The sequence below is a fragment of the Panthera pardus genome, unplaced genomic scaffold, assembly GCF_024362965.1.
Source record: "Panthera pardus isolate Hobbes unplaced genomic scaffold, ASM2436296v1 HiC_scaffold_7, whole genome shotgun sequence".
NCBI classification, from domain to species: domain Eukaryota; kingdom Metazoa; phylum Chordata; class Mammalia; order Carnivora; family Felidae; genus Panthera; species Panthera pardus.
The window spans coordinates 48,456,515-48,528,603 of record NW_026527002.1 but is presented as its reverse complement, the minus strand read 5'-3'; the positions used below and the strand labels follow the sequence as shown (position 1 = coordinate 48,528,603).

At 40.6% G+C, this 72,089-nt stretch overlaps 1 protein-coding gene and 1 pseudogene across 2 annotated transcripts; both read right to left on the bottom strand.

The window, feature by feature from the left end:
- Nucleotides 1-20,492: 20,492 nt before the first annotated feature.
- On the bottom strand, nt 20,493-64,320 carry FZD6 (frizzled class receptor 6). 2 transcript variants are annotated; one of them, XM_019467938.2, is made up of 7 exons: nt 64,190-64,320; nt 62,842-63,147; nt 29,307-29,503; nt 25,683-26,700; nt 24,544-24,692; nt 22,963-23,391; nt 20,493-21,965 (listed from the first exon to the last, which is right to left on the bottom strand). In XM_019467938.2, exons 2-7 carry the CDS (start codon nt 63,016-63,018, stop codon nt 21,797-21,799), a joined length of 2,139 nt encoding a protein of 712 aa, XP_019323483.1. In that variant the 5' UTR covers nt 63,019-63,147; nt 64,190-64,320; the 3' UTR covers nt 20,493-21,796. The 2 variants fall into 2 exon arrangements, with proteins under 2 accessions (XP_019323483.1, XP_053752111.1); XM_053896136.1 differs by having other exon boundaries at nt 64,201-64,317.
- Nucleotides 64,321-70,971: 6,651 nt separating this feature from the next.
- On the bottom strand, nt 70,972-71,787 carry LOC109278085 (60S ribosomal protein L17-like; annotated as a pseudogene).
- Between the last annotated feature and the right edge of the window lie 302 nt (nt 71,788-72,089).

Below are 72,089 nucleotides of genomic sequence, written 5' to 3'. Positions count from 1 at the left end.
ACGTCTGTCAACCCATAGAATGTACAACACCAAGAATAAACTATAATATACAGTATAGACTTGCGGTGCTAATGATGTGTCAATGTAGTTCATCAACTGTAACAAGTATACCACTCTGCTGAGTGATGGTGATAATGGAGGAGGTTGTGCATGTGTGGGGTAGGAGGTATGTGGAAAAGCTCTGTACCTTCCATTCAGTTTTGCTGTGAACTTAAAGCTGCTCTAAAAATTGAGTCTGTTAAAAAAAAAAAAAAAGATGAGTATGATTGGATGGACTAGTACAGTGTTGACCAAGACCCCCATAAAGTGATGGTCCTGGGTCATTGTTTGAACAATGGCTTCCCAGAATTGCCGTTTTCCCCATTGTAAAAATCACTTTGGCTGTGGCAATGTGCAAAGCAAATCCAACTGGGAGTGACATTTCTTTAAATACGAAAGAGTATAGGAACTCAGGGCATAACCAAAAACTTTAACCCGTTTGTTCTAGAGGCTCAGTGTCTGTTTCATTGTCTTTACCAGACCTCAGAATGGGAAAATCTTCCGGCTTATCACTTATTATCCTGTGCTGCCATCATTCTCCCATGTTTATAGCAGAATTTTCAAGGATTTTGTACTGAAGGTTGAGGTCCCTATAGACATAAATCACATTTCCCCAGCCAGATGGTTACCGTTGCTTCCCTGCTGACTCTTGACCATCAGCGATTCCCAGATGTACACAACTCCACATGTATCCTACAATATCTTCTTACTTTGCTATTCATTTTACAGTATAAAGAAGCTTGTATTTAGGCTGGTTTGGATGGAATAATGCAACTCTAGTTGAGGTCTTCAAAAAGCCTGAGATACACATTCTTATAATATTTCAACAAACGTTTATTGAGTGTCTTGTATGTGACAGACACTCTGTACTGGGGCTATGTACCACCCCCAAGGAGTTGATTGTTATATCAGTTAAGATGCTTCCCTCAGTAAGTAACAGAAAATTCAACTTAATGTAGCTTAAGTAAGGAGATTTATTTTCTCACTTAACGTGATGTTCAGAGGGAGGGCTTCTCCAGGGTTGGTTAATTCAGGGACCCAACCACATCATCAAGAATTCAAATGTTTTCAATATTTATGTTCTGCAACTCTTAGGCTTTTGGCTTTTATCCCCATGTCATCATTCCCCCCTGGGGAGACAGCTGGTCCATGTGCCCCTGCTGGAGGCAGTAATGTCTAGAGAAGAAGAGGACCAACTTTTGTGGTATCTCCTTGTTAAGAGGAAGAGAATATTTCCCAGGAGCCCCCTGCCCTTTCACATCCCATCGGCCAGAAGGGGGTCACAGACCCAACCCTAAAATATTTCTTAACCAGGAGGAGATGACCATAATAACCAATTAAGAAGAAACACCATGCAGAAGAGAATTGCTACTTGAGTAGACAGGGGTTCTGTAATGAAAAAGGAAGGGAGGAATGAATGCTGAGTTAGTAACCAACAGCTTCTGGTTGAGGATACAGATATGTATAACCAGATGTTCAAGATGACTGTTCCTTCTTCCTTAGAACTCTGAATAAAGCTGAGCAGCTAACACCCACACATGCTATGGCGAGATGCTGGACGTGCCTATACAGCCTTTTGACCCCTCAGCAGGCCTCGCCTTATCATTCAGCCACTTCTAGACTATTTACTTGTTGTGTACTTATCTGTGTCTGGCTTCGTTTGGTGAGCATGTTTTTAGATGGATTCATTACTGCAAGTATCTTTTTATCACTGAGCAAAATTCCAAAGTCTGTTTACCCAGTCATCTGGGAAGATTATACCCCTTCAGCATTTACAGCTGAGAGTGAGCAAGTATATCAGCTCCTTTCTAGACAGCAGGGTTTGGCTGCTGGAGCTCCGGAGCCGGGGGCTCTGAGGTGCTCCTACTGCAGAGAGATGACCCCCGAGCCAAGAATGTGCTGAGAGAAGATGACAGTGTGCCAGTGAGTACCCCCTGCTGCTTCCACTGGTGGAGGGGGCCCAGACTCAAGTAGGATTATCCTGGGGGCTCTAGGGGATTCCCTAATAAGGCAGGTTTCCCTCCCCTTATAACTTGTCCCCAGGGCTCCTGTTGTTCTTGAACTTTGCATCAGAAGCAAGAATTCAAGTTATACCACGGGCAGCTGCTAAGATATTTTTCTCCTCCTACTTGACAGAGTTTTGGAAAACAGAACGCAGAGGGAGACAGGGAGGTTCCCCTTCTGTCTGAGCCCAACAGGGTGCATTATTAGCAAACTCTTGGCCTTGAAGTTAGGAGTCAAGCCCAGTATATCTAAGTCAATTCCAATTTTCTGTTGGAATTATGGTAATCCTAGACCTCAGCTCATCCAGGACTATGAGCTAAACATTTAATTCCTCAGTATATTTAACTCATGTGGTTATGAGTCACTGTTAATACGTTCAACAGATATGCTGGTTTCCAAGCTGCATATCCAAAGTAAGGGTTTTAATTGTTTTCCTTAGTGATTTGCTCATGTCTGCATACCAGCAGTCAGGCTTGACTGACCAAAGCCATCTTGAAATATTTAACTTAGAATTCAGTATAGGACTAAAACTTGTTAAACATTTCTAAGATTTCCACCCAGAGATACAGATCCTTCATCAAAGTTAAGCTCCAAACCAAGTTACAGTAGGAGGTAAAACCAACTATGTATTTTATACATTAATATCATCTATGGAATGAATGATATTTTACATGTCATGTAGACATTTTTATGCATGTAAAACACAAGCATACTGTGTCTTTTACGAAACTGAAAAAAGAGGAAATATTTATCTGGTAAGCAATAATTTTGAAAATTCTAGAGTAATATTGATAACAACAAAATGCACGAAGCCGCTTATCTTCATATGGATGTATATATCTTGAACTGCAATATACCTTCACTTATCTGAAGTGTGAAATAAAACAAGTAATGAAAGTTTGCACAAAAGGCTGTTCTTTCTTACCACTTTGAGCATGCCCCATGGCCCCCAATTTTGGAGGTGGATTGTAGCATATGCTCATTTTGAAGTCAAACAATATTGAAATGTATAAATCTGAAAGTACAAGGTTTCCTTGTTATTAACTTTCACCATGATCTCACTCCCTAAAAGAACTATTGTCTATAGCTTAGTGCATGTCTCTGGTCATCAAATATATACATGAGATAGTGTTTGAATACAAGTTAAATAGGATTATTGTATACATGTGTAATATTGTGACTTATAATAAAAAATCTCTATTTGGTCTTGGTCCCCACTTTGGCACAGAGTTTCTAAAACTTTTGGAATTTCTGCAGTGATAAGAATTAAGAGAGGGGGACAGAGGATCCCAGGCAGGCTCTGTGATGACAGCAGACAGCCAGATGCATGGCTCAACCTCAAGAACTGTGGGATCACGACCTGGGCTGAAGTCAGACTCTCAACTAACTGAGCCACCCAGGTGCCCCATAATAAGAGTTTTAAATGTGTCTTGATATTCATAACAAATCCATTTCAACCACACCCAAGTTTATGTTAATGAGATGACTTTTGTTTTTGTTGTTGTTATTTGTTTTTTTTTCAATATATGAAATTTATTGTCAAATTGGTTTCCATACAACACCCAGTGCTCATCCCAAAAGGTGCCCTCCTCAATACCCATCACCCACCCTCCCCTCCCTCCCACCCCCCATCAACCTTCAGTTTGTTCTCAGTTTTTAAGAGTCTCTTATGCTTTGGCTCTCTCTCCCACTCTAACCTCTTTTTTTTCTTTTTTTTCCTTCCCCTCCCCCATGGGTTTCTGTTAAGTTTCTCAGGATCCACATAAGAGTGAAAACATATGGTATCTGTCGTTCTCTGTATGGCTTATTTCACTTAGCATAACACTCTCCAGTTCCATCCACGTTGCTACAAAAGGCCATATTTCATTTTTTCTCATTGCCACGTAGTATTCCATTGTGTATATAAACCACAATTTCTTTATCCATTCATCAGTTGATGGACATTTAAGCTCTTTCCATAATTTGGCTATTGTTGAGAGTGCTGCTATAAACATTGGGGTACAAGTGCCCCTATGCATCAGTACTCCTGTATCCCTTGGGTAAATTCCTAGCAGTGCTATTGCTGGGTCATAGGGTAGGTCTATTTTTAATTTTTTGAGGAACCTCCACACTGTTTTCCAGAGCGGCTGCACCAGTTTGCATTCCCACCAACAGTGCAAGAGGGTTCCCGTTTCTCCACATCCTCTCCAGCATCTATAGTCTCCTGATTTGTTCATTTTGGCGACTCTGACTGGTGTGAGGTGATATCTGAGTGTGGTTTTGATTTGTATTTCCCTGATGAGGAGCGACGTTGAGCATCTTTTCATGTGCCTGTTGGCCATCCGGATGTCTTCTTTAGAGAAGTGTCTATTCCTGTTTTCTGTCCATTTCTTCACTGGGTTATTTGTTTTTCGGGTGTGGAGTTTGGTGAGCTCTTTATAGATTTTGGATACTAGCCCGTTGTCCAATATGTCATTTGCAAATATCTTTTCCCATTCCGTTGGTTACCTTTTAGTTTTGTTGATTGTTTCCTTTGCTGTGCAGAAGCTTTTTATCTTCATAAGGTCCCAATAGCTCATTTTTGCTTTTAATTCCCTTGCCTTTGGGGATGTGTCAAGTCAGAAATTGCTACGGCTGAGGTCAGAGAGGTCTTTTCCTGCTTTCTCCTCTAGTGTTTTGATGGTTTCCTGTCTCACATTCAAGTCCTTTATCCATTTTGAGTTAATTTCTGTGCAAGGTGTAAGAAAGTGGTCTAGTTTCATTCTTCTGCATGTTGCTGTCCAGTTCTCCTAGCACCATTTGTTAAAGGGACTGTCTTTTTTTTATTGGATATTCTTTCCTGCTTTGTCAAAGATTAGCTGGCCATACTTTTGTGGGTCTAGTTCTGGGGTTTCTATTCTATTCCATTGGTCTCCGTGTCTGTTTTTGTGCCAATACCATGCTGTCTTGATGATGACAGCTTTGTAGTAGAGGCTAAAGTCTGGGATTGTGATGCCTCCTGCTTTGGTCTTCTTCTTCAAAATTACTTTGGCTATTCGGGGCCTTTTGTGGTTCCATATGAATTTTAGGATTGCTTGTTCTAGCTTTGAGAAGAATGCTGGTGCAATTTTGATTGGGATTGCATTGAATGTGTAGATAGCTTTGGGTAGTATTGACATTTTGACAATATTTATTCTTCCAATCCATGAGCACGGAATGTTTTTCCATTTCTTTATATCTTCTTCAATTTCCTTCATAAGCTTTCTATAGTTTTCAGCGTACAGATCTTTTACATCTTTGGTTAGGTTTATTCCTAGGTATTTTATGCTTCTTGTTGCAATTATGAATGTGATCAGTTTCTTTATTTGTCTTTCAGTTGCTTCATTCTTAGTGTATAAGAATGCAACTGATTTCTGTACATTGATTTTGTATCCTGCGACTTTGCTGAATTCATGTATCAGTTCTAGCAGACTTTTGGTGGAGTCTATCAGATTTTCCCTGTATAATATCATGTCATCTGCAAAAAGTGAAAGCTTGACTTCATCTTTGCCCATTTTGATGCCTTTGATTTCCTTTTGTTGTCTGATTGCTGATGCTAGAACTTCCAACACTATGTTAAACAACAGTGGTGAGAGTGGACATCCCTGTCGTGTTCCTGATCTCAGGGAAAAAGCTCTCAGTTTTTCCCCATTGAGGATGATGTTAGCTGTGGGCTTTTCATATATGGCTTTTATGATGTTTAAGTATGTTCCTTCTATCCCGACTTTCTCGAGGGTTTTTATTAAGAAAGTTTGCTGAATTTTGTCAAATGCCTTTTCTGCATTGATTGACAGGATCATATGGTTCTTTTCTTTTATTAATATGATGTATCACGTTGATTGATTTGCGAATATTGAACCAGCCCCGCATCCCAGGAATGAATCCCACTTGATCATGGTGACTAATTCTTTTTATATGCTGTTGAATTCGATTTGCTAGTATCTTATTGATAATTTTTGCATCCATATTCATCAGGGATATTGGCCTGTAGTTCTCTTTTTTTACTGGGTCTCTGTCTGGTTTGGGAATCAAAGTAATACTGGCTTCATAGAATGAGTCTGGAAGTTTTCCTTCCCTTTCTATTTTTTGGAATAGCTTGAGAAGGATAGGTATTATCTCTGCTTTAAACATCTGGTAGAACTCCCCTGGGAAGCCATCTGGTCCTGGACTCTTATTTGTTGGGAGATTTTTGATGACTGATTCAATTTCTTCACTGGTTATGGGTCTGTTCAAGCTTTCTATTTCCTCCTGATTGAGTTTTGGAAGAGTGTGGGTGTTTAGGAATTTGTCCATTTCTTCCATGTTGTCCAGTTTGTTGGCATATAATTTTTCAAAGTATTCCCTGATAATTACTTGTATCTCTGAGGGATTGGTTGTAATAATTCCATTTTCATTCATGATTTTATCTATTTGGGTCATCTCCCTTTTCTTTTTGAGAAGCCTGGCTAGAGGTTTATCAATTTTGTTTATTTTTTCAAAAACCAACTCTTGGTTTTGTTGATCTGCTCTACAGTTCTTTAGACTCTATATTGTTTATTTCTGCTCTGATCTTTATTATTTCTCTTCTGCTGGGTTTATGCTGTCTTTGCTGTTCTGTTTCTATTTCCTTTAGGTGTGCTGTTAGATTTTGTATTGGGGATTTTTCTTGTTTCTTGAGATAGGCCTGGATTGCAATGTATTTTCCTCTCAGGACTGCCTTCGCTGCATCCCAAAGCGTTTGGATTGTTGTATTTTCATTTTCATTTGTTTCCATATATTTTTAAATTTCTTCTCTAATTGCCTGGTTGACCCACTCATTCTTTAGTAGGGTGTTCTTTAACCTCCATGCTTTTGGAGGTTTTCCAGACTTTTTCCTGTGGTTGATTTCAAGCTTCATAGCATTGTGGTCTGAAAGTATGCATGGTATGATTTCAATTCTTGTACACTTATGAAGGGCTGTTTTGTGACCCAGTATGTGATCTATCTTGGAGAATGTTCCATGTGCACTTGAGAAGAAAGTATATCCTGTTTCTTTGGGATGCAGAGTCCTAAATATATCTGTCAAGTCCATCTGATCCAATGTATCCTTCAGGGCCCTTGTGTCTTTATTGACCGTGTGTCTAGATGATCTATCCATTTCTGTAAGTGGAGTGGTAAAGTCCCCTGCAATTACCACATTCTTATCAATAAGGTTGCTTATGTTTGTGAGTAATTGTTTTATATATTTGGGGGCTCCTGTATTTGGCGCATAGACATTTATAATTGTTAGCTCTTCCTGATGGATAGACCCTGTGATTATTATATAATGCCCTTCTTCATCTCTTCTTACAGCCTTTAATTTAAAGTCTAGTTTGTCTGATATAAGCATGGCTACTCCAGCTTTCTTTTGACTTCCAGTGGCATGATAAATAGTTCTCCATCCCCTCACTTTCAATCTGAAGGTGTCCTCAGGTCTAAAATGAGTCTCTTGTAGACAGCAAATAGATGAGTCTTGTTTTTTTTATCCATTCTGATACCCTGTCTTTTAGTTGGCACATTTAGTCCATTTACATTCAGTGTTATTATAGAAAGATATGGGTTTAGAGTCATTGTGATGTCCGTAGGTTTCATGCTTGTAGCGATGTCTCTGGTACTTTGTCTCACAGGATCCCCCTTAGGGTCTCTTGTAGGGCTGGTTTAGTGGTGACGAATTCCTTCAGTTTTTGTTTGTTTGGGAAGACCTTTATCTCTCCTTCTATTCTAAATGACAGACTTGCTGGATAAAGGATTCTCGGCTGCATAATTTTTTCTGTTCATCACATTGAAGATCTCGTGCCATTCCTTTCTGGCCTGCCAAGTTTCAGAAGAGAGATCGGTCACGAGTCTTATAGGTCTCCCTTTATATGTTAGAGCATGTTTATCCCTAGCTGCTTTCAGAATTTTCTCTTTATCCTTGTATTTTGCCAGTTTCACTATGATATGTCGTGCAGAAGATCGATTCAAGTTACGTCTGAAGGGAGTTCTCTGTGCCTCTTGGATTTCAGTGCCTTTTTCCTTCCCCAGATCAAGGAAGTTCTCAGCTATTATTTCTTCAAGTACACCTTCAGCACCTTTCCCTCTCTCTTCCTCCTCTAGAATACCAATTATGCGTACATTATTTCTCTTTAGTACATCACTTAGTTCTCTAATTTTCCCCTCATACTTCTGGATTTTTTTATCTCTCTTTTTCTCAGCTTCTTCTTTTTCCATAATTTTATCCTCTAGTTCATCTATTCTCTCCTCTGCCTCTTCAATCTGAGCCGTGGTTGTCTCCATTTTATTTTGCAGCTCATTAATAGCATTTTTAAGCTCCTCCTGGCTGTTCCTTAGTCCCTTGATCTCTGTAGCAATAGATTCTCTGCTGTCCTTTATACTGTTTTCAAGCCCAGCGATTAATTATATGACTATTATTCTAAATTCACTTTGTTATATTGTTTAAATCGTTTTTGATCAGTTCATTAGCTGTTGTTATTTCCTGGAGATTCTTTTGAGGGGAATTCTTCCATTTCATCATTTTGGATAGAACTGCAGGGCACTTCCCCTGTGCTGTCTTGAATAACTTGTGTTGGTGGGCGGGGCCGCAGTCAGACCTGATGTCTGCCCCAGTCCACAGTCAGACTGGTGTGTGCCTTCTCTTCCCCTCTCCTAGGGGTGGGATTCACTGTGGGGTGGCATGGCCCATCTGGGCTACTTGCACACTGCCAGGCTCGTGGTGCTGGGGATCTGGCGTATTAGCTGGGGTGGATCGGCAAGGTGCACAGGGGCAGGAGGGGCAGGCTCAGCTGGCTTTTCCTTCAGAGATCCGCTTCGGGAGGGGCTCTGTGGCACCTGGAGGGAGTCAGACCCGCCGGAGGGATGGATCCGCAGAAGCACAGTGTTGGGTGTTTGCAAGGTGCAAGCAAGTTCCCTGGCAGGAACTGGTTCCCTTTGGGATTTTGGCTGGGGGATGGGCAAGGGAGATGGCGCTGGCGAGCGCCTTTGTTCCCCGCCAAGCTGCGCTCTGTCGTCCGGAGCTCAACAATTCTCCCTCCCATAGGAGATGACTTTTGGAAAGCTCCTAAAGATGGATACTGGTTGCCAGGGAAGAGACCACGTGATTAGAGGGTTGGACCTTTCAGTCCTACCCCCTGCCCTCCAAGGAGAGAAGAGGGTCTGGAGGTTGAGTTGGTCACCAACGGCCAGTGATTTAATCAAGCATGCCTATGTAATTAAGCCTCAATAAAAACCCCAAAAGATGGGGTCTGGAGAGCTTCCCGGTTGGTGAACTCATGGAGGTGCCGAGTGTCCCTCAGAGAGCGTGGAAGCTTTATGCCCATTTCCCCCAAGCCTTGCCCTATGTACCTCTTCATCTGGCAGTTCATCCGTATCCTTTATACTACTCTTGGTCATGGACTGGTAAACACAGGGAAGTGTTTCTGAGTTCTGTAAGTGGTTCTAGCAAATTAATTGAAACTATGGAGGTAGTTGTGGAAACCTCCAACTGTAGCAGTGGGTCGGAAGCCCAGGTGACAAGCATCTGAGGTGGGGGCAGTCTTCTAGGACTGAACCCTTACAGTGGGATCTCTAGGCAGGTGGTGTCAGAACTGTGTGAAATGCTGGATGGTGTTGAAAAAACACACAAACAGTGGAACACATCATATTACAACCTGCTTTTTTCACTAATGATACTTCCTGGACATCTTTCCCTCTGAACATTTATAGTCCCTCATTATGCTTTATAATATCTTCATAGCATTCTAATGAATGGAATAAATTTTATAACTAGTTGCAGATTTATAGAGACTTAAGTTTCAGTTTGAAATGATGCTTCAATTAATATCATTGAAAAATAGGTTCAATGCTAATTCCTATCTGAATTTATCTTATTTGAATATTGAGTTCCTTGCTCATTGTCTGACCACCCCAGGAATATAAGCTCTGTGAATGCCTTGTCCCTTGTTCCCAATTATATCCTTAGCACCTGGGACAGTACCTGACAGATAATATCAGTTGTTATCAGGCACTAGGTGCAAGCTTAACATGGGAGCATATTGATATTTCTAGATCCTTTCCATGATCCGAGGACAACCCAGAAATAAGGTGGCCACTTCTGGCCATCTCCCTACCTAGTCACCTGGCTTAGCCAGTAACAACTCCTTCCCGCCTACGCAGTGCCCTTGTGGAGATTCTGTTTCTCTAAAACCTTGAAAAATTCACAGTTTGAAAATTAGGAACCCATTCAGATCTCAGAAATTCCACTGCCAAGAGGCTCCTTTCCTCTTGGCAACTTATCTGACTGTATGAGGTCGGTGGGGAGCCAGAACACATTCGATCACTCATATCCCTTGACCCCTTTGCTCTTGGTAGGATCCGATAGCTAATTTACCACCCATCTGTATATCTTCTTTGGTGAGGTGTCTGTTAAGGTTTTTTGCCCATTTTTTAGCTTGGGTTGTCTGTCTTTTTGTTGTTGAGTTTTAAGAGCTCTTTGTAGATTTTGGATAACAATCCTTTATCAGAAGTATTTTTGCAAATATTGTTTTCCAGACTGTGGCTTGTTTTTTAATACTCTTGATAGTGTTTTTCACAGAACAGAAGGTTTTAATTTTAATGAAGTCCAGCTCATCAATTGTTTCTTTCATGGATCGTGCCTTTGGTGTTGTATCTAAAAAGTCATCACCAAACCCACGGTCATCCAGGTTTTCTCCAATGTTAAAACTCCTAGGAGTTTTGTAGTTTTGTGTTTTATATTTAGGTCTAGGATCCATTTTGAGTTACTTTTTGTGAAGGGTCTAAGGTCTTGTGTAGACTCATTTTTTTTTTTTTTTGCATGTAAATGTCCAGTTGTTCCAGCATTTGTTGGAGTGAGTTTTTTCAATCTTTATTCTTTCCCAACCAACTGTGATTAAAACCACAGAACTGAGAAGAAAGTATAATCTATCCTTTTCCATTTGATTTATCAATAGATTTACCAAAAATCTCTATGGCTTCTTTGGGTTGTTCCTCATTGAGTTTCACCTCCCCTAAGTTTTGAGACTGTATGCCAATTTTTGTGTTTGAGGGTCCTGAATAAATGATACCTTGTTTAAAAGCAATTAAGAAGTTGACAAGAGTCAGGCAGGTGAAAACAACAACCCTACTTTTGTTCATGTTAAGCTTGCACCTAGTGCCTTATTATGAGTCAAATGGGCTTGCTTGGGCTCCTGGCCTTCTAACCCTACTGAGTTTAGACCTTAAAACAGACCACCTAAGGGAAAACAGCTTACACCTACTACCCTCCCAAACACGCACATTTGATATTGATTTTAAAACCTAGAATGCTGGGGCACCCAGGTTACTTAGTCGGTTGAGCAACCAACTCTTGGTTTTAGCTCAGGTCATGATCTCATGGTTCGTGGGTTCAGGCCCCACATCAGGCTTTGTGCTGACAGTGGGGAGCCTGCTTGGGATTCTCTCTCTCCTTCACTCTCTGCCCCTCCCCCATTCACTCTCACTCTCAAATAAATTTAAAAAATATTTAAAAATTAAAATAAAACCTAGAATGTTAAGCACACCTTTAGTTTGCCTTAGTAGAAGGTCCTTAGAACCAGAAAATGTCCCTGTTTCCAAATGCAGAGCAATATGGAATAGGCATCTCAGTAAAATGTGAAAATAAGTTTAAGGTTGTATTGTTGTCATGGGCCCTTGTTCTTTATACGAGACACATGATTTTAACTTGTTCTATCTCGAGTTCCACCCCATGAGGACCTTGCCTGCAGCCTGAAGTACAAACAGCTGACTTTATCAGCCTGCATCCCACAGGAAATGATGGCAGGGAGTGGCGGGGGACGGCAACACATACTTCAACTCATAAGAGGAACACAATTCAATATGGACACCAGCTTCTTGTTCTGCAGAAACCATATAACTGCCCAAAATGTAGAAATAAAATAGCTCTCGGGAGTCACCGAGTTCAGGATCTATAGTGTGTATGTAATCTTGTCAAAATACAGCTCACATGTTCTTCTTGGCTGTATTCTAGAAGTGAGTGGTAGATTCGGTAGCGAGAAAGGAATCGCTCGGAAAGTTCCCGTCGTCTCCCAGGATACAGCTGGGCCTTATCTTTGGCTGATGCCCTCTTGATTAAAAATAACAAATCTCTGGCTTAAGTGTCACGTGGGTAGGAACGTTAGTTTTGCTCTGGGCAAACACATTAAGAGGAAAAGTTGACTCGTGCTCTGGAGAGAAAGGACTAGGGCACTTTCTAAACTCAAGACCTAATCTTTTAGTAGTTTAGGCAGCAGGCAGGTACAGACAAGAGACGTATTCCCTTCACAGATCAGCCTAAGTTTGGAACTACCCAGCTAGGAAGGAGCTGCTGATCAAAACTGGGTTGTTCCACCGACTACCTCATCGTGGCTTCAAGAACGGAGCCAATTACAAACAGCCAACATCCCTCTCCCGTCCCTCAGTCCAGAACTCAGGAGGAGCCTGGGCCAACTGCCTTGCTCTCAGGGGCGTGGGTGAACACGCCGGGGCGTCTCTAGAGAAGGACAAGGTCTACTTTCTGCTGAAAGCCGCCAACGCCCCGACTATCCCTGACCGTCAGACCTCAGACTCTTGCAATCACTTTTGAAGTTGGTGAGTACAGAAGCAAACAGTAGTGATGAATTATCCACCGCCGGGGGCACTTGAAATGGTAGCGGTCTATTTGGGCTGGGGGAGGCGGAGGAGTGGTGGGTGGCAAGAATTTGCTGTGGTGGTTATTCTGCTGACTTCGGCCTTCCCTTGTGCCCCCCAATATCACATCTGGGGGGTGGGTAGTCTTCTGGCCTCTTCCATCTCCCAGTGCTGGGATCAAGTAAGCAGGCCGAGGCTTTATTCGTGGGGGTAGAGTAGAGCCTGGGGAAGGGACTCAGGCCAAAAATTAGGCACACAGGTTCTCAAAACACACGGGGGACTGCCCGCTGAGGAGAGAGTGGTTTGGGGGATACAGAGAAGCCCAGCAGGGAGGAAGCAAAGGAAGTTTGAAGTAGACGAACTGGTGGCCTTCGTGGGTCTCACCGGAGCGGGCTGCCCCTCCCTGGACTGTGGGTGTGCAGCTCACATTAGTGAGGCCCTGACTGCCTTCGGGCTCCGACCCCCTCAGGCAGATTGGCTGGACCTACTGCATCACCATTAGCTAGATTTGTGCTCAGTAAATGTTTTTTTAATTAAAAAAAGTTTATTTTTAGAAAGAGAGACTGGGGGCACCTGGGGTGCTCAGTCAGTTGAGCGTCCGACTCTTGATTTCGGCTCGAGTCTTGGTCTCACGGTTTCATGGGTTCGAGCCCTGTGTCGGGTTCTACGCTGACAGTGCAAAGCCTGCTGGGGATTCTCTCTCTCTCTACTCCTCCATTGCTCGCTATCCTCTGTCTCTTTCTCAAAAATTAATAAAAATAAAAACTTAAAAAAAAAAGAGAGAGCTGGGGGAGGGGCAGAGAGAGAGACCATCCCAAGCAGGCTCAGTGCTCGACCTCGCAAACCAGGGGGATCATGACCCCAGCTGAAATCAAGAATCGGGTGCTTAACCAATGGAGCCACCCAGGTGCCCTCAGTAAATTGTCCTGAAAAAAAAAATTAGTTTGTAATTATACGACATGATGTATTAATAGATTCTCTTTATAAAAATGTAAACATTACAGACCGGGCTCAAGTCTGCTCTGATCATCACCTGCAATGCTGATCCCTTTCCTAGAGCTGACTCATTTACAGCATTTTCTGGAGTCTTCTCTGATGTATTTACATATATGTGTATATGTAGCATTTATAGGGTTTTTCTGTGTGGTGGGGTTGTTTACACGCATGGTATCGTTATGCATTTAGATACATGTATTTGTAACAATAGAAAACATAGGACTGTCCTGTGGGGTCTGGGTTGTTTACATATATGGTATTATTCTGTAAGTATAGTTCTGAGACATCCTTTTTGGGCATAACAATGCCTTTAAAGGCTTCCATGTCCAGGCGTTTGGATTTCATTCCTTTTAACTGCTAATTAATGTGTTCTTGCCTCTTACACACGCGTATTCATTCTCTTCCACATAGATTCATTCTCCTCCATCACTTTTTTTTTTTTTTTTTTTTTTTTAACATTTATTTATTTTTGAGACAGAGACAGCATGAATGGGGGAGGTCAGAGAGAGAGGGAGACAGAGAATCTGAAACAGGATCCAGGCTCTGAGCTGTCAGCACAGAGCCCGACGCGGGGCTCGAACTCACAAACTGCGAGATCATGACCTGAGCCGAAGCCAGACTCTTAACCCACTGAGCCACCCAGGTGCCCCTCCTGCATCAGTCTTTTCACTTGCTCAGTAGCGAGAACAGGTTTTGTTTCATTTTGAGAGAGAGAGCACACACACAAGCAGGGGAGGGGCAGAGAGAGGAAGAGTGGGAATCCCGAGGAGACGCCATGCTCAGCACGAAGCCCAGTGCAGGGCTCAACGTCACTACTGTGAGATCACGACCTGAGCTGAAATCAAGAGCTGGATGCTTAACTGACCGAACCACCCAGGTGCCCTTAAGAACAGGTTTTTATGTTTTTCAGCTGTCTTCAAGGCGTCCTTCCAGGGTAGCCAGACTCTGCCCTGCCGCCCAAGGCTCCCTCCTCCCAGTTTTGGATGTGTCCCGCACCCCTTTCCTGGTCTTGGCTTCATCAAGAAGGCAGTTGGACCTCTCAGGGTCTGCACGGCGGGCCTGGAGAGCCTTGCCCAGAGTCTGAGGACCAGTGACAAAGAGGCAGTGATGACTGTCAGTCGAGGAAACACAGTCCTCCTGTTTTGTTTTACTGTCGTTTTTATTTGCCCGCAGCCTGCCAGCAAGGTCAGCTCTAGAAACACAGCGGTCCATTCTCCTCCACTTGGAGCCTGTGCTAAGAGAGGTGCCTGAACGGGGCTGCATGTGCCAGCAAGGGTTTTTGCCAGTGGTCAACTTTGTTTACCGCCTCTGGAGGTTTCTGTTTTATGAAAGTCTTCACGGGGACCACTGAACTGGCCATTTGGAAGGAATGAAACCGCTAGGGGAGCTTGTACTTTACTGCTGAAGTTCTCCAGATAACGTCTAAAATCTATGTATTCAAATTTCCATATTTCCTGGCAGTGAAATGAATTAGATCTTAGAATAGGCCCCCAAGAAAATAAACCCACAAACTAGCCAGTTTTACCTTAGTTAGCACCTTGGAAAATAAGATGAAGAAAATATTAAGATCTATTATTTTCTTTTGGGGTTAGGAACTTTTCTGAATCTGTTGATTTTGTGCCTCTTCTCTCAACATATTCTAAATGTAATTCATATGTAAATTTATACACATAGGTATTAACTGTCCAGTTTAATGGACTCTTTGCACTTAATGTCAAAACCTAGTCTAAGTGAGGGGCGCCTGGGTGGCTCAGTCGGTTAAGCGTCCGATTTCGGCTCAGGTCACCATCTCACAGCTCATGAGTTCGAGCCCCGCGTCGGGCTCTGTGCTGACAGCTCAGAGCCTGGAGTCTGTTTCAGATTCTGTGTCTCCCTCTCTCTCTGACCTCCCCCATTCATGCTGTCTCTGTCTCAAAAATAAATAAACGTTAAAAAAAAAAATTTAAAAAAAAAACCTAGTCTAAGTGAACCAAATAAGTAGGGAATATTTGTAATAATGATAATGTAAGTGAAGATGAACCACGGCACGAGTTTGGAGTAAACGATGTATCTGAAAAACTTCCTTTGAGATGTTTCTGTCAAAAACTTAAGTAGATTCTCTCTCCCTCACCCCTCCTTCTCTGGCGGACAATTAGAAAAACCCGTTCTTAGAAGTGTTTTCTGGAGGTCTCTTTTCTCCTTTTAGGGATGGAAAATAAAAGTCTCAGATTTGGCTGCTAAAATGTATGCATTTTGGCATCATATTTTCATTTCTAACTAGTATTTACCACTCGCAGTCCTTTCTCCTTTTCCTCTCATCCTACTTCCTTTCCTACGGCTCCCTTTTGCTCCCCTGCCCCTTGAGGTGTCCACAAGACTCCTAGGTCACTTTCCCCTACTGCTGAGTCGCGGGTGCCAATGTTTTTGGAGAAGTTTGGATCAACCTTTTAATCTTTTCTCGTCTGCTCTCTTCATTGACTCGAGGCTACTAGGAGTTAATGAAAGGCTGATTCTTCTGCACATACCGATCACAGTGGCCACTGTTAGAAACCCTGAGCATCTGGAACTTTAAGTCTTTGACTCCTGCTGGGGGCAGTGAGGTTTTAAAGATTATGCTTTCCATAAGTAACAGCAAGGCATCTGGGAGTTGTTAAAAATTCTATCTTTCCTTTCTTGAGAGTACCAGTCAGTGCCTGCCTTGGCAACATTAGAACTTTCCAGCAGCACCTGGAAGAGCCCACTAGTGGCATATTTCTGAGAAGTAAGGAAACGCTAAAACTGGGATTTCGATGATAGGTGGCAATTACAAGCTGGTTTTGGTCTAGTTTTTCGAGGAAAGTCTAGGAGAGATTCCTCCACTGCCATAAATAGCCTAGCAGACGGATCCCAACAGATGCGCCGTCTTTCTGAAAGACAGCATTCCATAAAATCCTATTGAGGATTTGTGGCTGATAGTCAAGGTGAAATGCTGCTTTCTCGTGTCTTTTCTGCTGTTGAGGTTAGCTGCATGTTGCCCGTGCCAATATTGTAACTGTAAGTACGAGTAAACTATGGAATTTAGGTCAATTTTCTCGGTCAAAAAACACCATGTAATTCGTGTTCGTATAAAACTAATATCACTGCTTCTGAAGCCACAGGCTCTTTTTGCATCACAGACGGGTCTCATGAAAAAGAGAAACTGCTGTTTTCTTTTGAATTAGATGATGGTCTTGCAGTTGGCTGTTAGAAAAGAATGATTACAACGTTTAAGCTTACCGATTACAAATATGTTCATGGTTGGGAAGTCATTTAGAATGTAGGTAGGTACAGCTGTACATTTTTATCTTCAATCACTAGCGAATCAAATCTAGCAGTATATTAAATGCTACACCATGATCACTTTGGGTTATCCAAAGAATGAAATTATATTAGGAAATTTGTTTTACTACATTAGTTTTGTACCTGGAAACATTGCTGGCCAGGTACTGACTCGAGGTGTTTCTGCCGCCTCCCGGGCACACGCTTTTTAGACTGCTTTTCGCAGCCTCCCTTGCAGGTCGGTGTGCATCCGTGCCTGAGTTCTGGCAAATGGAATGCAGCTGGAAATGATACGTGCCGCTTTCCGCTCTGACCCAGAACAATTTTCTTGTGCAACCAGTTACCCTCTCTTCCTCCACCTACTGGCCGGGTGCAGACGGTCCTGCAAAGCATCTGCAGCCCTAACAGATGGCTGTGTCACAAGATGGAAGTGGTCGGTCCTTGAACAATCCGTTGGAAGGCTACCTCAAGAACATTTGCGCCTGTCACGTGAATAACGGTTTAAAAAACTTCTTTTAACATTTATTTTTGAGAGAGAACGGGAGAGAGACAGAGCACAAGCAGGGGAGGGGCAGAGAGAGAGGGAGACGCAGGATCCGAAGCAGGCTCCAGGCTCTGAGCTGTCAGCACAGAGCCCGACATGGGGTTCGAGCCCACAAACTGTGAGATCATGACCTGAGCCGAAGTCGGACACTTAAGTGACTGAGCCACCCAGGCGCCCCTGAATAACAGTTTCTTAAGCTACTAAGATTTTGAGGATTGTTTGTTACAGCAGTTAGGCTACCTTGGCTAACACCGACAGCAAAAAGCATTCAATAAAATTCAGCACCTACTGCTGATTTGAAAAAGTTGTCAGAATAGGATTCATTATTAACTCATTAAAAAAGATCTAACTTCTCTCAAATGCCAACATTGGTTTTTTAATTTTATTTATTTGGAGAGAGAGACAGCGGGGGGAGGGGCAGAGAGAGAATGCCAAGCAGGCTCCATGCTGTCAACGCAGAGTCCGACACGGGGCGCGGACTCCCAGATAGTGAGATCGTGACCTGAACCGAAACCAAGAGTCGGACGCTTAACCGACTGAGCCGCCCAGGTGCCCCAACCAACACTGTTCTTAATGATGAGATACTGTAGACATTTTCATTAAAATAAGACAAGGATGCCTGCTGCTACCACTATTAACAATAAGAGGATCCCAGTTCAAGCTAATAGATGAGAAATAAAATTACCGTTGAGATGAAAAGATCATCTACATTGAAAACCCAGGAAAAATCACCTACAAAATTATTAGAGTGACTAAGATACTAATGGTCACCCATTACACAATCGATATTAAAAATTCATGTTTTTATATGATCTTTAAAAATTCTATATCTGCAAATATACACAAAAGAATCATAAAACCGGAAGATCCTATTTTAAAATAACAGATAGGAGCATCTGGATGGCTCAGTAGGCTAGGCATCCAACTCTTGATTTCAGCCCAAGTCGTGATCTCACGGTTCTTGAGATCAAGCCCTGCATTCGGTTCTGTGCTGACAGCATGGAGCCTGCTTGGGATTCTCTCTCCCTCTCTCTGCCCCTGCCTCTCTCTCTGCCCCTGCCTCTCTCTCTGCCCCTGCCTCTCTCTCTGCCCCTGCCTCTCTCTCTGCCCCTGCCTCTCTCTCTGCCCCTGCCTCTCTCTCTGCCCCTGTCTCTCTCTCTGCCCCTGTCTCTCTCTCTGCCCCTGTCTCTCTGCCCGTCTCTCTCTCTCTCTCTCTCTCTCTCTCTCTCTCTCTTACACTTTCTCACACTCTCACTCTCACACACGCCCCCCCCCACACACTTAAAGAACATTTCACTGAATTGAATGTGTTAACTAAAGCCTGTGCTTTATTCAGATCCCCTTAGTTTTTATCTCAGATCCTTTTTCTTGGATATCACATTACATTCAGTCACCATGTCTCCTTAGGCATCTCTGGACCGTGACAGTTTCTGACTTTGTTTTTGACGATAGCTTTGAGTGCTGGTCAGGTATTTTGGAAAATGTCCATCTGCTGGGACTTGTTTGCTCTTCTCACGAGACTGAAGTTACGGGTTTAGGGGAGGAAGATCACGGAGGTCAGGAGCCATTTCCATCACGTTGTATGAAGGGTACCTACTCTCAACATGCCCGACTACGGATGTTGACTTCTGTTACGTGGCTGAGGTGTTTTGTCAAGTTTCTCTGTGAAAGTTAGTCTTCCCCAGCCCCATTTCCTGCTGTGTTCTTTGGAAGGAAGTCACTACGTGCTGCCCAGGCTTAAGGAGGGGAGATTTATACTGCACCCCATGGATGGAGTATCTACATAAATCAGTTTGATAAGTACTTGGGAACATGATTCCCGGATCATATGATAAGACCAGTTTGGCTGTGTGGAGAAACTGTTTCCCAACGTGGCTGTACCATTTTGCATTCCCAGTAGCAATGAATGAGAGTTCCTTGTCGCTCTGTATCCTTACCAAAATTGATATTGTCAATTTTTTTCCAGCCATTCTAGTAGGTGTGTAATGGGGTCTTGTTTTTCCTTGCTGATACAATTTAGAGAGAAAGGGGGGAGGGGCAGAGAGAGAGAGAATCACAAGCAGGCCCTGTGCTGTCAGTGCGAACCACGAGACCATGACCTGAGCTGAAATCAAGAGTCAGACGCTCAGTTGACTGAGCCACCCAGGCTCCCCTCCTTACTGATATTTTTAAATTCTAAGAGATTAACAAATCCATGCCTGGTAATTCTGGGGTACCTCTGGGTCTTCTTCTCTTGTCTGATGCCCGTGCCAATTCTTATTCATGTGTTGTTGTTGTACGCCTACTTATGTTTGATGACACGACGAATATTGTATTTGAAAAAGTATTTATAGAGCACATAGAATGACATTTCTTCCTCCAGGCAAGATTCTATTTGCTTCTGCCTGGTGCCTGAGGGGACTGCTAATCCGGAACTACTTCTTCTAAATCCAGGGCAATCTAGTCCACCCACGTAACTTGGAGCAGGGCTGCTTTCCTTCACACTTACTTCTAGGAAATATCCCGCTGAAGTCACAATTCTAAATGCAGTGTGGTGTGCAGACACCCTTTCCCTTGGACCCCAGTGCGCTGGGGCTGGTAATAACCATCCAATCACTGAATGTTCCCTGGGTGAAAGAGGCTCCAATGGTTGGGGTTGGCAGTGTGAATCTCCTTCTTCTGCCACATCTTAGCCTGGCGACTCCTCACTTATTTTTTAAAATGTTTTAAGCACGATACTGTTTTATTCCCCACTGCCAGGAGTGAAAGCAGGGTCCTGGGTTCCCTTTGCTTCACCCCATCCTTCAGATCTCACACTGGCTTTAAAAGGTTATGGTAAATATGGCTGTATAATGTATATTCTGGAAAGAAATTGTAACAGATGAAAAATAGTCCTGTCTTCTCTTCCAGTTTAAAAAAAAAAAAAAAGCTTCCAAGTTATTAATCATGGGGCCACTGATCTGAAAAATTCTACCACTTTCAGGGTCAGGATCACTAAAACTAATCACACAATCCTCCATAATCTCTCAAAGAAAATTTTATTGCTGGAAAGACATACAATGTTTTTGTATACAAAGTTCAAAAATGTGGAAAAGTTAATATTTACATTTTCCATACAGTACATGATAATCTTTTTATGCTTTAATAGAATGCTAAATAGAAAAAACCCAGAAGCATCAGAAAACCTTAAGGTATAACACTTAATTTGAAAACAAAAATTAGGAAAAATATTTAATATTTTAAAGTATGTAATATACATTTTGTTTATCAGGACTACATTTTCTCCCCCATTTGATTGGCACTAATATTGCTAAACACACTTTTAAATGTTCGGCAAAATCCTATGTAAGTGCAGAAATGACATCTACGTAATGTCTGAGAAAGATACTATATAAACTTTAGTATTCTAAAAGTTAAAAAAAAAAAGTTAAAAAAAGTATAAGCAACTGTAAATAGTCATAAATATACAATCTTGAGTGGGCATAAAACTTTTTTTTTTTTAAAGAAAATCAATTGCACTTGGCTTAAATTCTAAAAGAGTAACATTTCATCTAATCCTTTAGAACATGTTATTTAAAACTGTAGAAGGATCAGTGAGCAGCATAACATAATCAACGGTGGATGTCAAGCACCTTATCTTAGAGGCACAGCAGATGTATGAAGTTCCTAGAGCAAGACTCTCTAAAATTCACACAGGGAAGATAAGGTGGAATAAGCGGACTTTTAAAGGTGAATTCCCACGACGACACCTTCTGGTGTGTCAAATATTTTTTATACTGTAAAAGAATACTATTTTTCAATTTTCTTAGAAACTCAGTGTAAAGGCTACCAAAGCAGTGTTAAAATACCGAGTAACATAAAAATATTTGAACAGCTGTTCCAGGATTTCTAAGAAAAGTTCAAATACATATAAACTTATTTTCAAATATATAAAAAAGATACAAAGATAAGTTTTAAATACTTCAGCAAAGAAATATCTTGATTTCATACCATAAAGGTAAAACAGCATATAGTACACATCTTAAAATACTTTTAGCAAGAGGAGAATCTTCGTAAATAGAAAAAGAAGATTCCTCTAACTCCCTCCTCGCACACAACTTAAAAAAAATATTATTAACCTGCACATTTCCGCTTTCTGGGTACATTGCCATCGCTAACCTCTGTGCGAAACAAATCCCCTAATTCTCGGAATCCATCGTTTCCAGTGTAACAGTAGGCAAGGTAGCTGTCAGTGCAAGAGAAAAGAAGAGTGGTGTTGATAAGACAGCGTGCTGTCCGCTCCAGTGTCACATGAATCCACTTCTCGGCGATGGGATCGCCTGTTTTTCAAGTATCGGAGTGACCGCCAGCGGCCTGCTCTTTTCCACCTCCCGAAGCTGAGTGAACGAGCAGGGACGTGGAGCCTTTCAGGCTGCCTGGCTCCGAAGAACCTGGGACCTGCAAGCCACTGCTCTGCACCGGGCCGGTCTCGGGGACCTCACTTTTTGGAGTCACCCTAGGTAAAAAGACGAAAGCTGACACACACACAGACCAGAGCACAACTGTGATGCCCGATGTCCTTACAGCTGCTACCCACTTTCCACGACTTTTATTCCCAACCAGTATCCTCCTTGATCAGAGGACAGTTAACTACAACTGTGTGTGTGTACTCTAACACCTCAAAACACGTTTACTTCATGTTCAAATACAATTTTCGCCAACTTCAGAAACTGCATTAAGGACCACCCGGGCACGAACCGGACGTGGCGTATCGTGGGGAATACAACTCATAAGACAGGATCCTGCTCTCCGTTTAGCAATATTTTCCTCATTTCCCACCATGGGTGAGATGTTGTGCAATTCCAACACAAAGATGAACTGGACCTCAGCTCTGCCTTTGAGGAATTTACAAATCGAGTGGAGTTTTAAAGGCACATGTCTAACTATATCCAGCATGCAAAAGCTGTCACAGGAACACAAGGCACATCTGGTCTAGTTTGGGAGGGTGAGGTGAGAAACCTGGAGACCTAAAAGTACTTAGCTGTCAGCATTCTGGCTAATTCGATATTTACCTGTGTTTGGATCACCAGTGACCGTTTGGAAAAATTCATTAAAGATAATGTCAACGTCCTTTCATGTCCAGAAAATAAAAAACCTTTTATAATCATCTTCACATAAAATGACAAATGCCTTTTAGGACTGTCCTACAGTACTGATTAAAACTTAATAGCCTGTATTTCAGAAGGATGGTAAACATTTACCTACACATACATGCGATCCTTAACAATTTACCACAGAAATGAACATTCCTACTTGAACAACATTCACGAAGGCTCTCTTCAAAGCTGAGAATTAAAGTATCAAACAGCACGTTTATAGGCGGAACCCAAACTTCCTTGGATGAAGCGTACGGACGCACCATCTCCTTTCCAGATGCGCTACGCTCTAATAAAAACATATATAATGCAGTATTCAAAATAGTCCTGATTGAAGATCGCAAAATCAAAGCTCACCTTCCTTCGCTCCGCGTACTTTCGGATACACTGATCTTATCATTCCCGTTGCCTGCCCGGCCTTTCCCGTCAGCCTGTTCTCCACAGAGTTTGGAGCTGGATGCTGCTGGGGAGGCAGGATCCCCACAGTCCCGTTCTCTTGATCTGGGGGTGCTCGCTCCATCTGCTCTCACCTCCCTCACTGATGTTTCCGGGGAGGTTTGTATTTCTGTCAAAGTTTCTTGTCCTAAGTAATCGTGGTCCGTGATCGCTACTGCGGAAGTGCCGTGATTGGCCGTGGCACCTGTGCTCGTCCCCATGGATTTGGAAATGACCTTCAGCTTGTGTGAACTTGGTTTGTAGTGCTTCTTTTTGTGTTTAACTTTAGAATTGTGCTTTAAGAAGAACTCACACGACTCCTGTAGTACTCTTCGACTTTCACTGATTGGACTGAGAGAAACCAAGGAGAGGGTTGAGTTGGTAAGTGTTAAGCGTTACATAGTAGAAACCAAAAAGTGTATCCTATCTTGTGCCAAAAAACCCTAATCGGTCAAGTTAAGAATTCTAAATGATTTATACTTGTAAAATCTGGGATTATAAATACTAGGAGATAGAAATAGATTGTCATGAAGTGAACTCTTTTGTGCATACGTTGTTAGTTGCCTTTGTCAGCATAAATAGATTGGCAAGGAATTAGGCAAAATCAAAGGATGAGGGCCAGGAAACTTACAGCAGCATAAAGTAGGAGACTATCTGTGTATCACATATAAATACGTCAAATATAAAAGTAAACCAGAGGAGAAAGGACGTAGAATATAATTAATGGTCGTTGTTAAATTCAATGATTTGCTTTCTAACAATAAAGCTAGCAAGTTATAATGAAGTGAGTGTGAGTATATGAATACAGGATAGATGTGTCATAACAGTGCAAAAAAATTAAGTCCAGTTAAATGCAATTTTCAGACTTCAAAACTTAGAAAAGATCTATAGTTCTGAAAATTTTACCACAAAAAAAGTTTATTAAACCAATGGGGAACAGTTTAAAAAACTCTCTAGTACATTGTTGACAGGAGAGAGTGTACATTGTATATAACTAAAACGAACTCATAAATATAAGTCTACTATCCTGTTATACTATGTAAGTTTAAAATTTTACCATCTTGAGGCAAATAAGTGACATTTTAAGGTGATACTGTGTATAATAAAATTTAAAAGTAGTAAATAATGATCATATAATATATTTGAATCATACTTTATAGATTTCCTTACATATATTTGATCCCACTTAGCCTTTTATCACTGATTTTGAAAAATTACTTAAAATGCTGCACCCAAAATAATCCAGTGATAACAGTTATAATATTAAATATAAGCCAGGGAAAGAAAATGCACAGTTTACACATCTTTCATACTTCAACAGAATACTACAGGCCAAAGACTATTAATAACGGGTGCCAAAATAAAGTAGAGCTCTCCACGAAAAAGATTTCCAAACTTGAAACAACAGTTGATATAATGAAACGCCAGTACGATGAGGACTTGAATAGTCCCTTGGTATTTGTTCTACTTAAAACAACATCAGATAATTCAATAGGTTCTTACTCTCTCTTGCGATTTCGTCTAAAAAACCCTGCCCACTCCGTGCATGTCTTTTTGCTTCCAACCCAGAAGACCGCAGAGATGCCAACAATTAATGTCATCAGATATTTTATCATAAATAAAGCCAATTCTGGTCGAGTTTCTGTTCTGGCCTACAAAAAAGTGAATAATAAAAATGTCAGTGATACATTCAGACTGGAGAGCAGTCTATATAGTCAATGTAAAACTTGAACAAAATATAAATCTTCGGTCTGTTTTAGTATAGAACATTTGACATAGCATAATATAATGAACAGTGCTACTTTAAGTATAATACATTCTTCACTGAAGTTCTGAATATAGAACTTTCATCTGGGTATCAAAATATATAGCCAGAAAGGAAAAAAACACCTAAATATATTTAGGAAGAATATCCGAAATCTTGGTTTGATTTCCCAGCATTTTCCACCTCTAACTATAGCAGCCTCTTATAATTGCCAAAATATTTGGCTCTAAGTATTTATCTACTTTCTTTTATTATAGTCTACCAAAAAATTATACTGAAACCATTGGAACAACATACTATTATAGAGTATGCATTGTTGATGTTTGTTATAAAAATTTGGTTGGTTGGAGTGAAATAAGTATCTGTATAATACAGTAAAATAAGTTCTGTTTTTGTAAGCGTATACTAAACAAAAAATGATACGATAATATGATCAAATTAAATATACCCAAATATAACATGATCATATACCCAAATATAATATGATCAAATTAAAAATCCCCAAATAAGGTTCCCACCGCTGAAGAATGAAAAGCAGCTCCCAAATCAGAAGTTACTTCTCTTTTTTTCCCTGTGACAGACTCGTTCTTCTGTTTCCGTTCCTCATTATTATTAATCTGCCTTTGCAACCAAATTTACTTTTTAGAAGAGTAGCTAGAGGAGGCACTTTACTACTGTAAACAAAGCCTACACTTGAGGAAAGAACTCTTGAGACACTGACCCCAGTTTCAACTGATGCACAGGGAATCATCCCCTCTGTCTACTGGATTTTCTTATCTGAAATCTAATGTCATGTTCATGATTAGTTCGAGTGTATTTCCAGGGAACATTCTCTATGTTAAAATTAAACAGTGAACTAATACAAATGCTCTCTTACCTGATAAGGACACGGGATGTGGTACTGACGACAGTGGTCAGAGACCCAAGTTATCTCCCAGGTCATCCTGTTCACTTGCTCATAGACATAACATCCGAGAAGTGTCACTAATGGTACAAGATACAGGCCACTAAAGACTCCAATTCGAATCATAAATTTTTTTAGTTTCTCTTGGTTCCGGCCATCATGTTGTATAACTTGTCGAACATGATTTAAGGAAATAATGCCAGCTAAAAGAAGAGACAGCCCAACAAACACACAAAAGCACAATGGCAAGAGCACAAAGTAGCGAGAAGCATCCAGGTCATATAGGCCGACAAAGCAAACGCCACTAATGTTGTCTCCTTCAACTTTGTTCATAGCAAGAAGCATAACAGTCAGAAAACCTGGTATTCCCCACGCAACAGCATGAAACCACACCGCTTTTTGTTCAATGGCTTCACAACTCCATTTTCTTCCTGCAGCTAAGAACCAAGTAATGGTAAGTATCACCCACCATACGGTGCCAGCCATTGTGAAAAAATACAAAAACATAAAGAGAACAGTGCAAGCCTTATTCTGAGATCCTAGAACTACTGTGTCACCGAGTTCTAGCTTCTCATCTGCCTTATTGCAGGCTGTGCGATTGCCTAGCAAGAATCCTATAAAGTACATCAGAGAGACAATGCTGTAACAGACAGAGTAATATATAATTGGTCTCTCTGGGTATCTGAATCTTTTAACATCAATTAAGAAAGTAAGGAATGTGAACAGGGTTGCACAAAGACAAAATATTGAAACTATTCCGATAAAACTTTTTGCGAACTCTAGCTCATCACTTTTAAAATACATGTTAGGGCACGGAGGTGCACACTGGTCAATTCCCAGAAACTTATAGCCTTGTCCCCCAGAAGTCTTAAGATGCCTGGGACACCAAAATCCAATGTCTCTTTGGACTTGCTCTGTTTTCTTCTGAGGACCAAGAAACTGTGTGTGTGGATCAAAAGTTACAGGAACAGTCTCATCACAGTATTGCAATCTGTAAAAATTATAAAAATTAATATATAATTAAATAAATTAAATATATAGAGTCAACATTTTGACCGATTCACTATTTTAATGTATGCTTTCCAACTATAAAATATTCCCTTACTCAAAAAACAATTTTTATTTTTTAAACTTTATTTTAAAGGAAGCTCTACACCCAAGGTTGGGCATGAACTCACAACCTGAGATCAAGAGCTGCATACTCCACCAACTGAGCCAGGCAGGTGCCTCTAACTAGTAATTTTTAAGTAATTTCTCCTTCTAAGACTAAATATTTAAGAAAGCATTTATCCTAAAAACAAGGAATTTATCTTAGTTAGCAGCCTCAAGACAGAAAAGTGCTGGGGCACCTGGGTAGCTCAGTCGATTAAGTGTCCAACTCTGGATGTTGGCTCAGGACACGATCTGACGATTTGTGAGTTTGAGCCCATGTTAGGTTCTGCACCGACAGCATGGAGCCTGCTTGGGGTTCTCTCTCCCCCTCTCTTTCTGCCCCTTTCCTGCTTGTGCGTACTCTCTTTCTCAAATAACCTTAAAAAAAAAAAGTGCTGGCTTGTCTGTGTACAGCATTTGGAGTATAAGTCTTGGGGAAAGTCACTTTTTTTTAGTGCCTACAGGTAAAGTAGATCAGCCATAGAACTAAGGGGATAGCAGCTAAAACTGGCTGAAACTAGCCCCTTCTGTTTTCAGGACTGACAGGGTAGAGTTCTCTCACATCACCGTTTTGTTTCAGTTTGGCTGTTTTTGTTTCTGTTTTTTTAATGTTTATTTTTGAGAGAGAGAGTGCAAGTGGGGTACGGGCAGAGAGAGAGGGAGACACAGAATCTGAAGCAGGCTCTAGGCTCTGAGCTGTCAGCACATAGCCTGATGCGGGGCTTGCTTAACCAGCTGAGCCACGCAGGCACCCGGCTGTTTTTTTTAATTGAAGTATAGCTGACATACAATATTATGAGTTGCAGATGTATAACCCAGTGATTCGACATTTGTATACATTGAGAAATGGTCACCACAATAAGTCTAGTTACCATCTGTCACCTTATAAAGTTAACACAATGTTACTATATTCCCCATGCTGTACATTCTATCCCCATGACATGTTTATTTTCTAACTGGACGTTTGTACTCCTTGCCTCCCTCGTTTATGGGCAGACCAGAGTGATACACAGGTATATTTCTATTTTGTGTAACACTTTATCACTCAGTAGAGTATCTACACACCAGTATTAATTGGGAGGATCTATATGGTTTAAAAATGAGTGGGAGTTTTTAACAAGGAAATAATTTATGTATTTTATTTTACTTTACTTTTTAAAAGATTTTATTTTTAAGTAATCTCTATACCCAACGTGGGGCTTGAATTCACAACCCCAAGATCAAGAGTTGCGCACTCCATGGGCTGAGCCATGTTAAACAAGAAAACATTTAAAATACTCTTTAGATAAAAGTAGAAAATAATATGTATGCCCATAAAAAGAACACATATATCTACCAGCATTTCAAAACTTATTATGTCAATTTTGCTTTATATCTTTTAAAATAAAACAATAGAACATTAGAGATCGGGTGGGACCCCTTTCTGGTCCTATTCTTTCTTCCCAGAAATACTCATCACCACAAGTTCAGTTTTCATTCTCTTTGTGAATTTAAAAAAGTTTTTTACTATGTTATTTTCTAACCATAATGTTACATAGTATTATTTGGCAGGTTTGAATTTTATATAAATGATATCATGCTGTATATATCCTATCTTAGCATCCTTTTTTTTACTGAACACTGTAATTTTTGGATTTATCTGTGTTTACAGATATGGATCAACCATTAATTTTGTCAACTGTATAGTAGTAGTTTAATGTGTACGTATGCCACAGTTTACATTTATTACATTCTTCTACAATGGACTTTCATTTTTTCCATTTTTTAAAAAATTAGGAATAATGTAGTAATCAATATTCTTGTGTATGGTTCCTTGTTTCTGTAAACGTTTCTATAGAAGGGGACCACCTACAGTGTAAGGTATGAACATCCTCAACTTTGTATGATCAAGTGTTCTTAAAAACAATTATGCATCTACTGGAAGTATATGACTTCCACAAAGGTTCTATACTTTATTCTACAGATAAAGAAACAAAAATGTAGACACAGCTTCCTCCCCAGCTTTATAATGCCAAGTCTCATTGTATCCATAGAATATTTCAAATTAATGATCCCCCAATGTCTACAGAATAAGAGACCAAAGTAATTAATGAAGGTCAATGAGTAAAAAGGTCACTGAATTGATAATAAGTTCATTCCCTCCCAGTTTGGGTCAAAGGCACCATTACATGTTCTCATACAACTGTGTACTTCTCTGTTGTATCTAGCATGGTTATAATTTTATACTTATTACTGTAATTATTTGATTACTATCTGTTCCTTCCACCCCAAAGTTCCCACTGTAAGTCTGTTTTTGCTCACCATTGTGTCCAAAACACTTATCACCCATTAAGTGTGCAATATACATTTTTGAAATAAATAATGAAAGCCTGTCACAAACATTCTGGAAAACTAACACCAACATTAAAATATCATTGGAAGCTTTCAGTTGAAAACATGACTTACCTATCACATTCAAGTTCTTCAGGCCATCGGATACCAAAAGTGTCAATTAACTTTTTGCAATCAGAATATACTTTCTCACAAGATTTACGACAAGGTGGAACCACACGAATTTGTTCTGTACAGGTTGGTACAAAAGCTTTGCAAAGGAAAGTTTCAACATTTGGTGAACATTCCAAATTTGCAAGAGGAAGAAAAAGCTATTAAGGAAAACAACAAGATAAGGTTAGAAAACATTTTAAGAGCCAGTGAATGGAATTCATTTACTATTTAAAGTATATACCTTTTCACTTATACTCCAAAAGAATCTTTGCCTCACTCTCAATACAGTATAACTTTTTTCACTTTTATTTATTTATTTAAAGTAATCTTTGTGCCCAATATGGGGTTCAAATTCACGACCCGAGATAAAGAGTGAACCAACTGAACTAGCCAGGTACCCCTCAATATAATCAAACTTTAAGGAGATAATTTCAAGTTAGTCTGTTAGACTTATGAATCCTTCATATACAATGGAATATTACTTTATTTAATTATACATTTTTCAGGAAGACATGCTAAGTCAAAGCAAATCAAAAGCATGAGTTGATTGCTACGTGAAATAAACTACAATATTCAATTTATAAGCATATGCTGAATCCCTTAACACTGTACTGAGCACTCTAGAAAATGAAGGAATGTTTGGGGCGGAGCATGAAAAAGGCATGAGGATCACTAGAGTGTGTACATGCAGGGCAAGAAGCTCAGTGTGGCTAGAACACAAGGTCAAACAGTGGCATTAAGTGTAGAGAGTGAGGTTGGAGAGGTACACTGGGCCTGATCCTGGAAAGCACAAATAGCCTGCTAAATTGCCTGGCCCGGATTTTCAAATCCAGGAATGAAATCCTATCGGAGAATTTTAAGCAGGGAGTATCTCTAGAGTCTGTCAACTTATGTAACTTTTCTGTGTTTTAGTTTCTTCACCTGTAAAATGGCAGTAATAATAGTACCTGTCACGTAAGATTGTTATGAGTACTGAGTTAATAAATATAAAGCACTTCGAACAGTGTCTGGCATATAGTGAGCACTCAATAAACATTAGTTACTGTGAAGATTACACTTTATAAGAATGCAGATGGGTTCTGGATAAACCTGCACATTAACCACATTATGTTTGCCTCCTTTCTCTCCTCATGGTTCCTCACTAAAATTATAATGAAGAATAAAAGGTTCTAACCCATTAGTACATGAACAGGAGAGACTACACTAGCAGATCTGACTTTTCCCAAGAATAAAAGCAAAACAAAAAAGAAAGCCCCAACCTTCCAAGACAGAAAGCTATTACAGGAGTGAAAAGTGATTTAATGGGATTCGGGGTGGACTACAAAATAGGAGTGGAGGGATTCAGATGACAATGAGTGGATGTGCCCTAAAGATTCTGAGAGTCTCAGTTCTTGGAAGTAGCAAGTAGCACAAAAGGCCAATATTGTAGGACTGTTTACTAATCAATTTCTCTCCATGCCATCCCAACTCCAACCCCTACCCCAGAAGCCAGATGACTACTGCATTCTACCAGAAGAAATGGAGCTAGAGATGTTCTAACTTGGGGTTTCAGTCACAGAGCCGGGCAGGGATATGGCACAAGGTGAAAAGAGGGGGACTGAATAACTATCTACAGAAACATGGAGCCCTCATCTTGTTCCTGTTCTGTTCAGGCACATACCCATCATCCCCATTCTTTGAAAAAACTCAATGATTTTGAAGAGCTCTACATAATGACAAAAAGCCAGTCAACTTTGAGCTCACCCTACTATGAAGCTCACCATTCGTGCACACGGACCTTTTTAGTGTCCCACACACGTACAACTGGGCAGCCAAGGATCATCAGGCATTTGAAGAAAGCCTCCCATATCAAAAACAGACCAAAACAAGCAAGCAGATCATTGAATATTTGAAGGAAAGAGAGATTATGCAGGGAAGAAAGGAAAATAAATCACAAAACAAAAACTTAAGTATCTTAAGTGAGAAGTTATTGCATCCATTTAAAAAGAATAGCATGGGGGCGCCTGGGTGGCGCAGTCGGTTAAGCATCCGACTTCAGCCAGGTCACGACCTCGCGGTCCGTGAGTTCGAGCCCCGCGTCAGGCTCTGGGCTGATGGCTCGGAGCCTGGAGCCTGTTTCCGATTCTGTGTCTCCCTCTCTCTCTGCCCCTCCCCCGTTCATGCTCTGTCTCTCTCTGTCCCAAAAATAAATAAAAAAAAAAAGTTGAAAAAATAAATAAAAAGAATAGCATGCTATGGAAAATTAAGACAGCTCAAATAAAAAAACTCTACAGAAGGACTAGAAGTTAAGCTGAGGGAAGAGATGGACAATCGGAGAGAAAATCCTCCCAATCAGAGGATCGGTCCAAGTGTCCAACACATTACCACAGGAGTTCTAGAAAGAACAACAGGGAAAAGGGGAGTGTAGATGATAATCAAATGAAGAATATAAGACCATTTCTCAGAACAGAAGGGTACTAGCTCCCAAACTGAAAAAGCTGGCATCACACTGCAATCTCACTACTAAAACATTTCTGGACCAAAACTTCAGTCAATTAACTTTCTTTTACAGAGATCTCTCTCACATTCTCCTCTCTTTCAACATCCCAATTCCAAACCTATGCTTCAGTGATTATCCCATCACACAAACTTGTTCTATTATCTCCCACTATAAACACAACACAACAAAACAGTATCTTTCCTTGACTCCACATCCCAATCCCCATCCACTCATTATTTTTCTGTTCTCCTTTATAGAAAAACTCCTCAAAATAGTTCTCTTGACTTTCTCCAATTCTGCTCTTCCCATTCCCTCTTGAGCCCTCTCTCCAACCATCCTCATGCTTCAGTGAAACTGCTTGTCATGGCCACCAATAAACTCCATGTTGTCAAATCCAATAGTCAATTCTGAGTCCTCATCCTACTCAGCTCTCAAGAGAGTTTTACATAATGGATCCTGCCCTCCTCCTGAGATACTTTTCTCAACTGGCTTCTAGAATACGAATTCTCCTGGATTCCTACCTATTTATTGCTGTTCTTTTTCTGATCTTCCATTTCCCAATTCTAAATATTGAAGTGCTCCAGAGCTCAATCCTCAGACCTCTATCTCATCTATACTCACTCCTCAGGGGAAACTCATCCTGAACCATGGTGTTCATTACCAACTATGCATGAAGGACTGCCACCATTATCTCCAGAGTCATCTCTCCTGTGAACCCTTGAGTTGATGGCCATCTGCCTCCTGGAGAATTTCACTCAGCTCTCAATCCGCATCTCAAACCCACCATGTCCAAAACATAACCCTAAACAATCCCTCACCTCAGTCTTCCCTGCCTCAGTAAGGTGGTGCCACCATTCACCAAGTTGCTCTGGCCAAGGATCTAAAGATTCATCCTTTACTCCTCTCTTTCTCTCACCCCATATGCAATCCAGCAGCAAATCCTATTGGTTCTCCCTACAAGATCTATTTCAAATCTGACCATTTCTCACTATGACTAAGTTACTATGTCTAAACCACTATATCTTGCACCTAAGCTACTGAAATATTTTCCTAATAGTCTCACTAGTTAACATTCTTACAAATCTCACAGTTAATTTCCATTCAGATCCACACTCCAACCAATGTGATTTTTTAAAATGTAAGTTTGTCCTTGTTCAAAAGACTCTATCAGAATAAATTCGAGAGTCTTTATCAAGTCCTGTGAGGCCTTAAATTTCATGGGACACTGTGGAGGAAGAGTCTTCTAGGTGAAGAGAAGAGCAAATATAAATTTGTAGCCTGACTCCTGGCTACAAATCCACCTTCCTACCATTCTTTTCCTCATTTCCTACCACTCTTTCTCTTATTCACTCCATTGTCACCAAATTGGCCTTTTGCTTCTCATCATTCCATGTATACTTATGCTTAAGAATCTTTATATTTGCTGGGGCGCCTGGGTGGCTCAGTCGGTTAAGCGTCCGACTTCGGCTCAGGTCATGATCTTGCGGTTCGTGAGTTCAAGCCCCGCGTCAGGCTCTGTGCTGACAGCTCAGAGCCTGGAGCCTGTTTCAGATTCTGTGTCTCCCTCTCTCTCTCTGACCCTCCCCCATTCATGCTCTGTCTCTCTCTGTCTCAAAAATAAACGTTAAAAAAAAAAAATTAATCTTTATATTTGCTGTTCCCCTCACATAGAGCACTCTTCCTCCACAAAGTCCCATGACTCGTGTCCTCATTTGATTTTCTGCATAACTGTCACCTCAGAGCACCATTCTCTGCCCACCCTGTGTAAAAAATGATCCTGCCATTCTCTGCTCCATTATTGTTTTGTATTTCTTTATAGTCCTTATCACTATCTGACATTTCATTAAATATTAGTTTATTTCTTAATTTCTGCCTTCACCACTAGAATGTAAATTTCATGAAGGGAAGGGATTTTGTCTATTTTTTTTCACGGCTATATCCCTCATGCTTAGAACAGTGTGTGTGTGTGTGTGTGTGTGTGTGTGTGTGTGTGTGTGTAATTATTTCTCTATCAATATTTGTTAAATAAACAAACCAATCAGAGCAATGAATGAACAAGGCATGTCAATAAAAAATTTCAGAGCATCAAGATAAAGCAATCATAAAAGCTTCCAGATAGAAAAGAACAGGCTACATAAAAAGAATTTAATTCTGAGTATCTAATAATTCAGATACTAGGAGACAGTTGAAAAATAATTTTAATATTCTGAAACAATATTATTTAACCTAGAATTATATACCCAACGGAACATTTAGGTGAGAGTAAAATAATGACCTTTTTGGCCCTCTAAGAAATAAAAAAATGTTAACTTTCAAGTATCCCCTTTTAGGAAACAACGAGAGGATGTACTATTCCTAAAACCAACGGATGGAATATAAACCAGAAAGGAAAATGACATAGGACTCAAGAATTAGTTGATCCAACATTGGAGAATGGCAAGAGGAAGCCTTAGCATGATAGCTATGATTCTAGTTCAGAAAGCAGCCGGGGCATATTGATGGACAGCCAGCTGAAGGAGGAATGTCTCCAAGGGAATAGGAATGGGGTACTGGAAATGACGGGTTATATGACATACTGAGCATCTGAAAAAAGTTGCTGTTAGATGTCTAAAAGTCTGTTGGGACATCTGAAAAAAATTAGCTACAGGTACACAGAAAACAAAGCAAATGGGGAAAACTGCATTTGCTGCATTAACCAAGAGGGAAGATATTAAAGTCAGATGCAATCAAAGCATCTGACTCTGTAATGTACAATATTTAATGTTCCTAGTAATGCTAGAACTGATTGATTTAACCAAAAATTGTATTATAGAAGGTAGGGAGGATAAGTAAAAATGGTAGAGTAAGAGAAATATATTACCAACTACCATATAGGAAAGAATAAACAGATACTGCCTGAAGTTCTAAATGGATGAATCAATAAGTAACAGACGAAGAGGGGCACATGCGCAGCTTAGTCAGTTGAACATCCGACTCTTGATTTCAGCTCAGGTCATGATCTCCCTATTTGTGAGATCAAGCCCCACATCTGTCAGCACAGAGCCTGTATGGGATTCTCCCTCTCTCTCTGCCCCTCCCCCACACATTCTCGCACATTCTCTCTCAAAATAAATAAATAAACTTTAAAAAATAACAGACTAAGCATATTAGAACATGGCTTGTGTATAAGAAAAGTTCCTGAAAGACCTCAAATTAGCTGTGGAGGAGGAGGATTGTGATGAGGATAGAAAAGAGTGGGCAGGAACCGCAGTTTTTCTGTTACAAAGCCTTTAACACTGAGGGTTTTCTTCTAGCTTTATTTAGGTATATTGATATATGATAAATTGAACATGTATAAAGTGTGTGCTTTAACAGGTTTTTAAAGCATTATCACAATCAAGGAAACATCCATCACCACAAAAAGTTTCCTCTTGCCTCTTTGTAACCCCTCTCCCCTCTCCCCCCCTACCCCCACACTAAGCCAATAACATCCCCTAGCAACCACTGATAATGCTTTCTGTCATTATAAAGCAGCATTTTCTAGAATTTTATACAAATAGAATCATACAGCATATGTTTTTTTTTTGTCTGGCTTCTTTCACTTGGCATCATTATTTTGAGATTCATCCATGTTGTTCCGTGTACCAATAGTTCATTCTTTTTAATTGCTAAGTAGTATTCCATTGTGTAGGTACATCATAATTTGTTTATCCATTCATTTGCATGGACAGTTTGAAGTGCCCATGGGACATGTGAGTGTGGATATCTACTAGTAGGCAGTTAAATAAATAGAGCTTGCAGGTAAGAGACTTTAGGTAAAGGATGTAGATTTGGAAGCCATCATTATAAAAATGGTAATTGAAATATGTGAATGAAATTACCCAAAGAGAACATGTAGAGTAAGAGAAGATGAAAATTTGGATTTAAGAGAAATGCACTAAACTTATATAATAACATTCTCTTCTCCAACTGCCATTTAAATGGGAAAAAAGGGTTAAGGACAAAACAGAAAATCTATAACTTAACTGTACAAAAAAAGCAGGGAAAGGTCTATCAATGAATTATAGACATTTGGATACATTTCTGAAAGATAAAAAGGAATGGAGGTGGAGTACCTGGGAAGATGGTGGAGCAGGAGCACCCTAAGCTCATCTCGGCCCACAGATAACGCTCATATCAGTGTAAATGACCCAGAAAACAACCCAAAGACTGGCACAACAGAACTCCACAATGAAAGGAAGAGAAGAGGCCACACTGAGGAGGGTAGGACAGGCAGAGACATGGTCAGAGCTAACCAAACCCCGGTGGTCCCTGGGAAGGAGGGAGCCATGGGCATGGAGACGGGAGAGAGACTATCACACAGGGGAACCTGCATGGGGAATATGAATCCCCATAACATTTGGCTTTGAAAACTAGAGGTGCTGAATTTCAGGAGTTCTCACAACCAGTGGGACTTAAAGTCTGGAATTTAAAAAATCAGCAGGCTGGGTTCTGGAAGAGCCAGCTGAGTCCCCACCCTTAAAAAGAGCACTACAAATAGTCTGTGGAGATACAACATAGATGCAGCAGCCTGCGGCACACAGGAGGGTTATTTACTGATTTCAAAGTGTGTCCCCAAGGGGTAGAGATCACTGGGAGACTCCCCCAAGAACAAAGGAGCTGGAAAACACCATTTCCCTTTCCTGCCCCCCAGCATAAACACATGGCCACCTTCAGGAACCAGCCCGATGCTTGATACACACTACCTAACTTGCTTGCACCGCCACCTGCCTGCTTAGGGGATCTGCCTCTTCCAGCCGCACCTGCCTCAGTCCCAGCACTGGAGGTCCCCTCCCCCAGAAGACTGGTGGCACTTTGCCAACACCTATCTCCCAACCCCACGCTTTGTAAAGCTTTGATCCGCCGGTGGTGGTGGGCCCCACCAAAGAACAGAACAAAACCGTGGGCCCTAACCCAGTGGTCACACCAGCTGCACCCTGCATTGGCAGCAGGTACCCTCTGCCGGCATAAACCCTGTAAACAACGTGGGCCCTGCCCCCTCCAATAGCTCTTTTTTGCAGCCTATTCAAACTGGAGCCACAAGCCTGGCGGTGTGTAAGCACCACTCCAAAGTGACTCCTGCCCTTGGGTGAGGGCAAGATAACCAAACACACCAGGCAGAAAGTCCCAAGAGTGGGCTGGAGGCAGACAGTTGGTCTGACTGCAGTCCTCACCAACCAATAAAAGCTTCTCTGGGGACAACACAGGGAAAGCATCCTTCAGTCTGGTGCTACTGCATCTTGGACAAACACCTGGTCTGACTAAACTCAAGCTCACGGTGGCCCCAGACTGGCCCACTAACAACAACAGGGACCAAACACTGCCCACAACAGGCAAAGAGAGCCACTGCAGAAGACTGGACTAAAGGCAAAAGTGCCCAACATACAACAGTAGGGTGCACACAACACACCTAGAAGATACCCCTGAAGCACCAGATTCCGGTGAACGGGGGACACTGCACTGCAGGGCACCATAGGACCTCTTCTTCATAAGGCCGTTACTTTCAAGACCAGAAGAGGTAGCTGACTTTCCTAACACACAGAAACAGACACAGAAAGTTAGACAGAATGAAGAGAGAGGAATATGTACCAAATAAAAGAGAACAAAACCACAGCAAGAGACCTAGATGTGACAGAGATGAGTAATATGTCTGCTAGAGAATTTAAAGTAATGATCATAAAGACACTCACTGGATTTGAGTAAAGAGTGGAGGACATCAGTGAGACTCTTAACAAAGAGATAAGAAAAAAAGAACCAAAGATGAAGAACACAGTAAATAAAATTAAAAATACACTAGATGGAATAAATAGCAGGCTAGAGGAAGCAGAAAAATGAATTAGCAACGTGTTGGACAGAATAATGAAAGGTAACCAAGCTGAGCAGGTGAGAGGAAAAAAAATCATACAAGATGATAACACATTTAGGGAACTCAGCAACTTCATCAAGCATATTAACATTCTCATTATAGGGATCCCAGAAAAGAAGAGAAAAAAAGGGGGCAGAAAATTTATTTGAAGAAATAACAGCTGAAAACTTCCCTAATCTGGGCGAAAAAACCAGATATCCAGATCCAGGAAGCACAGAGATTTCACAATGAAGCTACTCTAGGAGCTCCACACCAAAACACATAGTAATTAAAATGGCAAAAAGTAGTGGTAAAGAGAAAATTTTAAAAGCATCAAGAGAAAAGAACACAGTTACATACAAGGGGAAACCCCATAAGGCTATCAGCAGACTTTTCAGTGGAAACTTTGCAGGGCAGAAGACAGTGACATGATATATTCAAAGTACTGAAAGAAAAAAAAAAAAATCTGTAACCAAGAATATCTATCCAGCAAGTCTATCATTCAGAATAGGAGAGATAGTTTCCCAGACAACAAAAGTGAAGGGAGTTCATGACCACTACATAATAAGAAATAGTAAAGGGGACTCTTTGAGTGGAAAAGAAAGGCCATATGTAAGAGTAAGAAAAGTAAGGGGCGCCTGGGTGGCTCAGTCGGGTGAGTGTCCAACTTTGGCTCAGGTCATGATCTCACAGTCTGTGAGTTCAAGCCCTGCGTTGGGCTCTGTGCTGACAGCTCAGAGCCTGGAGCCTGCTTCATAGTCTCTGTCTCCACCGCGCCCCACCCCCCCCCCCCCCGCCCTTCCCCTGCTCGCTCACTCGCTCTCTCAAAAATAAATAAAAACATTAAAAAAAAATTTCTTAAGAAAAGTAGGAAGGACGAAAGCAGTAAAATTATGTATATCTGTAAAAATCAGTCAAATCACAAACTGAAAGCATGTAAAGTATGACACCATATACCTAAAACACAGTTGGGAAGAGTTGTAAAGAATGGGTTCAAACTTAAGTGACCAGCAATTTAATATAAACTGGTATCTCCAGGTGTTATATACATACCTAATGGTAATCATAAGTCAAAAACCAGTTACAGATATACAAAAAATAAAGAAAAGGAATCCAAGTATATTTCTAAAGAAAGCCAGCAAACATGACAGAAGAGAGCAAGAAAGGAAAGGAACTGAGAAGAACTATAAAAACAACCACAAGTAACAAAATTGCAATAAAAACATATCTATCAATAATTACTTTGAATATAAATGGACTGAACACTCCAATTAAAAGACACAGAGTAGGGGCACCTGGGCGGCTCAGTCGGTTAAGCATCTGACTTCGGCTCAGGTCATGATCTCACAGTCCATGAGTTTGAGCCCTGCATCGGGCTCCATGCTGACAGCTCAAAGCCTGGAGCCTGCTTCAGATTCTGTGTCTCCTTCTCTCTCTGCCCCTCCCCTGCTCATGCTGTGTCTGTCTGTGTCTCTGTCTCTCTGTCTCTCTCTCTCTCTCAAAAATAAATAGACATTAAAAAAAAAAACAGAGTAATGGTATGGATAAAAAAACCAAGACCCATCTATATGCTGCCTATAAGAGACTCGTTTCTTACCTAAAGACACAGGCAGATTGAAAGTGAAGGAATGGAAAAGCATTGACCATGCAAATGGATGTGAAAAGAAAGCTGGGGTATAACAACACTTATATTGGACAAAATAGACTTTAAAACAAAGACTGTTACAAGAGACAAAGAAGGACACTTTATCATCATAAGGGGGACAATCCAACAAGAAGATGTAATAACTGTTAAGTATTTATGCACCCAACATGGAAGCATTCAAATACATAAAACAGTTAATAACAAACACAAAGGAACTAATTGATAGCAATACAATAATGGTAGGGAACTTTAACATCCCACTTGTATCAATGGACAGATCACCCAAACAGAAAAATCAATAAGGACAGTGGTTTTGAATGACACACGGTTTCAGATGGACTTACCAGATATATTCAGAACATTCCTTCCTAAAATAGCAGAATACACATTCTTTTCAAGTGCACATGGAACATTCTCCAGAATAGATCATATATTAGGCATCAAAACAAGTTTCAACAAATTCAAAAAGATCAAAGTCATAAGATGTGTCTTTTCTGACCACAATGCTATGAACTAGAAATCAACCACAAGAAAAACTCTGGAGAGAACACACACACATTGATGTTAAATAATATGCTACTAAACAATGAATGGGTCAACCGAGAAATCAAAGAAGAAATAAAAAATTACATGGACAGAAGTGAAAATGAAAACACAATGGTCCAAAATCTTTGAGATGCCGCAAAAGAGGTTCTGGTGGTGGTGGCAGTGGGGGGGTGGGAGTTAGTTTATAGTAATACAGGCCTACATCAAAAGCAAGAAAAATCTCAAATAAACAACTTAACCTTACATCTAAAGGAGCTAGAAAAAGAAGAACAAAACCCAAAAGCAGAAGGAAGAAAATAATAAAGATTAAAGCAGAAATAGATAAATTAAAAAAAACAACAGAATAGATTGATGGAATCAGGAGCTAGTTCTTTGAAAAGATCAACAAAACTCTAGCCAGACTCATAAAAAGACAAAGAGAGAGGGAGGACTCAAATAACCAAATCAGAAATGGGAGGAGAAATGACAACCAACACCACAGAAATACAAAGGACTGTAAGAAAATATTATGAAAAATTATATGCTAACAACCTGGACAACCTAGAAGAAATGGACCAATTCCTAGAAACATATAACCTCCCAAAATTGAATCGGGAAGAAATAGAAAATTTAAAATAAAAGAAAAAAAGAAAATTTGAACAGACTAAGTACCAGCAATAAAACTGAATCAGTAATCAAAAAACTCCTAACAAACCAAAGTCCAGGACCAGACAGCTTCACAGGTAAATTCTACCAAACATTTAAAGAAGAGTTAATACCTATTTTTTCCCAAACTTTTCTAAAAAACAGAAAAGGAAGGAAAACCTTCAAATTCATTCTATGAGGCCAGAATTACCCTGATGCCAAAACCAGATAAAGACACCACAAAAAAAAAAAAAAAAAAAAAAAAAAGAGTTCATTTCTGATGAACATAAATGCAAAAGTCCTCAACAAAATATTAGAAAACCAAATTCAACAATGCATTAAAAAGATCATTTATCATGATGCTGGGATTTATTCCTGGGATGCAAAGGTGGTTCAACATTTGGAGATCAATCAACATGATATATCACGTCAATAAGATAAAGGATAAAAACTACATGATCATTTTAATAGATGCAGAAAAAGCACTTGACAAAGTGCAACATCCATTCATGATAAAAACCCTCAACAAAGTAGGGTTAGAGGGAACATACCTCAACACAATAAAGGCCTTATATCAAAAACTCAAAGCTAACATCATATTCAAGGAGGAAAAACTGAGCACTTTTCCTCTAAGGTCAGGAATAAGACAAGGATGTCCACTCTCACCACTTCCATTCAACATAGAACTGCAAGTCCTAGCCACAGTAATCAGACAACACAAGGAAATAAAAGGCATTCAAATTGGTAAGGAAGAAGTAAAATTTTCACTATTTGCAGATGACATGATATTATATATAGAAAATCCTAAAGATTCCACTAAGAAACTACTAGAACTGAGAAATGAATTCAGTAAAGTTGTAGGATACAAAATCAATGTACAGAAACCTGTTGTATTTCTATACACTATTAATGAAACAGCAGAAAGAGAAATCAAGAAAACAATTCCATTTACAATTTCAAAAAATAATAAATACATAGGAATAAACTTCACCAAAGAGGTCAAAGACCTGTACTCTGAAAACTAAAACACTGATGAAAGACACTGAAGATGACACAACAAAAAGACATTCCATGTTCATGGATTGGAAGAATAAATATTGTTAAAGTATCTATACTACCTAAAGCAATCTACACATTTAATGCAATCTCTATCAAAATACCAACAGCATGTTTCACAGAACTAAAATAAACAATCCTAAAATTTGTATGGAACCACAGAAGACCCTGGAGAGCTAAAGCAATCTTGAATAAAAACAAACAAACAAAAACTAGAGGTATCACAATTCCAGACTTCAAGTTATATTACAAAAGTATAGTAATCAAAATAGTATGGTACTGTCACAAAAACCGACACATAAGTCAATGGAACAGAACAGAAAGCCCAGAAAAAAACCCATAATTATATAGTCAATTGATCTTTGACAAAGGAGGCAAGAATATAAAATGGGGAAAAAGTCTCTTCAACAAATGGGTGTTGGGAAAAATGGACGGCTACATGCAAAAGAATAAAACTTGACCATTTTCTTACACCAAACATAAAAATAAACTCAAGTGGAGAGACACAGAAGCAGAAGCAGTGGGAAGATGGCAGCATAGGAGGACGCTGAGCTCACCGCGTCCTGAGGATCACTCAGATTCCACCCACACCTGCCTAAATAACCCAGAAAATCGCCAGAAGACTAGCAGAATGGATTCTCCAGAGCCAAGCGTAGACAAGAGGTCCACGGAAGAGGGTAGGAAGGGCAGAGAGGAGGTGCGCGCTACACGGACTGGCAGGAGGGAGCCAGGGCGCAGAGGAGGCCCGCCGGCAAAGCAGAGCCCCCGAGTCTGGCTTGCAAAAGCAGAGGGGCCGAGGGGCGCCTGGGTGGCGCAGTCGGTTAAGCGTCCGGCTTCAGCCAGGTCACGATCTCGCGGTCCGTGAGTTCGAGCCCCGCGTCAGGCTCTGGGCTGATGGCTCGGAGCCTGGAGCCTGTTTCCGATTCTGTGTCTCCCTCTCTCTCTGCCCCTCCCCCGTTCATGCTCTGTCTCTCTCTGTCCCAAAAATAAATAAAAAACGTTGAAAAAAAAAAATTAAAAAAAAAAAAAAAAAAAAAAGCAGAGGGGCCGGAAGGAGTGTGTTCGGACAGCAAGCGGGACTTAAAATCTGGAAGGTTATAAGTTAACAGCTCTACTCAGAGAGCTAGGAGGGAGAGTTGTTGAGCCCCGGACAACAGAGCGCAGCTTGGCGGGGAACAAGGCGCTTACCAACACCATCTCCCTGGCCCATCCCCCAGCCAAAATCCCAAAGGGAACCAGTTCCTGCCAGGGAACTTGCTTGCACCTCGAAAACACCCAAAAACCAACGCTGTGCTTCTGCAGATCCATCCCTTCGGCAGGTCTGACTCCCTCCTGGTGCCACAGGGCCCCTCCCGAAGCGGACCTCCGAAGGAAAAGCCAGCTGAGCCTGCCCCTCCCGCCCCTGTGCACCATGCCGATCCACCCCAGCTAATACACCAGATCTCCAGCACCACAAGCCTGGCAGTGTACAAGTAGCCCATACGGGCCACACCACCCCACAGTGAATCCCGCCCCTAGGAGAGGGAAAGAGAAGGCACATACCAGTCTGACTATGGCCCCAGCGGTGGGCTGGGGGCAGACATCAGGTCTGACTGCGGCCCCGCCCACCAACACAAGTTATTCAAGACAGCACAGGGGAAGTGCCCTGCAGTTCTGCACCAATCCAGGGACTATCCAAAATGACGAAACGGAAGAATTCCCCTCAAAAAAACCTCCAAGAAATAACCACAGCTAACGAACTGATCAAAAACGATTTAAACAACATAACAGAAAGTGAATTTACAATAATAGTCATAAAATTAATCACTGGGCTTGAAAACAGTATAAAGGACAGCAGAGAATCTATTGCTACAAAGATCAAGGGACTAAGGAACAGCCAGGAGGAGCTAAAAAATGCTATTAATGAGCTGCAAAATAAAATGGAGACAACCACGGCTCAGATTGAAGAGGCAGAGGAGAGAATAGGTGAACTAGAAGATAAAATTACGGAAAAAGAAGAAGCTGAGAAAAAGACAAAAAACTCCAGGAGTATGAGGGGAAAATTAGAGAACTAAGTGATGCACTAAAGAGAAATAATGTACGCATAATTGGTATTCCAGAGGAGGAAGAGGGAGGGAAAGGTGCTGAAGGTGTACTTGAAGAAATAATAGCTGAGAACTTCCTTGATCTGGGGAAGGAAAAAGGCATTGAAATCCAAGAGGCACAGAGAACTCCCTTCAGACGTAACTTGAATCGATCTTCTGCACGACATATCATAGTGAAACTGGCAAAATACAAGGATAAAGAGAAAATTCTGAAAGCAGCTAGGGATAAACATGCTCTAACATATAAAGGGAGACCTATAAGACTCATGACCGATCTCTCTACTGAAACTTGGCAGGCCAGAAAGGAATGCCACGAGATCTTCAATGTGATGAACAGAAAAAAAAAATGCAGCCGAGAATCCTTTATCCAGCAAGTCTGTCATTTAGAATAGAAGGAGAGATAAAGGTCTTCCCAAACAAACAAAAACTGAAGGAATTCGTTACCACTAAACCAGCCCTACAAGAGATCCTAAGGGGGATCCTGTGAGACAAAGTACCAGAGACATCGCTACAAGCATGAAACCTACGGACATCACAATGACTCTAAACCCATATCTTTCTATAATAACACTGAATGTAAGTGGACTAAATGCACCAACCAAAAGACATAGGGTATCAGAATGGATTAAAAAACAAGACCCATCTATTTGCTGTCTACAAGAGACTCATTTTAGACCTGAGGACACCTTCAGATTGAAAGTGAGGGAATAGAGAACTATTTATCATGCTACTGGAAGTCAAAAGAAAGCTGGAGTAGCCATGCTTATATCAGACAAACTAGACTTTAAATTAAAGGCTGTAAGAAGAGATGAAGAAGGGCATTATATAATAATCACAGGGTCTATCCATCAGGAAGAGCTAACAATTATAAATGTCTATGCGCCGAATACAGGAGCCCCCAAATATATAAAACAATTACTCACAAACATAAGCAACCTTATTGACAAGAATGTGGTAATTGCAGGGGACTTTAACACCCCACTTACAGAAATGGATAGATCATCTAGACACACGGTCAATAAAGACACAAGGGCCCTGAAGGATACATTGGATAGATGGACTTGACAGATATATTTAGGACTCTGCATCCCAAAGCAACAGGATATACTTTCTTCTCAAGTGCACATGGAACATTCTCCAAGATAGATCACATACTGGGTCACAAAACAGCCCTTCATAAGTATACAAGAATTGAAATCATACCATGCATACTTTCAGACCACAATGCTATGAAGCTTGAAATCAACCACAGGAAAAAGTCTGGAAAACTTCCAAAAGCATGGAGGTTAAAGAACACCCTACTAAAGAATGAGTGGGTCAACCAGGCAATTAGAGAAGAAATTAAAAAATATATGGAAACAAACGAAAATGAAAATACAACAATCCAAACGCTTTGGGATGCAGCGAAGGCAGTCCTGAGAGGAAAATACATTGCAATCCAGGCCTATCTCAAGAAACAAGAAAAATCCCCAATACAAAATCTAACAGCACACCTAAAGGAAATAGAAGCAGAACAGCAAAGACAGCATAAACCCAGCAGAAGAAGAGAAATAATAAAGATCAGAGCAGAAATAAACAATATAGAATCTAAAAAACTGTAGAGCAGATCAATGAAACCAAGAGTTGGTTTTTTGAAAAAGTAAACAAAATTGATAAACCTCTAGCCAGGCTTCTCAAAAAGAAAAGGGAGATGACCCAAATAGATAAAATCATGAATGAAAATGGAATTATTACAACCAATCCCTCAGAGATACAAGCAATTATCAGGGAATACTATGAAAAATTATATGCCAACAAACTGGACAACATGGAAGAAATGGACAAATTCCTAAACACCCACACACTTCCAAAACTCAATCAGGAGGAAATAGAAAGCTTGAACAGACCCATAACCAGTGAAGAAATTGAATCAGTTATCAAAAATCTCCCAACAAATAAGAGTCCAGGACCAGATGGCTTCCCAGGGGAGTTCTACCAGATGTTTAAAGCAGAGATAAAACCTATCCTTCTCAAGCTATTCCAAAAAATAGAAAGGGAAGGAAAACTTCCAGACTCATTCTATGAAGCCAGTATTACTTTGATTCCCAAACCAGACAGAGACCCAGTAAAAAAAAGAGAACTACAGGTCAATATCCCTGATGAATATGGATGCAAAAATTATCAGTAAGATACTAGCAAATCGAATTCAACAGCTTATAAAAAGAATTATTCACCATGATCAAGTGGGATTCATTCCTGGGATGCAGGGATGGTTCGACAATTCACAAATCAATCAACGTGATCCATCACATTAATAAAAGAAAAGAACCATATGATCCTGTCAATCGATGCAGAAAAGGCATTTGACAAAATTCAGCATCCTTTCTTAATAAAAACCCTCGAGAAAGTCGGGATAGAAGGAACATACGTAAACATCATAAAAGCCATTTATGAAAAGCCCACAGCTAACATCATCCTCAATGGGGAAAAACTGAGAGCTTTCCCCCTGAGATCAGGAACACGACAGGGATGTCCACTCTCACCACTGTTGTTTAACATAGTGTTGGAAGTTCTAGCATCAGCAATCAGACAACAAAAGGAAATCAAAGGCATCAAAATGGGCAAAGATGAAGTCAAGTTTTCACTTTTTGCAGGTGACATGATATTATACAGGGAAAATCCGATAGACTCCACCAAAAGTCTGCTAGAACTGTTACATGAATTAAGCAAAGTCGCAGGATACAAAATCAATGTACAGAAATCAGTTGCATTCTTATACACTAATAATGAAGCAACTGAAAGACAAATAAAGAAACTGATCTCATTCACAATTGCAACAAGAAGCATAAAATACCTAGGAATAAATCTAACCAAAGATGTAAAAGATCTGTACGCTGAAAATTATAGAAAGCTTATGAAGGAAATTGAAGAAGATATAAAGAAATGGAAAACATTCCGTGCTCATGGATTGGAAGAATAAATATTGTCAAAATGTCAATACTACCCAAAGCTATCTACACATTCAATGCAATCCCAATCAAAATTGCACCAGCATTCTTCTCGAAGCTAGAACAAGCAATCCTACAATTTGTATGGAACCACAAAAGGCCCCGAATAGCCAAAGTAATTTTGAAGAAGAAGACCAAAGCAGGAGGCATCACAATCCCAGACTTTAGCCTCTACTACAAAGCTGTCATCATCAAGACAGCATGGTATTGGCACAAAAACAGACACGGAGACCAATGGAATAGAATAGAAACCCCAGAACTAGACCCACAAAAGTATGGCCAGCTAATCTTTGACAAAGCAGGAAAGAATATCCAATAAAAAAAAGACAGTCCCTTTAACAAATGGTGCTAGGAGAACTGGACAGCAACATGCAGAAGAATGAAACTAGACCACTTTCTTACACCTTGCACAGAAATTAACTCAAAATGGATAAAGGACTTGAATGTGAGACAGGAAACCATCAAAACACTAGAGGAGAAAGCAAGAAAAGACCTCTCTGACCTCAGCCGTAGCAATTTCTGACTTGACACATCCCCAAAGGCAAGGGAATTAAAAGCAAAAATGAACTATTGGGACCTTATGAAGATAAAAAGCTTCTGCACAGCAAAGGAAACAATCAACAAAACTAAAAGGCAACCAACGGAATGGGAAAAGATATTTGCAAATGACATATTGGACAACGGGCTAGTATCCAAAATCTATAAAGAGCTCACCAAACTCCACACCCGAAAAACAAATAACCCAGTGAAGAAATGGACAGAAAACATGAATAGACACTTCTCTAAAGAAGAGATCCGGATGGCCAACAGGCACATGAAAAGATGCTCAACGTCGCTCCTCATCAGGGAAATACAAATCAAAACCACACTCAGATATCACCTCACACCAGTCAGAGTTGCCAAAATGAACAAATCAGGAGACTAGAGATGCTGGAGAGGATGTGGAGAAACGGGAACCCTCTTGCACTGCTGGTGGGAATGCAAACTGGCGCAGCCACTCTGGAAAACAGTGTGGAGGTTCCTCAAAAAATTAAAAATAGACCTACCCTATGACCCAGCAATAGCACTGCTAGGAATTTACCCAAGGGATACAGGAGTACTGATGCACAGGGACACTTGCACCCCAATGTTTATAGCAGCACTTTCAACAATAGCCAAATTATGGAAAGAGCTTAAACGTCCATCAACTGATGAATGGATAAAGAAATTGTGGTTTATATACACAACGGAGTACTACGTGGCAATGAGACAGAACGAAATATGGCCCTTTGTAGCAACGTGGATGGAACTGCAGAGTGTGATGCTAAGTGAAATAAGCCATACAGAGAAAGACAGATACCATATGTTTTCACTCTTATGTGGATCCTGAGAAACTTAACAGAAACCCATGGGGGAGGGGAAGGAAAAAAAAGAAAAAAAAGAGGTTAGAGTGGGAGAGAGAGCCAAAGCATAAGAGACTCTTAAAAACTGAGAACAAACTGAGGGTTGATGGGGGAGGGGGGAGGGAGGGGAGGGTAGGTGATGGGCATTGAAGAGGGCATCTTTTGGGATGAGCACTGGGTGTTGTATGGAAACTAATTTGACAATAAATTTCATATAATAAATAAATAAATAAATAAACAAACAAACAAACAAACAAACAAACTCAAGTGGATTAAAGACCTAAATGTGAGACCTGAAACCATAAAAATCCTAAAAGAGAGCACAAGCAGTAATTTCTCTGACATCAGCCATAACAACATCTTTCTAGCTATATCTCCTAAGGTGAAAGAAATAAAAACAAAAATAAACTATTGGGAGTACGTCAAAATAAAAAATGAGGCACCTGGGTCGCTCAGTCAGTTAAGCATCTGACTTCGGCTCAGGTCATTATCTCACTGTTCATGAGTTTGAGCCCCGCATTGGGCTCTCTGCCGTCAGCAGGAGCCTGCTTCAAATCCTCTGTCACCCCCTCTCTCTCTGCACCTCCCCCACTTGTGCTCTCTTTCTCTATCAAAAATAAACATTAAAAAAATATATGTTCCTAGAAAGAAAGAAAGAAAGAAAGCAAGCAAGCAAGCAAGCAAGCAAGCTTCTACACAGCAAAGGAAACTATCAAAACTAAAAGACAACTTACTGAATTGGAGTATATATTTGCAAATGGTATATCCAATAAAGGATTAGTATCAAAAATATATAAAAGAACCAATATAACTCAACACCAAAAAAAACCAAACAATCCAAGTGAAAAATGGACAGAAGACATGAACAGACATTCCTCCAAAGAAGACATACAGATGGCCAACAGACACATGAAAAGTTGCTCAACATCATTCATCGTCAGGGAAATACAAATCAAAACCATAATGATATCTGTTAGAATGGCTAAAATAAAAAAAACTCCAGGAAAAACAACTGTTGGTGAAGATGTGGGGAAAGGGGAACCCTTTTGCACTGTTGGTGGGAATGCAAGCTGGTACAGCCACTATGGAAGACAGTATGGAAAAAAAATAAATAACAGAACTACCCTATGATCCAGAAATTGCACCAGTAGGTATTTACCCAAGGAATACAAAAACACTAATTTGAAGGGATATATGTACCCCTTTGTTTACTACAGCAATATTTACAATAGCCAAATTATGGAAGGAGCCTGAGTGTCCATCAGTAGATGGACGGATAACGAAGATGTGGTATGTATGTATGTATGTATGTATGTATGTATGTATGTATGTGTGTGTGGTGGAATATTATTCAGCCATAAAAATAAATGAAATCTTGCTATTTACAACACTGTGGATGGCTCTAGAGAGTATAATGCTAAATGAAATAAGCCAGTCATAAACCACAAATATGGTTTCACTCATATATGGTATTTAAGAAACAAAACAAAGGAACAAAGGAAAAAAGAAGAGACAAACCAAAAAAACACACTCTTAACTACAGAGAACAGCAGATAGTTACTAGAGGGAGGTCAGTTGGGGGGATGGGTGAAACAAGTGATGGGGATTCAGGAGTATACTTATATTGATAAGCACAGAGTAATATACGGAACTGCTTAATCGCTATATTGTACACAGGAATATGGCACTGTATGATAACTACACTGGAATTAAAATTAACCAAATAATATGAAAATGTGACATGATACTGAGCAACTGAGGGAATGTAAGAAATGAAAAAAAAAAAAAAAAAGGACAATGAGGACTTCTACTTTCTGGCAGTGTGACCAACTAAATATCTCCTGCCACAAAACATTCAGATTCTGGATAAAATGCAACAAATACACTTTACAATATATTGTTGAGCACCGTATACACTAATAAAATAGCACAAAATATGTAAAGTGAAAAGCAACAAAACTACAAGGATAAATGGAGAATTCCATGATCTTAATGAGAAATTTCAATACATATTTCTTAGTAAGTGAAAGAACATACAAAAAATTAATAAATAAATATGAGATGTGATTACAACACTACAATTAACACGTCTGATTTAAAGGGCACATATAGAACCCACACCCAACAATTAGGGAACAAGAGCTTTAAAGGACGTTGGACCAGTGGAGAGTCCACCCTGTCCTGATGGGGCAAAGTGACTGAGCAAAGACAGGGCCACCACAGGTGGTGTTCCACATCTCCCTTGTATGAATGATGCTGAGATTGACCCTTTGCTGCCTAAGAGGAAGTTGTTAGAGAACAGCAGAGGACTTTTCTCAAGTTTCTGTATCCCAAGAGGGAGAATGTCCAGACTGTGTTGAGTATCCATTCTGGGACAGAGTTGGAAGAAGCATGGGCAACTGGTAACACTTACTTCCTTATTTACTCCCAAATTGCCTGGTTCCTAAAATTTTTGAGTGTCTGTTAATCAGACCATATACTGGAAAGAATTAAAATATACTATGTTTAATTCTCCTAACTCAGGAGTCATACTGCAACAGCCAGGATAAATTGATGGTCAGCACTTAAGAACTATTTATTATCCAGTTTAAGGGCAGGCAGAATAAAAGTGACACATGTACTTTTGCTGTATTAAAATAATTTCCTCACAGGGCAAGTCATTTCCTTACAAGTCGCATCCTTTGTTTAATTCTTCTAGAATGTCAACACTGATTAATCCAATAATACTAGTTTGTGTGTATGCAATGTGCAGAGAATAAATCAGACACTGAAAACTCAAATACCTGCAGGGGCTAGGCAGGTAAATTCGGAGGGGCAGAAGATAGCAGGAGTAGTTGGTAGCAGCTGCCATTCAACTCTAACAGACTGTTATTTGAAAATGGGGACACAGAATTATCAGATATATCAATTTTTCATAAGAGAGCTAGAATCTAGATTTTTATGTTAAAATCTCCAAATTTTAAATTTTGTCACTTTAATATAAATATTTAAAATACCATACAGGACAAAATAAGACACTTTGGGTCGGATCCAGCTTGGACCACTTTCAAGTTGTTGCAAACTAATAGACATAAAGAATTTAAACTTGGAAGGGACTTTAGTGGACTTTTAAGTCTATTATTTTCAAAAAGTGTGTGTGTGTGTGCGTGTGTATTTTGCCAAGTAAGATTTTCTTTAAATAAGAGATTACAAAGAAGCCCAATATATTAAATAAATAAAAGCACAGCTGCTCTGGCTGAAAAGGAAGCCCTCCCTCTGAGATACCTCTCACTGCTCCCCTTCCCTGCCAGTGACCTCAAAGCACTTCCAGAGATCACAGTCTGAAAACCAATAACCTGATCCAGACCCTCAGATTATAAGTGAGTAAACAGAATCCAACTGCTTATTGAAGTTGTTGTTGAAATCCCCAAATCTAGCCTGAATTAGAATTTAAGTGCCCATATTCTTATCTAATGCTACTTTTTACCAATTCTATAGGTACTGATAGTAAATTAGAATTTTGATTTATTCAGCACTTGCCATTAACTGGACACTGTGCTTTTCCTACCCCAATTCTTTTTACAACAATCCTATGAGAGAGATGTTCTTATCTCTACCTTGCAGATGATGAAACAGCCTCTAAGAACATCAATGTCCTAAGTAGCAACCAGGATGTGAGCCTGGGCCAGTAAGACTCCAGAGTGCATCCTCTTTGAACTCTGACACTACACTACTACCCAGCTCTAACTGAAAACTACCCCTCACAAGATGGGCAAGAAGACCAATGAAGACGAAGGGTAAACAAAAGATACCAAAAGAGGACAGGTAATCTTCTATCTGAAACGAAAGTCTTCAGTTTGAAAAAAATAAATGTTCCCAGGACAAATAATCAAAGAGTACAAAACCTCAAACTACATTTATCACATTATAGATGGTGCAAGTACCTCCTGATGCAGGTAATTTTTTTAAACAAATCATTATGGAACAAATAAGAGCACTTCAAATAATGGGTAGTCGGCCTATTATTGCACTCATCCCAATCAACTGAAAACAGAATAAGTGGAACGAGTGTATTTCCCTGATCCTTTGAACTAAAAAAAAACTCAATAGGAATCATTTATGGTTTTCCACAAAATGTCCTAGGCTTCTCAGAAACCAAACCCCCAGAGATGGAAAAACTACACTTGACTATGACATTTTTTTTTTTTTAATTTTCTAATGTTTATTTATTTTTGAGAGACAGAGCATGAGCATAAGCAGCAAGAGAGCAGAGAGAGAGAGAGAGAGACACAAAATCCAAAACAGGCTCCAGGCTCTGAACTCTCAGCACAGAGCCTGACGTGGGGCTCAAAATCACAGACCATGAGATCATGACCTGAGCCAAAGCTGGACGCTTAACCAAGTCACCCAGGTGCCCCTTGACTATGACATTTCTTACGTCCATAATCTTATAATCAGAATTCCATCATATTATTAAACTGGTATTTATATACAGCAGGACAAGTGCTATTTAAATATGTGAACTGAGCAAAGATTTAAATTCCCTAGTCTGATCAGTCTGCTCTTCCTTCCCCCCTTAGTGACACACCTCCTTCAAATCTCTCAGTAGGTAACTCAGGGCCTTCATGGTCTCACTCATGAATTTCTCTTTTTCATATTTCATTTTCAAAGGCTCAGAAACTCATTGAGTGACTAACCACAACATAAAATATCAATTCAATAATAACTATTGAATAGTAACCCAAATAGTCCAGTTGATTATAGTTTTAACATTCAGAGAAATAAAAGGTAGGTTCCTTTAAGGAAATGGTCCCTGGCAGAAATCCTGTGGTAGATACTATTAGTACTAACAGAGATGAGGAAGAAGAGGGCAATTAAGAAGGCAACTGATGCCTCCATTCTGAAATATAACCAGAGTCTAACTATGATAAATAGACAATAAGAATCAAAATACGCAAAGTAGTTTATATAATCCTTTGCCTGGTATAATGCCAGCATCCTAATTCTGGTTCCAGCTTTGCCATTAACTACTAGTGCCACCTTCAGCAGATCATTTTCTGTGTTCAGTCTCAGACCATCATCAGTAAGATGAGAGTGATGAACTGATGGATGATCTCTAAGGACATTTCATGACTCAAAAAGTTTATGAAGAAGGTAACAAAGTCTTGCGTAGCAGAGCTGGACATAAATTTCAAAACAACTGTAGGTACTACAATGACCTTTTCTCCTTGATCAGTAATACTGTCTTGCACTGAGCTCTCGGGTGAATGCTTATCATTTCCATCTGCGCAGCAGCCCTATTTTGGGGAGTCCCAAAGTAGGTGAGATGCTACAGAAACTGAAGAAGGGATGCAGGGGTGCAATCTTCTAATAAACACATAGGCACATAATCTAAACGTGGCCATTTGGATATTCCAGGTATTGTGATTCGTGGGGAGAGTGCTGTACAAAAGAACTGATAGGTTATCTGAGGCAACTGCAGTGGGTTTAATAATGCCCACAGTGCCGAAATAAGTATCCAGGGGCAATGGTTCAGGAAGTGTCCAATGGCATTGGCACTGGTGACAGACTGATCCTATGGCATGATCTTAGCTGTGTCCTGGTTCCCTTTGCTCCTCTCTATATTCTGAACCTGGTTCTCCAGTCTCCCCTGTGACTGAAGAAGCTATCTAATATCCATCCAGTTTCTGCTTAAGTTAGTCAAAGCTGGTTTCTATTGTTTGCAGCCAAAAAGACTGACTGGTACAGCAATTACGTAAGGAATGGGATGTAAGTGACCTCAGTGAAATGGGAGGAATTCTAGAACTGGTCTTCTGACCTAATTGGGGCCAAAAGCAGTGAACCATTCTACCAGCATTTGGAAATGGAAGTCTGGCAACCCAGGGTATACGGCAGAAAACCAGCTAGTTGCATTATCCTTGTAATAACTTAGATTCCCAGAATGTCTTAGAATGATATGCCCAGTAAAAGTAAGGCTGAGTGGCTACTGCCAGAGAGGCAGAAAATAGTATGAAAAGCATGAAATATTCAAGGATGGTGGGCTGAGGTGAGTGCCTCTAGTGCCCCTAGTGCCTCTAATGGCAGTGTTTAGCCTAGGAAAAGAAAAGAGTGACAAACTGACATTCCTAAATTCTTGGCTGGAGGTGTGGAGTGAAATACAAGGATTAAAAAGACTTAAGGTTTAAGATGTTGAAAACCAAATGCACAGTTTGATCCTGCATGTTGCCAAATTACATTAGTTAAATTTGCTACCCTTTCACACAAGAAATCAAGAGTTATTGTGATCTGAAAGCCGTGGGAGCCCCCGATCTGAAGTGGGGATACAAGACAAGGTTCAGAGATTCACACGATGCTCTAAACCTGAAGACCTCAAAGCAGACCCTCATCCCTGGTCTGTCAAGGCAGATACTCCTCACCTGAAAGATTTACTTTGTAAGAGGAAAATAAATAGCTTCATACCACATCCCTACTGTTCTTCAATGTCTCAACCCATAAGCAGAGTTCTACCCTAGCATGCCCTGGGAGGGTCAAGTCAAAAGCAAATCTGGAAAACAGGAGCATACATTACTTGTAAGACATTGTTCACTTACATTGGTTTCTGAGTGTGCTGGATTAAGGAGGAAAGAACATAATTTCAGACAGTGCTAAGACACACTGATATGGCTGTATTCATTCTAGATTCAATGTGCTAGTTTCATAAACTAGGCTTCTGAAGGTCAGATGATAAATGGGCTTATGACAGAAGCTTAGTGGGAGCCCAAACTCAACCCATTGTAATTTCCCAAGTCCACGCATGTATACTTCAAATTGCTGTATTTAGCAATAGCACAATCACAAAACTGGCTTCTTGGATAAACATTATTATGGTAGAAGAGGTCAAATGAGAGGTCTCCCTCTACCATGAGAGAAAATCGAAAGCAGTAATTCAAGCCAGAGAGGGTTTCCAGAGACTAGTAACATCATCAAAAACATATTTAGGGATGTAATTCTTAGCACCTGTCCATTGTAACTTTCCAGTACAACTGAATATATTATTAATAGATTGTCTTAAACCTTAATCAAAGGGCTCAGATGCTTTTCCAGATGTGGTCTCTTTACTGCAGCAAATCAGTACCACCTTGGCACTTCATATGCAGGCCAATGCTAACCTGGCCAATGCTTTTTTCCTCCAAAAGCCATTTACTTTTATCTAGGAAGGATGACAACACATCTTTACCAACTTGCCTTAGAGCAGTGGTTCTCGAAGAGTGGTCCCTGAAAAAACAGCAGCAGCATCCCAAAGGCATTTGTTAGAAATGCAAATTCTCGGGGCACCTGGGTGGCTCAGTGGGTTAAGCGGCCGACTATGGCTCAGGTCATGATCTCACAGTTCATGGGTTCGAGCCGTGTGTCAGGCTCTGCACTGACAGCTCAGAGCCTGGAGCTTGCTTTGGATTTTGTGTCTCCCTTTCTCTGCCCTTCCCCTGCTCATGCTCTGTCTCTGTCTCTCAAGGTTAAATAAATGTCAAAAAAATTGTAAAAAAAAAAAAAAAGAAAGAAAAAAATGCACATTCTCCATCCCACCAAGGACCTACAGTTTCAGGAAGGGGGTGGGAGCAGCAATCTGCGTTTTACCAAGCCCTTCAGATGATTCTCATGCACACCAAAGTTTCAGAAACACCACCTTAGAATAACATCAGCTCTTCAGCTCTGTGCCTCAATTTCATTGTCAGAGACTCTAACCATATTGCTATTTCCTAGGACATCACACTGGCCCATCATATTTAGGACATAAAAGCTGATAAGGCCATAGATATACATCCAATGAGGATTCCAATATTAGCCCTAAATAAATAAAAGGACCTTCCACCTTGGTTTTGCTAATAGTTCCTGATAGAAACTGGACATGACTATGGGACATCTAGAGATAACATGCCTAGTTACCTCTTATACATTGGGTACTATCTAACTCACCTACTCATAACATCAGGTATACCCAACAGCATTCCATCTTCAAGTGGCCTGGGCCGAGCAGATATTAAAGACATGGGAAAGCAGCATGAACATACTGCTTACACTCTCAAAATGCCTGCTTCTGCCACGCTACCATCTTTTCCTGGAAACACACTAGCTAGCTCCCCATGCTATGACATGGCAATGGAAGGAATCATAAGCCTGGAGTTGGTGGCATTCTAACCCAAAGAGAAAGTTTGGGTTAGCATTCTACTAGAGAGGGATCAAAAGAAGAAAAACATTTTTATTTTTAAAAAATATATAAGCTGGGGCGCCTGGGTGGCTCAGTCAGTTAAGTGACCAACTTTGGCTCAGGTCATGATCTCATGGTTTGTGAGTTCGAGCCCCACAACGGGCTCTGTGCTGACAGCTCAGAGCCGGGAGCCGCTTCTGATTCTGTGTCTCCCTCTCTCTCTCTGCCCCTCCCCCACTCATGCTCTGTCTCTCTCCGTCTCAGAAAGCAACATTAAAAAAATTAAAAAAAAAAAAAATCTATATATATAAGCAGACTGCTCCTGTGGCAGTATCTTAGCTATGCCTTGACTCCCTTAGTACTAAAGACAGAGATACATAAACATTTGTCTCTTTGCTGAAACATGAATCCCACATGGAAGCAAGCAAGCAAGCCACTTTACTACTAAATGAGACCAGGCACCGCAAGGCATCTGATTCTCAGCTCAGGATCCGTGCTTTCTACCCACAGTGACTTACACAAGTAATTCTCAAGGAGTGATAAATTTCTTATTTATTCCCTATTTATTTATTTTTATTTTATGAGTATATTTACTCATTTTAAAATAGTATTTATTCCTTTATTCCTTACTTGAAAAGGCATCAAAACAAAGCCAACTTCTAGTAATGGTAATGAAAATTGAGGGAAAGTGAAGAAATCTAAAAAACAACTAAGGAAAGTGATAGGCCTTGGCTAGACAACAGAGTCACTAAAGATCTACAGAGCTCCTTAAATTAAGTTTACATTTCAGAGAGTACTGTTAAAGTGGTTACAGAGATCTCAAGTAAATTCTTTGAGAATGTCAACGGACTACTATATAATAAAGTGATGCAAACTTTTTCAATTATTTTCATGAATGTGACCAATGCCAGGAAAGTGAGCTTCTTTAAAAAATACAAAGCGGAGCCTAGAATACAAGAATTAAAAGCAGGAATTTGCATTATTTCCATAATGGGAATACTTGTTATTTTCACGGCAGTTCTTAGCAGGCAGCAGTATAAATTTTAAATTATTTCTCCAAAAGAGTGTTTGTTTTGGAAATTAAACAAATATACATAGTAACTGATTGGCACTACAAAAGAATCTGTCCAATAAAGAGTCAATTTTTTAATTTAAAACTTATAACTTGGAAAAACTCTAATTCCAGGGAAACTACGCATTCAGGTACACATTCAACAAATATTAATGAATGAATACATGACAAATACACAAACTAGAGTAATAAAGCTTCATTATCTACATGCCACATTCTCAAGGAAAGGAAATAACCACAACATAACAGTCTTCCCAGAGTCTGAAAGAACCATGTTCCTGTATGGATAGGCTCTCCCGAAGGCATAACCAGTAATATCCTAGACTGTGGGATAGCAAGGAACGGCCCTGCAGGCACCTGGTGCCTATCAGCAGAGCCTCCCGGGAGAACTACTGTTCTCTGGTTACCTACAGGTCTAATCCTGATTCCGCAGACTTGGAAACAGTCATAACGCTTTCTATTACTGCAACAGAACATCACAAAGGAAGTTAAGCTTGCGACTTCTACATTTAAAACACAATAGTAGCCACTATACACACACCTGACTTGCAACACTTTTCAATATCTATTTCATTTTGAATGACTCAAGTACTCACTTTCAGAATCGTCACAGCTATTTTCAGAAAGTCTTCCCTGAAAACAAAAGTTAGTCACACTAAACATTTTCTTTCCTTGTGTATGGGGATAGAAGAGTAGAGAATAAAGAGGAAATGAAGGGGTCCACTAGACTCTAAAAGCAGGAAAGTGAAAATGTTTAAAAACCACTGCCCAACAGAAATAGTTTTTTTTTCCTTAGAAGTCTGTTTATACAGTTTTCTTCATCCCTTTATTTTTAATTGAATAGAGACATTTTAGGAGTGCATATTAACAGGTGGAAAGGAAAGAGGTTTTTTTGGCTCACTTCCCTTTAGACCTTTCAAAAGTGGAACGACCACATGCTGTTCCAAACACAATACATGACTTTGCTTTTGCTTAGAGCTCAATGAAGGCAATTCAAAAAGAAAAATACAATATTCCTGTTTCCATTTTCCCTAGATCAGTCTCAGCTCTTTCTGGATGAAATCAGTCTCTCAAGGGACATCAACCTCACAATTTGGGAAACAATGCTCTAGATATGAAACAAAAAGGAACACAATGGAAAATCAGCAGCCATTTGTTTTTCTGCTTGGGAGAGTTAGGCTGTACAACATCCTTTTCATTACCAAGCCAAGTTACTATTCAGAATTGTAAATTAACTCTTTGCAATACAAATGACTTCAGCTTCAGATAACAAAATAAGGAAAAAAAACTTAAGTCCCTTATTTCAAGCAATCTCTGAAACAAAACCAAAGAACCAGAATATCCCAGTCAGTGGTCTGTGATAAATTTGGCCTAAGAAAAATTTATGCGGAAAGTAAATTACATATAGCTCAGGTAGCGTATCAACAAGAATGCATAATAATGTTTACTTAGTACATGCTCTGTGTTTATAATCCTTAAGAACACTTTCAAATACCTTAAACCAGGTTCAGCAAACTACAGGCTGTGGGCCAAAACCAGTCCACTGCCTGTTTTTGTAAATAGTTTCACTGAAGCACATCCACATTCATTTGTTTACATATTATTTATGGCTGCTTTTTTTTTTCCTGCGATTGCAGAGTTGAATAGCTGTGACAGAGTCTGTATGGTTTGCAAAGCCAAAAATATTTATTATTTTACGAGTTTGCACTCCTTGCTCTAAACCAATGGGTCTCAAATTTTAACATGCATAAGAGACACAGTTTCCTGGGCTCCATCTTCACAGATCATGGTTCACTGGGTGAGATGGGGTCCATGAACTGCATTTCTAACAAGCTCACAAGCTGCTGGTCTATGAAGTGAACTTTGAGAACCACTGCTCTAAACCCATCTCATATAATCACAGATGAGCACTGATAGCAGATACTACGAATTCTATAAAACAGGACAGCCCTCATACAAAATGAAAACTAAGAGAAGATAGATCATTTGACATAAGGAATCCCTGGTGGCTAAGAAGATACAACTGGTTGCCATAATCAGCTGATAATTCTTCAGCCCCTCATCCTAACATTAATTCATATGGAACACAGGAAATTCAACAGGGACCAGCAATAATCGAAGACAGTTGTGTTGGAGGTATAAAACCCAATCTGTTCTTTAAAGAAGCTGTAAAATGCCTTTTTTTTAGTAAAAGCTGAGCTATATGCAGTTATAATTTAGTATTTGACTGAATTGTAATAGTGTTTTTGTTTTGTTTACAGTACAATGTTTGAAAAAAATCTGTTACATATGATTTATAATACAGTGGGCCAATCAAAACATGAATTCTGGCTCTCCATACAAGTAAATATAAATGGTTAAAAATAAAATTCTTTAAATGAATCCTAAGAAACATGTGTCATGCTAAAATGGGAAATATTAGAGGAAACAGAGGATGTCAACTGATACATTTTATCAGAACTAGGCTCAGGTAGAACCAAAGTGGGTGATATGAAACCACCTAAAAATATCAGAATTTCTTTCACCTGGACACTGCAGACGACAGAGGTGGAAGGTAAAAATTTGTAGGTAAAATTCTCTTTGTTGATTTTTTAGAGCAGGAAACACCACCTTTTTACTTACTCAGCTTTTACTGTGTATCTATCATGCTCTGAGGCACTGTACTAGCCATTAGGGGAAAAAAATGAATATCCCTACTCTCAACACTTGCAATCTAGTGCGAACCACACCTATAACTACAATACAGCGTAGTTAAGTATTTAAGAACCATCGTATATTAAGTACTATCAGAGTGTAGAAAGTAAGGAGATTACATATGCTTGGGAGAAAGATGAAAGAAGGCTTCACTGAGCACAGAGTTACTGCTTTAACTGAGACCTGCAGAAATTGAGCCGGTGAAGGATAGGTAGAGAGCCTGGGAAGCAACCAATACAATGTGTGCAAAGGTAGAGAAGTGAGAGGGAGTAATGTGGATGTGAGTTCTACAAACAGGTCAGTTTGGCTGATGGAGATCATGTAATATGAGAAGGGACAAGACAGGAAGCTGGACAGGAGAGCAGGGTCACATACGAAGAGCCTTGCATACTACGCTAGAGTCAGGTCTTTATTCTTCCAGCTTTAAGGAAATGGTGAAGAATTTTAACCCCAAAGTGGACTATGGATATACGTTTTATTTTATTTTTAAGTTTATTTATTTATTTTGAGAGACAGAGAGTGAGCAGGACAGAAGCAGAGAGAGAAGGAGACAGAGAGAAACCCAAACAGGCTCCACACTGTCAGCGCAGAGCCCCAGGCAGGGCTTAAACTCACAAACTGTGAGATCACGACCAGAGCCAAAGTCCAACGTTCAACTTGACTGAGCCACCTGGATATGTGTTTTATAATAAAATCACTTTGACGACACCAGGGGGGAGAGACTGGTGAAAACTGAGACTTTGTATTCATGGCACAGATAGGGAGGAGAAAGGGAGGTAGGTCTGGTCTGAATAGCAGTTTAAGAAAAACACCAAAATTCCCAGTTTAATTTTTATAGAAATTAAGTTTGCGAAGCAGCAGCAAAGACTAATATTAATACATCACATTCTGAATGTTAGGGTATATTGTCTTTTTTTATCCAATAAGGTCAAAGGCTTAAAAAACATCTAAAGATGACATTACAGCTCAGAGCCTGGAGACTGCTTCCAATTCTGGGTCTCCCTCTCTCTCTGCCCCTCCCCCACTCATGCGCGCGCACTCTCTCTCTCTCTCTTTCTGTCAAAAATAAATAAACATTAAAATGACATTAGGGGAGCGGCTGGTGGCTCAGTCTGTTGAGCATCCAACTTCAGCTCAGGTTATGATCTCAGAGTTGGTGGGTTCGAGCCCCACGTTGGGCTCTGTGCTAACAGCTCCGAGCCTGGAGCCTGCTTCAGATTCTGTGTCTCCCTCTCTCTCTGCCCTTCCCCTGCTCACACTCTGTCAATCTCTCAAAATAAAATAAACATTAAAAAAAAAAAAGATGACATTATGGTCCATGTTGACAGAGAAGACTGTCAGATTATAGGCTTAGACTTTGGACAAATCCTAACTTCTCTGGGCTTCAGTTTCTTCAACCTATATGATGCAGGGTTCAGGGGTTCTTAACCATAATTGGTTTCTTTTGTAATGTTACTCATTTTATTTATATATATTTCTTAATTTTTTGTGGGGGCACCTGGGTGGCTTAGTCAGTTGAGCGGCCAACGACTTTGGCTCAGGTCATGATCTTGTGGTTCCTGAGCTGGAGCCCAGCATTGGGCTCTGAGCTAACAGCTCAGAGCCTGGAGCCTGATTGGGATTCTATGTCTGTCTGTCTGTCTGTCTGTCTCTCTCTCTCTCTCTCTGCCCCTCCCCCGCTTATGCTCTCTCTCAAAAATAAATAAATAAATAAATATTTTAAAAATATTTAAGAACTTGGTAAGACATGAGCTATAAAACATATCAGAGAAAACATGAATGAATTATATAATTATTCTTTGAAGGTACTCCTACTACATACTTTATTTTAATCAGATTAAACTATCAAAATGGTTCTGATTAATCAATGAACCGATCACTGCATCATTTGTTCAGTGTTAAAAAGGATATTCTGCGTTGGTCTGAAAAACCACTGAAAGATTACCATACAGTAATTTGTAAATCCTTTTAAAGTACATCTACTTAGCTTTAAAAGCTCTGTTATTTTAGATCTGAATCTACAACGAGGTAGTCGAAACCCTATTCAACGAAACAACAATGGAAGACTTGAATGTGCAAAAACAAAACTAATCGATTTTATAGTGTCTATATTAAAACTGTAAGGGTTTCATTTCTTAGCAACACTCTAAAGGGATGTTCTTTCAGGAGACTTATCAACCTAACAGATCTGTATGGCAGGGCAGGTTCCTGTCTCTACAGGTAACTCTCTTCCCACACTTCCCTAGCAATCTGCATATCTCTAAACCAGGGGCAGGTAACTAAGGCACCTAAGGCAATCTTAAGTGTCACTTGCCTCTCCCCAGACTTGTGATTTCTTTTAACTGGTATCTTACAAAGAATACTTAAGTGTTCTGCTGGAAAAAAAAAAAAAAAAAAGGTCACTTTTCAGCAAAACACTATCTACAGCCCCCAAATCTTCCAGCAACTGATTTACCACAGAAAAACTGTGCCAAGTGAACATTAACAACTACTTACGACAAGGTATGTATGTAGTTCAGGCACTTTTAGTCCAGGCAATATAGATTATATGTTCATTTAATTAGGAAAAACTCAGAATTCACATTTCTAGAGGAACTACCATAATTGACTCAGGAAAGCAAAATATTTGCCAGGTGTAAGGTACTTCAAAATCATAACTACCTTTCATGTAAAAGAAACCCTATCTTAAGCAAATCCACTATCAAAGGCCACAAATCTACACAAAATTTAAGTTAGTAGGAGGAATTAATTTTCAAAAGGATGTATTCAAAATATGACTTGTGCACAATTTGAAGAAATCCCTTACGGTGTTTAAAAAAAAAAAAAAAAGTCAACATTTATAGTTTATTCCAGAGCAGAGCATAAACTATTTCTGTATAAATATATGAAGAAATACTCACCTCCATTTTCACAGCAGCTGTACTCTGGTCATAATGACCCATTAAATTAGGGAAAAATGTCATGTTGTAGGCCATTTTCATACATCTGGGAACAGTAATTGGTTCACAGGTGAAAAGACTGTGTCCTCGTATGAAGGGTAGAAAAATACACGTCCACAAAAATGGAAACATTTCCATTTTCTTCAAATTCCTGGTTTTACCACATGGCTTGGATTAATCTTTCTTTTCATTCTCTGATTTCCATCCGAAAATAAAATGTTCAAATTCCTCTTTCGTTATTTTACCATTTTGAAGGAAGTTCTTTTCCTGAAAATGAGTTCTGGGTCAATTACTGTAAAAACAACCGAGGGAGTGTATCTGCAACATTTGTCATAAACTCAAATAGGGACATTAAAGTGCAGAGTTAAGATTTTGACCCTTGGATAACTAACACTGGAAAAATGACGGAAAATTCGGTCCTTTGGAGACACCTTCCACCTGCTTTGGCACAGAATATGTAATCTGTTGAGCAAGTCTCATCTCTAGGGAACTGATGATAGAACATTTACGCTGTCTAGAACACCCGGTAAAGGGGGGGAGGGGGTGGGGGCAGAGGATGAGTGAGATGGAGGGGAAAAAAAGTCATGCTGGGGTTGGGAATAAGTTCAACGTATTAATAAAATCGTGAAATCTAAGGCCCCTGTTGGATATCTTACCACGCACAGGAAAATTCTGTCCCAGGGTAATTTCTTAAGATCTGATGACTTCTTAAACTTCTTTAAGGACTCCAAAGAGCCAGTTTTTGTGGCGGTCTCTGGGGGAATATACTTTTCTGTTTTTCAAAAGGCCAACTAGGGGGAGACGTCTAGGATTCCTCCCGGAGGAGCGAAATTCGTTTTCCCGGGCAGGGGCGAGCGAAAGGGAAAAGGAGCCAAGCTGGACCGGGAGGGCCACGGAGTGTCTGGGCCCTGAATCGCGAATAACCGCACGCCCAGCCCAACACCCCCGCCCGCCCCCTCCCCGGGTGCCCAGGCTTCCAGCGCGGGGCAGACTAACTCGCCCCACACCCCTGCACCTGCCCCAGGCCTAGAGCCGGGCAGCAGCGTCCCGGCCCCGCTCGGTAGCGCGGGGACCCGGCGGCGCCCTTCAGGAACTGGCCCCAACTCGTGCGGAAGCTCTGGCCCGAGCGGCCTGTCCCGCCGCCGCCTGCCCCGCACCTGTGGCTCCGAGCCCGCCGCGCGCGCCCCCGAGGCCCGCCTCGCTCTCCCCGGGACCCACTCGGCCCCGGCCCCCCGTCCGGCCGGCCCGAGGAGCCTCAGCTCGGCCGGCGGTCGGAGGCAGCCCTCCCTCCAGTCCTCGTCCAGCCTACCGTCCGCGCACCGCGACCTGAGACGGCTCCGGGAAGCGTCCGGAACTCCAGCTGCCTCCGGAGCGGCACCGGGAGCGAGAGCTGAGCGATCCCGCGAGACTGCGCGGTCAGGTCGGGCGGGCAGGTCTGGGCTCGCGGCGGTGGTGGCGGCGGCTGCGGCGGACCTGGCCCTCCGCCCGACCCCGCCTGCCCTGCGGGCCCGGCAGGCGCCCCAGTGACCGGTGTCGGGCTGCGGGTCCCGCTGTGCGGCCGGCAAGTCCCCTCCACCTTGCCCCCTGTTCCGGTACCCGCAGCACACGACTATTCCTCGGGTCCAGAGGGGTTCAGCCTAGAAGGGTTTTTTGAAGCTGTTGGTGATCCCCTAAATAAAGCTTCCTTTAGGAGAACCCACTGCATTAAGGATTTCAGGACACAAGATTTCTCAAAGGGGGCTGATGTGCTCTGTAAAAGGCGAAAGATGTATACGATCTGAAGAGAAACCAGAGTATACTGATGTGCTCTGTAAGGTCAATTGTCCAAGGGACCTTAGCTGGAAAGTGGGTAACTTCCTGGATAACTGTCCTTAAAAAAAAAAAAAAAAAAAAAAAATCTTTTATTCTTTCTGAGGTACAGGTGGCAATGGGATTTCAGCCTTGGCAGGTGCCACAGTTTTATTGACGCAAAACCGTAATAGAAAGTTGAACCACTTTAAAAGTCAGCCTAGTTTTTAGTACCAACTATGCCACACTGTCATGTGCTTCACCTCTTCATCTCTCCTTTCTTCCGAAGACCTAACAAGCTGGGTTTTTGGTTGTTTTTTGGTGTTTTGTTTTGTTTTGTTTTGTTTACCATCTCCATAGTTGTGTCTTTTCTAGAGTGGCATGTAGTTGGAATTGTACAATATGTAGCCTTTTCAAATTGGCCTCTTTCACTTAGTAAGATTCTTCAACTCCTCTCACGGCTTGATAGCTCATTTCTTACTAGTGCTGAGTAAATTTGCCATGGTCTGGACGTACCGCGATTCACCTACTGGAAGGAGGTCTTGGTGGATTCCAAGTTTTGGCAATTGTGAATAAAGATGCTATAAACCCCAGTTGTATTCGGGTTTTTGTGTCAATGTTTTTAACTCTTGTGGGAAAATACCAAGGAGCCCAACTGCTGAATCATAAGGTAAGAGTATGCTGAGTTTTATAAGAAACTGCCAAACTGTCTTCCAGAGTGTCTATTCCATCTTGCATCACCCCTAGCGAAGTTTGACAGTTCCTGTTGCTCCATATCCTCCACAGCATTTGGTGTTGTCAGTGTTCCAGATCTTGACCATTCTAATAGGATCAGAGTGGTAGCTCACTGTTGTCCTGACTTGCACTTCCCTGATGACATACGATGTGAACATCTTTTCATGCACTTGTTTGTCGTCTGTGTATCTTCTTTGATGAGGTTTCTGTTCAGGTCTTTGTCCTGTTTTTTTTTTTTAATTGAGTCGTCTGTTTTCTTATGGTTGGCTTTTAAGAGTCCTTTGTATATTTTGGATAACAATCCTTCATCAGATACATCTTCTGCAAATATTTTCTCCCAGTCTGTGGCTTATCTTCTAATTCTGTAGACACCGCCCTTTGCAGAGCAGGAGGTTTTGATTTTAATGAAGTCCAGCTTATCAATTATTTCTTTCATGGATCATGCCTTTGGTGTACAGAAAAAGTCATCACCAAACCCAAGGGCTTCCAGATTTTCTCCCATGTTATCTTCTAGGAGCTTTATAGCTTTGTGTTTTACGTTTAGGTCTATATCCATTTGGCGTTAATTTTTGTGAAGATTTTGTGTAAGATCTGTGACCAGATTCATTGTTTCCCAGGTGGATGTCCAGTTGCCCCCGCACTGTTCATTGAAAAGGTGATCTTCGGCTCTTAAAAACTGAGAACAAACTGAGGGTTGATGGGGGGTGGGAGGGAGGGGAGGGTGGGTGATGGGTAGTGAGGAGGGCACCTTTTGGGATGAGCACTGGGTGTTGTATGGAAACCAATCTGACCATAAACTTCATATACTGAAAAAAAAAAAAAAAAAGAAAAGAAAGAAAAGGTGATCTTTGCGGGCACCTGGGTGGCTCAGCTGGTGAAGCATCCAACTTTTGGTTTTGGTTCAGGTCATGATCTCACAGTTCATAAGATTGAGCCCTGCATCAGGCTTCACGCTGACAGCTTGGAGCCTGCTTGTGATTGTCTCTCCCCATCTCTCTCTGCCCCTCCCCTGCTCATGCTCTCTTTCTCTCTCTCTCAAAATAAATAAATAAAACATAAAAAAAATAAAAGATGATCTTTGCTCCAGGTGTTGTCTTTGCTCCTTTGTCAAAAATGCGTTGCTATTTCTGGACTCTCTACTTCTGTTCATAACGAACAAAGCTGGACCAGGAGGGTAACAGAATGTCTAGAGGAGAAAGGCTGTGGGCCCTGAATCACAAATAACTGTACCCTCCAACACACACACACACATACACACACACACTCTCTATCCAGGCTTCCCGCACTGGGCAGGGTAACTCACCCCACACCCCAGCACCTGTCCTTGTGTTGAGCATGTCTATTGGTACCATTCTTCCAACAGCATTTGCTCACTTCATGTCTCTGTGTCATATTCCGGTAATTCTTGAACTCTTTCAAAGTTTTTCATTATTACTATAATATTTGTTACAGTGAAATGCGATCAGTGATTATGATTCACTGAAAGTTCAGACCATGGTTAGCATTTTTTAGCGGTATTTTCTAATCAGGGTATGTACATTGTTTCCTCAGACCATGCTATTGCACACTTACTAGACTACAGCATAGTATAAACGTGACTTTTATATGCACGAGGAAGCCAAAAAAATTGATGTGACTTGCATTAATTCAACGTATACCTAATTGCAGTGGTCTGAAACCAAACCCATAATATCTCTGAGGTATGCTGGTATCTGCTTACATTACCAATCTGGTTTTGCATGCTATCTACTTATTCCTTTAGAGCCCTTAGCATATTAATCATACCTATTTTAAATCCCTAGTCTGACAATTCCATCATTTCTGTATATCTGAGTCTGGTTCTGGGGCTTGCTGTTTCTTCAGACTAAGTTTTTTTTTTGCATTATAGTATGCCCTGTAACTTTTCGTGGAAAGCCAGACATGATGTACTAGAAAAAAGGAACTGCAGTAAATAAGGCTTTAGTGATGTGCTATAAGGTAGAGGTGAAGTGGGGAAGCATTGTATAGACCTATGATCAAGTCTCAGTCTTTTAGGGGACCTGTGAACTTTACAATTGCTTATCAGATTATATATACTCCCCTCAGGTGGGACAACATTGCCAGAGTGGGTTGAGTGTGGTTGGGTGTTTTTCTTCCCCCAGGTCAGTTAGGCTCTGATAAAATCCCAATAAGTTAGGTGTTGGCAAAATAATTTCTCAAGAGGTTAGATCCTATTAAGATGAACAGGATGTTAAGGCAAATTTCAATATGGTTTCTTTCCTCCTTCCCCTGCCAGACACGAGGGGATTTTTCTCCAATAGTCATTGTCAGAACCTGGCAGAGCTTCAGGAAGTGAAACTGACAAGTGTGGGGTCCCCCAAAGACTGGGCCCCAGTGGCGCGTTTAACTCTCAGACTTGTCCACACTCAGTCTCCAGCAATTCATCAATTATAGTTTGGGTTTTCCTATCCCTTACCTGTTACCCTGGAAAGGTACAAAAACCCTGGAAGGTTTTTGCTCACGGGTTTCTGCTCTGGCTAGTTATTATTCTCTGTATCTGCCTGTCTTCTAATTTGGGGAGCAGCTGTTTGCTTCATGTCCTCAATTCTCGGACAGATCTCAGAAGAGTTGTTGATTTTCAGTTTATTCAGCTTTTTACTTGTTAGGATGGAGTGATGGTTTCTAAGTTATTTACATGCCAGACCAGAAACTCCCAATTCTTCATTTTCTGAAATAAGTATTGCTTTAAGAATTTGATCACTATTTCAGTTGCTACTGCTTTAGCAGAACAAAATTTCTCTGAAGTAAAATTAAGCTCAAAAGTTCCAAGAGCTATGTGCTGGGTGGCTCAGTCGGTTAAGCATCCGACTTCAACTCAGGTCATGATCTTGTGGTTCATGGGTTCGAGTCCCATGTCAGGCTCTCAGAGCCTGGAGCCTGCTTCGGATTCTGTGTTTCCCTCTTTCTCTCTGCCCCTCTCCTGCTTGTGCCCTGTCTCTCTCTCTCTGTCTCTCAAAAATAAATAAATGTTAAAAAGTTCCAAGAGCTACAGTAACTCAAGAAAGTTATGTAATTCAGCATTATTGTTAACAAAACACTGATTGTAAATACAATACAATACAATACAATAAAATCTTGATTATAATAGCAAAATTAAGTGATTCCGCTAAGATGAAAAGAAGAAAATAAATTTTATGGAGTAAATATATCATTTGTAAACTGTGTTAAGTTTTTATTTTATTGCTTATCTAAACATCTTCGGTCCATCACCAGGCTAAGCATAGGCACACAGTTAAATTTCTTCATTCTGGTAATTTGCCTATACTCATTAAAATATAGCTGTATGCATTAAAAAAAATTATGTTATGATAAAGATAGGGGGCAGAATATATTTTATTTAACAGTTTATTAGCTTGATTTATGGCTTTTAAGTATGTAGACATATAATAGGGTGTTCTCCTTGGTACTTTTTTGCCTGGAGCAGGCCAGGTAATGTGGGTAGACCTGCTCGTGACCTTTGACCTGATGTCCTGGCCTTAGGAGCTGAGGGAGCAAACAGCAGGAGGAGGACCCCAGCTGGAGGGGTCTGGGTGAGCAGAGGCAGACAGAGAAGGCAACACAGGGAAAGAGGAACTTGGGCTCCAAAGGCTCCTTCCCTCCAGAAGTTGCCTCCTAAACTCTTGTTTGCCCAACCCGGGAAAGCTCTGCCCACGGCTGCAATCCCTCCAAGTGACATGTGTGAATCTGACGGCTTACGGACTTCATTTAGGGGGGTCTACGAACACCAAGTAGAGGAGAGCCTTTATTTAAAAACTTTCGCTTGGAGCGCACGGCGCTCCCTGCTCCAACAGCTAAGGGCCGCAGTGTTTGCAGCATTGCCATTAACCTTCTGCGGCGGTTGTATCCATTATGGTTGGCCAGAAATAATACACCTTCTAATTACCACCCCCAGTATTACCGGGAAATAAAACTTTCAGCAGTAACATGATGGTGCAGGAAAGAGCCGCATATTCGAATGACAGTTTGATGTAAAAGATTGTGTCTTTGGAGCTCTGGCATTGTCATTTACAAATAAAAAGAGTCATAATGCTCAAGAAAAACAGCTTCAGCTCCACTAATGCTTTGGGTTACACTTTGAGCCTGTGAGCTTACCGTTCGGTTGATTTCGGTGGCTTCCATCTGGTCATCTTTAATATTTAATATCTTACTTTTTTTCTAGCAAAGCAGTCGTATTAAGTCAAATATTAGAAATGCTTACTTTCCTCTAAAGCTGTTAGCATATAGGAAAGGGCCTCTGCCTCAAACTTAGTGATACAGATAATAACTAAATTCATTTCCTTTGATACGCAAAAACAACTTCACACCCAATTGTGCATCACGGGCTGCTAATGACTATATGTATTTGTTTAATTGCCTTAAAAACCAATGGGATAAGTGTGTGGTACAGGGTGACAAATGAGGGAAGATATAGAATTAAATTTTAGAGAAAGGGGAATTAGAGAAATATTACTATTTTTGCAGTTCAATAGAAAACTTCCGTAGAGGAAGTGGGCTTTGAGGAACAACCTGACTGTAAAATTATGAAGAGATTTTGTGTTCCAAACATGGCACGTGGCTGGGGAGACAGTGGCAACAGGATCATTCAATACAATAGATGTGTGTTTTCGTTTGAAGGCAGAGGCAGAGATGTGCCATGAAGCTAACGAAGCTTAAGCTTTAGGGATCTTTCTAAAGCTCTAATTCTGTACTTGAAATCTTATGTTCTTTTTGAAAAAAAAGAGTCCCTAAAATTGTGTAAGCTTCAAGAACCTCACAATCAGACTTTATTCCTCCTGAAAGGAGGAAAATAGTACAATGGAGACCAGGGACATGGAATGACTCAGGTAGAGTTTGAGGCAGTTACTAGCAATTATGAGACTTGATTTCCACTAAGAAAGGGGGGGATGGTGAAAGGGGACGCTGCTGACTTATGTTCTTACCAATAATACATTTATAGAACTAGTTAATTTTGGTTTGCATAACTTTAACAAAACTTAATACATTTATGTATGTATGTGTGCATGCGTGTAGGTGTGTATTTAAGGGAAAATCGAACTCTGGGCAGTATGTGTGCAGGCAAGGTCCTCCTTGCAGACATCTTTAAGCCAAAGTAAGCCCTTCCACTCTTTGTCCCTCCACCCTTCTCCCACCTGGAGACTCTTCCTGCCAAAGACAGAGGGGAAATGGGAGTAGGGAGTTCCTGGGAAGAGGAAATGCTTCTCCCACATTGCTTGGCCTGGTCCTTTACCTTCTCCATCAAGGATGAGGAATTTCTTTCGTCAGGGAGTTTTCTTCATTATCTTCTCCCCTGTGCTGGATTTTTTTCTCACTCTGCTGTATCTACAAAGCAGAATCTACATTTAAGATGGATTCAACCTCCAAATGAAGCTGCTAATGGACAACTAAAGCCACAATTATAACATCGTACACCCCAAACTCATATAATGTTATATACCACTTTTACCTCAAAACAAACAAATTTGGGTCAATTTTGGTCTTTTTGTAAATATAATTTTTTTTACCTTTATTCGCATTTACGTTATGCAGAATTTACTCCCGGACCAGAAGTTTTTGTTTCTTTTTCTTCTTCTTTTGTTGTCTTTTCCTTCTGTGCAACCTCCTCTTCTGGTTTAGGAATAATCTGTTCTTGTTCATTAAGGATCATCTCAGTGTGGCAGGGAGAGCTCGTGTGTGGGTTAATCTGACCATAAGCCCTGTAAGTTGTTGTTGTTGTTTAAGTTTATTCATTTATTTTGAGAGAGAGACAGCACAAGTTGGGGGAGAGGCAGAGAGGGAGGGAGACGGAGAATCTCAAGCAGGATCTGCACTGTCAGCGCAGAGCCCGACTTGAGGCTCGAACCCACAAAACCGTGAGATCATGACCTGAGCTGAAACCAAGAGGCGGAGACACCTAACTGAGCCACGCAGGTCCCTGAGCCCTGGAAGTTCTATGCTGTATCTTGGGGGCTTTGTTTACCTGAATATGCTTGATGACAGGAGAATCTACATCTAAACCCTTAAGTTCAGTATTACTCTCTGCATTTTTAAGCATGTGCAGTAAAAATTCAGCACTCTTTTTGGGCCACCGACCCTGTGTCCAGCCCTACTCTTTGGCCTGTGCACACCTACCAACTCTAACACTGTAGCAACAGAAAGGCACACATGGCTTCTGCAAAGTGACATCTTTCAGACACTTGCTCGCTTTTCAGATATGCAGACGCTTGGTGGCCTGGGCAGTTTCACGTGTGTTCTTAAAGTGAACACAACGATTTGAACCTCTTGATTTGCGTGATTTTGTCGGGTTTTCTGGATCAAGTGAATAGCGAACCATTTTCAGAGATCACCTCAGGCTGCTTAGGGGAAGAGGAACAGGCTGTAAACATAATTTTGGATGGTCACTTACATTTTAATTTCAAGACATATCTTTTACTTAAATGGCTCTACTTTTGCTCAAATTGAATGGATTATAACCTTTAGGATACTATTTTATTAAAAAGAGAGGATGATTTACACAGGAACTTCATGAATAGAACATTTTCATTTTAGTAAAAACTCCAGGTAAAATAAATCTTGCATTTTAATTTGATTAGCAAATCCCTTATACCCTAAATGATGCCATATGGGCGGTTGAACAACCAGAGACACCTGCGAGTATAAAAGCAGTTCTC

Bases quoted from the DNA above. Each gene is read 5' to 3' on its own strand.
- FZD6 (XM_019467938.2), bottom strand. From the start codon at position 63,018: ATGGAAATGTTTCCATTTTTGTGGACGTGTATTTTTCTACCCTTCATA. The intron at 23,392-24,543 runs GTAAGAACCTAT...GGTTTCTCTCAG, and splicing joins AGACGAAATCGCAAGAGAGA to TCCAATCAGTGAAAGTCGAA. The intron at 21,966-22,962 runs GTGAGCTTTGAT...CTTTTTACCTAG, and splicing joins AGTACGCGGAGCGAAGGAAG to GGTGACTCCAAAAAGTGAGG.